Source organism: Leucoraja erinacea, chromosome 2 (assembly GCF_028641065.1).
Source record: "Leucoraja erinacea ecotype New England chromosome 2, Leri_hhj_1, whole genome shotgun sequence".
Classification (NCBI taxonomy): domain Eukaryota; kingdom Metazoa; phylum Chordata; class Chondrichthyes; order Rajiformes; family Rajidae; genus Leucoraja; species Leucoraja erinaceus.
In genome coordinates, this window is record NC_073378.1 from 108,019,415 (window position 1) to 108,087,819 (window position 68,405).

The 68,405-nt window shown below is 42.3% G+C and overlaps 1 protein-coding gene across 3 annotated transcripts; it reads right to left on the reverse strand.

Annotated features, from left to right (window-relative positions):
• Nucleotides 1-752: 752 nt before the first annotated feature.
• On the reverse strand, nucleotides 753-41,080 carry poc1bl (POC1 centriolar protein homolog B (Chlamydomonas), like). 3 transcript variants are annotated; one of them, XM_055662852.1, is made up of 12 exons: nucleotides 40,844-41,080; nucleotides 39,053-39,224; nucleotides 20,230-20,663; nucleotides 18,674-18,843; nucleotides 17,073-17,262; nucleotides 16,672-16,857; nucleotides 14,021-14,138; nucleotides 11,307-11,483; nucleotides 10,734-10,865; nucleotides 7,540-7,650; nucleotides 3,320-3,472; nucleotides 753-1,516 (listed from the first exon to the last, which is right to left on the reverse strand). In XM_055662852.1, the coding sequence occupies exons 3-12, from the start codon at nucleotides 20,604-20,606 to the stop codon at nucleotides 1,388-1,390; spliced, it is 1,743 nt and encodes a 580-aa protein (XP_055518827.1). In that variant the 5' UTR covers nucleotides 20,607-20,663; nucleotides 39,053-39,224; nucleotides 40,844-41,080; the 3' UTR covers nucleotides 753-1,387. The 3 variants fall into 3 exon arrangements, with proteins under 3 accessions (XP_055518827.1, XP_055518834.1, XP_055518817.1); XM_055662859.1 differs by lacking the exon at nucleotides 39,053-39,224; XM_055662842.1 differs by lacking the exon at nucleotides 40,844-41,080 and having other exon boundaries at nucleotides 39,053-39,432.
• Nucleotides 41,081-68,405: the final 27,325 nt, after the last annotated feature.

A 68,405-nucleotide genomic window follows, 5' to 3' on the forward strand; every position in this document is an offset into this window, starting at 1 on the left:
ATATGGGCCCAACGCAAGACATGTTGGTTGGTGTGGGCGAGTTGGGCTAAAGGGCCGGTTTGACTTTAGAACTGTATGACTTTAGAACTCTAATTCAAATTCACAAATTGCGATGTTCCAACCTCAGCTAGTATGTGAAAACTTAAACTTGTGTCTCCTTATCATTAACCCAGGTCTCTGGGCTGCTAATGCAATAAAAGTACTACAAAACTAACATATGCAATGTGTTAGACCATTGGCATGCCTGATTTTGAGACATCCTGGATTCAAACATTCTCCAATCAATGGATGAAAAATAAAAAGCAGGAACATAAACTTTCCTCTTTCTTTTGCATGATCTTAATGGCAGCTGTTGATCTCTAACACCATCTAAAAATGATCAGGTTTCCATTGTGTTAAGGGAGAAGGGGAGATGGATGGGGAAGGGGGAAGCAGGACAGTCCAAGAAGGTGACAAAGTGATGATGTTTGACACAACTGCAAGCATGAATCCTACACACTACTCACCGTATGACAACAATTTAAGTATTATCTATGTCCAACTGACATTAACCAACAGATAAAAATAACAAACATTTGTCTGGATTCATATCCACATCATGAAGGTTAGTGGATCCAAAAAATGGATATCTTGATAATATTTTGAAAATGTACAGTTTTTTGCAAGATCATTTAGTTAAAGTATTTTGGATTTCTTTATTAAAAACATCAGTAGCTCTTTGATTATTTGAACTGATATCAACACAGCAAGGATTATTCTTTTAAAACAATGATAATTTATTCTTAGAATTCCAAATCAGCAGTTCATTTCATGTGTTTTTAGTTTGCATTAGACATTCTTTCCCTTTGCTCCTGCATTGTAAGTGGCTATCAAATCATAACCATTTTTAACCTTATCATAATTTGTATGCTGAACCACATTTTTTAAATTCAGTAGAAATTCAACCTAAAATTTCTCTTCACATTCTGAAACAGTGAATTATTTAATTAGTTCTTGATTGTAGCCTGCAATCTTTTTCCCTTTTCAAAATAAGGCAAATCATGCCAGATTTCACAAATTACATAGCAATATAAACTCATTCAAGTCAACAAAACAGATTAGTGGTGAGAGAAGAGAAAAAAAAAAATCAAAACTCATACATTGAAGCCAAGATTCAGGCACAAAAAACAAATAGCACGCAGAATGACGAGCATTCATAATTAAACCACGTCTTCATCCACCCAAACCTGCCCTACCATCATCTCTTTCACACACATCATAAGGCACAATGGTGATACAATTTGCATTTAACTTGTGCGCGTTAAATATTAACTGTAGCAATAATCTCACTTCGACAGATAAGGCCAAAGTATCTTGAGAGTTTTCTGTGTAAAATTGCGTCTAATTTCTATTCAAAATGCCAGATTTGATTATTGTCTAGTGAATTGCAAAGTCTCATTTCAACATCCATCCGTCCTTCAGCCGTATGGTAAGTACTTATACACTTATTAGACTTGGGGTGGAAGATCGTTCCATCCTGTGAATAAATAAGACAACTTTATTCTCTACACATACAAGCAGTAACAATGCAACCACAGATTCAACACTATCTATCGAATAATGAAGAGGCAGTTCAAATATTTATTTCCCCTCATATTGCAAAACAAAATGCTTTATTACAAAAAGAATTATAAACGTATTAGCCAATTCCTTTTCACGGGATGCTATGTGAAAATGTAAAAGCAGGGAGTGATAAAATGAAACGTTTATGTACAAATAGATTCCTTTGGCACTACAATTTCCAATTCAAATGTTCAAAATTATTCATAACGTTTTCAGAAACTTTTTTTCACTATGGGTCAAAGATCAAACACCATTGTACAGCAAAAGCCTCCAATGTAAAATTTGCCTTTCACAGTGCTTGCATGGTTATATAAACCATTTTTATAAATCACCAGGTAGAATGTTTAGTATTGGTTATATTTGCTGTTATAATAGAGTAGCCATGCATTCTTCTGACTTCCAAATTCCCCAAGTTCAAACATAGCACAAAGTAAAGCTGATTTACTGTGCCTTGATAATGACTGATGGACAGTTTGTAAATGAATAACAGAACCAGTTTGGGGAATCCAAATACAGGCCGTCTCTGGCTTATTAACTTCTGACTTATGCCACTCCTACATAGGCTCTTCCATAATATTTTAAATTTAGAAGTTGGACTTTCATACAAAGGTTCACTTTTAAAATAAGTTTACTCTTTCTCTTCACTCTTAGTAATTATTATTTATCAGTCTTTCTGTGCTTGTGATGCCATTCATTACAATACAATGATTCCCATAGTGAGTGATTGTATATTTTCCAATTTACAGACAAAGTCGACTTACGGACATCTGTCAAAAAGGAACCCATTTATTACTGGAGAGTACCTGTCCCTAGAAGCTTTATATTTTCCACTTTTGCTTTCCAAAACCAGAATCATTATCCCATTTCAGGAACAGCCAAAGCAAAACTGCTTTCCTGCATCACATTCACGTTAGTAATTTTGGACAAAGGCATGATTTCTCCATACACTTAACTTACGTTTCTGATTTCCAAAGCAATATTCCTCCATCCACATTTATTAATAACAATCAATCATATATTTTCTTTATTGATACTTTTAATGTGCATGCAGGTGTATGTAATGATTGAGTGCATATGTCTCACAAAACTAAATTAAAATATTTTCACCAAACCTTGAAGTTCAAAGAATTTTACTTTGCAACACGCTAAAACCTTATCCGTTCACCCTCAACTTTCATGAATCGTCATTTTGTTCCAATAATCCAATACACCAGCAGTTCCCCCACTGTTAGTTTTAATGATAAGAATCTTGAAGTTTAGAAAACTGAATGTAATCAAGATTTCCAGTTTGCTGACTGATGGACCACTCCTTCTCTTCTGACTCACCAAACAGAGTTATTTCACTGTATTTACATTGTACGGCAAAGTCATTAATGTCATGAGTGTGCTCATGCATGAAATTGGCTAAAGCCAAATTACTCGGTCTATAACAACATGCTCGATCCAACTTTATTTTCAAATTCACAAAGGCAATGACAGAACAGATCATAAATAAACATCTGTCTCCCTGTCACATCGACCTGTTTGAGGTAGGAAACGGAAACAGTATTCTGTGCATGTGTGTGCATCACCATTTGACAAATTGGAATATTAAATGCATACAATGAGAGTGTACAGTGACAGTGAAGAGGAAAATAGTCAACTTGATTGCTGGATTCATATTTAAATGTTAATTTACTTTAATCTATTTTCCTTATTGTTAATCATAATTACTTACCGGTTTAAATTCCCATATAATGGAATCTGGAACAGGGGAATCATCTGATGGACAAAACTTCATTCCAATGGTACTTTGTCCTTTGGTTACTTCCGCACATCGTTCAGTCACAGAATTAAATCGAATTTCCTTTTTGGATGTATATTCAAAATACTGATTTTGTTAAAGAAAAATGTATGAAACATAACCTGAAAGTATTAAAATCAACAACTCTTCTATTAAAAGATTTTTATTAATCTATAATTTACATACACAGAATTAAAATAAGCATACTATTATTCTATTACAGCTGCTCAGTTAATGATCATGTTCAATCATAGTTATTATTAACTAACACAATGTAAGACACAATACGCATTCACCATGTGCTGATGATGTCCAAATAAGAAACATTGTCCATTGGGAGGCAACCTATTGGAAGTGAGATCCAAGGATCATCCAATGAGGTGATACCATAATGCCATTTACATCCATGACACGTTATATGTAATATGATTATCTATATTACTAAAACTCTGTTCTTGACCGCTTTTTGCAATCTGTGCTGCGATTTCCGAGAGAACGCCGCCAACTACGGCCGTCATTTTTGGCCACCTCGCTCAGAGCCCCCCTCCGCCGCATGTGTGCCGAGGATTTTTCCAGCCGATGAAAAATGACAGAGATATTAATGATTTTACAAAATTCTCCATTCTCTCTGCTGCCCCTGCTGGCGGCAGGGGGGAGGGACTATAAAACCAGGAAGTGGTGTGCCTCACACACTCTTCAAGATGGAGGAAGGCAGAGGGTCACGTTTCTCTGAGCTGTGAATAACACTGAACACATGGATACTCAAATGTAAGTGTCCTTAGTGGTTCTAAAATGCTTGCAGAATTGTGTCTATTGGTTCTTAAGCTTGAAAAAAAATGTCTCTTGGTTCTAAAGCTTGCAAAAAATGTCTATTAGTTCTAAAGCTTGCAAAAAAAAATGTCTATTGATTCTAAAGCTTGCAAAAAAATGTCTATTGGTTCTAAAGCTTGCAAAAAATGTCTATTGGTTCTAAAGCTTGCAAAAAATGTCTCTATTGGTTCTAAAGCTTGCAAAAAAATGTCTATTGGTTCTAAAGCTTGCAAAAAACGTCTATTGGTTCTAAAGCTTGCAAAAAACTTGTGTCTATTGGTTCTAAAGCTTGCAAAAAACCAAAAATGACTATTGGTTCTAAAGCTTGCAAAAAAATGTCTATTGGTTCTAAAGCTTGCAAAAAATGTCTATTGGTTCTAAAGCTTGCAAAAAAATGTCTATTGGTTATAAAGCCTGCAAAATGTGTGTCTATTGGTTCTAAAGCTTGCAAAATGTATGTCTATTGGTTCTAAAGCTTGCAAAAAAAAGTCTATCGGTTCTAAAGCTTGCAAAAAATGGATGTCTATTGGTTCTAAAGCTTGCAAAAAAAAGTTTATTGGTTCTAAAGCTTGTAAAAAAAAGTCCATTGGTTCTAAAGCTTGCAAAAAATGTCTATTGGTTCTAAAGCTTGCAAAAAAAAAGGCCAATTGGTTCTAAAGCTTGCAAAAAAAAAAACTATTGGTTCTAAAATGGTTCATAATAGTGCTTCCCACCCCCACCACCCAACAACCCCACTCCCCCGCTTGGCTGTCTTGAATTTGAAAGGCACTATTTACTGCAAATGGTGGATTGGTTGCTTTGGCTTGAAGTTGAAAGGCATTACTTACTGTAAATGGTGGCATGAAGTTGAAAGCACTACTTACTGCAAATGGTGGCTTGGGAGCTTTGGTTTGAAGTTGAAAGGCACTACTAATGCAAATGGTGTCTTGGGAGCTTTGACAAAGTTGAAAGGCACTACTTACTGCAAATGGTGGCTTGGGTGATTTCGTTTGAAGTTGGAAGGCACTCTTTACTACAAATGGTGGTTGCACAAAGTTGAAAGGCACTACTTCCTGCAAATTATGGCTTGGGTGTGTCTTGAAGTTGAAAGGCACTACTTACTGCAAATGGTGGCATGAAGTTGAAAGCACTACTTACTGCAAATGATGGCTTGGGTGTGGCTTGAAGTTGAAAGACACCACACTGCAAATGGTGGCATGAAGTTGAAAGGCACTACTTACTGCAAATGGTGGCTTGGGAGCTTTGGCTTGAAGTTGAATGGCACTACTTACTGCACATGGTAGCTTGGGTGTGGCTTGAAGTTGAAAGACACCACTTACTGCAAATGGTGGCATGAATTTAAAGGCACTACTTACTGCAAATGGTGGCTTGTTTGCTTTGGCTTGAAGTTGAAAGGCACTACTTACTGCAAATGGTAGTTTGGGTGTGGCTTGGGTGTTGCTTGAAGTTGAAAGACACCACTTACTGCAAATGGTGGCATGAAGTTGAAAGGCACTACTTACTGCAAATGGTGTCTTGGGTGCAATGGCTTGAAGTTAAAATGCATTACTTACTGCAAATGGTGGCATGAAGTTGAAAGGCACTACTTACTGCAAATGGTGGCTTGGGAGCTTTGGTTTGAAGTTGAAAGGCACCTCTTACTGCTAATGGTGGCTTGGGTGTGGCTTGAAGTTGAAAGCCACTACTTACTGCAAATGGTGGTGTGGGTGCTTTGGCTTGAAGTTAAAAGGCTTCATTGATTGTATATTGATTTCAGATAAAACGCTACCACTTGCCGCTGTGATTTTTGGCCATCTTACTCAGTCCCCCTCTGCTGAGCAGATGCAGAGAATTCTTCCCATCAATGAAAAATAAAAGCGTTGTTGGTTTTTTAAAAAATGTCGAGAATCTCTCTCCTGTCAATCACTCCATGAAAGCCACACCTTTTCCGGTGGGGGAGGGGGGGGAGGGGTTATAAAAATCCTGAAATGTGGGTGTGGCTCAGTCTCTGCAAGATGGGGGAGGGAGTCATCACGACTCGCTGTCTTTAATGGTTTGCACCCTACTTCAAATGGTATGAAACTGCACTTGAATTTGGTGGCCTTGCACCCTGCTAGAAGTGGTAAGAAACTGCACTTGAATTTGGTGGCCTTATACCCTGCTTGAAATAGAATTTCAAGGATTAGCCGTGAGTCAACTACCAGCCCACCAGCCGTGAGTGAGTGAGTTGCCAGCACAACAGGCTTGATTGACTGAGACGCCAGCCCAAGAATCCATTTGGCGCACAATTTGCATACTAGCCCTCTGGAAACCAGTCCCTTCAGCCCACAACACCCATACTAGCGCTCCAGAAAGCCATCACCCCCCGACCCCCCCAACTGGCCACCATTATTAGAATTGGTGGAGAGGTGGAATATTGCGTTGGATGACCAGCCCTCCTGTGTGATGCTGGGACCCAACGGGTCCCACTTAGTCTAGTGTATAATACAATTAATATGGCAGATTCACCACTTGAGGGATGTGAAATTATTATTTTAAAAAATGCATCTCTTTTGTCTCCTTGACAAGGTATAAACGTACAAATGTAAAGAAAGAGTATGTGCCCAGAACCTGGACACAGTTTAAGAATAAGGAATAAGCCATTTAGAACGGAAACACGGAAACACTTTTTCACACAGAGTTGTGAGACTGTGGAATTCTCTGCCTCAGAGGGCGGTGGAGACCGGTTCTCTGGATACTTACAAGAGAGAGCTAGATGGAGCCCTTAAAGGTAGCGGAGTCAGGGGATAAAGGAAGAAGGCGGAAATGGGGTACTGCTGGGGATGATCAGCCATGATCACATTGAATGGCCTGGTGGCTTGAAGGGCCGAATGGCCTACTCCTGCACCTATTGTCTATTGTGCTGTAGTTTTCCAACTAGCTGTACCCATTATGCTCAAAGCCTTATTCAGCAAAAAGAGTAACATTCATAAATGATCCAAAGGAAATGTGTTCATTCATAACTGCAAGGGAAGTCTCAGCACATGTTATCACTATCTATTCATAATACAAAATCACAATCTATGCTATTACTTTTGAGAGGCAAGCAGAATACAGCCAACAGTTCTTCAAAAAGTATTTTCTCACTTCCCTGTACTTTGAAACCGCAAGAGATATATTAAAAGTTTCATAATCTTCTGTAAATAGCAATAAAAGCCATGTTTTCTTGCATTGTGTGTCATGATATTCACACTTTTTACTAATCATTATCTTGAAAATACACAAAAGCTCTATTTACAATAAGCAAAATTTTTTTTTTAAATATTCCTCAATAGGTAATGAGAAATACACTAGGTGCGAATGATTCCAGAAGCCATGGCATCTACCTGATTACCTCCTTGACCATGGCATCCAAACAAGGACAGATGTGCTCCTGTAGGGTTATGATCTGGTGCATTGTAATCCAGGCATTCAGAACGAACCCCTTCCGAGCGAATCTGGAAGCAATGTCCCATTGATTAAAATTACCAGGTAAATACATATTCTGCAATAGATCAAGTCTTCCCGCATTCTAGAAATACAACATTATCATTCCACTTCCACTTAACCTCTGGTTATCAGCTCAAAATCTATTCATTTCGATGAGATCACACCAATGGTTTTTCCCTGAAAATTGAGATTTTGAAAATAGATCCAAGACCTGTTTATTCTTGGAAATCGAGAACCCAGAAGAACATTCATTTTCATATTTTATTATGGGTGGAGCTCAAAAATAAGAATGGTGCAATCACTCAAATGGGATTATATCATAGGCCTCTCAATCACCAGCGGAATATAAACATCTATGTAAACTGATTAAGGAGAGACGCAAAAACAGAGTTGCCACACTGGGTGACTTTAACTTTCCCAATATTGACTGGGATTTCCCCAAATGCAAACAGCTTGGACGGTACAAAATTTGTTGGGTGTATCCAAGAGGGTTTCTTAAACAAGTATGTGGATAATCCAACTCAAGGAGACATCACTCTGGACCTTGTACTGGGAAATGAGCCTGGTCAGGTCACTGGTGTTTAAATGGAAGAGAATTTTGGGAACAGTATCACAACTCTTTAAGTTTTTAGATAGTTGTCAATAAGGATATGTCTGGATCTTGGCAAAATTAATTAAATTGGGGCAAGGAAGACTACAACATTGTTAGGCGGGTGCTAGGGAAACTAAATTGGAAGCCCCTGTTATTGGGCAAGTCACATCAGAGGAAGTTGTTTAAAGATTGATCAGAGTTCATGACCAGCATGTTCCAGTAAGGGATAGCGATGGCAAGGTACAGGCACCTTGAATGACCCGAGGTTGTAAATTTAGTCAAAAATATGTAAGGTTAAAGATGATGAAATCAGACAGGACATTTGAGGAATATAAAGCAATCAGGCAATCAGGCAATCAGAAGGGTAAAAATGGGTCATAAAAAGTAATTGGCGACTTTCATTAAAGAAAATCCCAATACTTTTTTTACGTACATTAAAATGCAAGAGAATAACCAGAGAAAGTAGGACCGTAATAGTATAAAGGAGGGAATTTATGCATGGAGTCAGAGGATATATGCATAGTTCTTAACAAGTACTTTGCATCTGTATTCATCAAGGAGACAAATATGAAGAACAGTAAACTACTAATATGCTGGACAACTGCAAATGCTGGAATCTTGCATGGAACACAAAGTGCTGGAGTTGATTAGTGGGTCTGGCAACATCTGCAGTCTGAAGTAAGGTCCCAATCCAAAAGGTCATCTGTCCATGTCCTCGAAAGTTGCTGCCTGACCCACTGTGTTACTCTAGCACTTTGTGTTCGACCTATATACTGCACCTAATTTCTATGTTTCTATGTTTCTATATCCGAGGGCAGTTTGAATTCAAGAAAATTATGTTGCCGAGTTTCTTGAAAAGCACCAAGGTGGACAATACCCCAGAGCCAGATCTATCCCAGGTTATGGAGAGAGGCACGAGATTGCAGGCATTGACAAAAATCTTTGTATCTTCTCTAGACACAGGTGAGGTTCCAGGTGATTGGAGAATAGCAAATGTTCCTCGGTTTCTAAAGGGAAGTGGAGATAATCCAGGAAATTACAGGCCAGTGAATTTCATTTCAGCAGCTGGGGAGCCATTGGAGAGGATTTGACAAAGTCCCTTATAGTAGGATAAGCCAGAAAATTAAGATGTATTTATTTAATTGTTTCGATTTGAACTGGCTTACCCATAGAAGGCAGAGGCCTGCAGCGGCATAGAGTGGTAGAGCAGAGGTGGAGGCCACCAATAGCATCACCAGGCCAACTCTTGCGACTCTAACTCAGTGCAGCTGCCAAGACAACTCTACATTTTCAACAACCTTGAACCTTGAAGGATATAAGATGACACTGGAAACATGGCAACACGTGCACCGCCTCGGTGTAATCTACAATTCTTACACTCTTGTACTTAAATATGATTGTGCTTATATATGGCAAGACTGTTATTGAACTGTTTGCAAAAAAAAAGGAATTTCACTGTACCTAGTGAATTTCATTACTTATGTGACAAAGTACAATTGAACCATTGTATACAGTCAGTGGCAAGACCCTCAATAGTACTGATGTGCAGAGTGATCTTGGGGTACAAGTCCATGCCTTACTGTAAGTGCAACACAAGTAGATAGAGTGGTAAAGAAGGTGTAAGGTATGTTTGGCAAGAGTTTATGGCAAGAGTCAGGAAGTAATGTTGCAACTTCAGAGGACTTTAGTTTGGCTGTATTTGAAGTAGTATGTAGTTCAGGTTGATCTATTACAGGGAGGACGTGGAGTCTTACAAGAGGTGAAGAGGAGATTTACCAGGATATTGCCTATATTAGAGGGTACCAACTATAACGGAGAGATTGGACAACCCTGGATTGTTTTCCCTGGATCGTCAGAGGTTGCAGGAAGATCTGCAAGAAGTATATAAAATTAAGAGAGGCATAGATAGGGAAGACAGTCAGAACACGTCAGGCTGTCAGTCTCAGAACAATTCCTACAGCAGATGAGCCAAGATATGGAGTGAGATGGACAACATTATGATGAGTATTGTGAGGAGTATTATGCAATGGAGACCATTTGGGTCAGGACTTCAGGCTGGGCTCAAATAGCTAGTTCGTGAGCAGGCTGGTAGAACGTGACAAAATAGAGAGGGGATATTAAAAAGGAGTGTGGGAGTAGCTTGGGAAAGTGAGATTAGACGATGACAATGGAAAGCAGCACTGAATATGTTACAATGTTCCATTTCTACAGCTGCAAATTCCATGATGTTTTGTTACAACAGAAATAAAATAACAAGGCAAAATATTCTCCAAATCCCAATGATTTCAGAAATCTGTACTGCATTCACCTTTTACAGCACAAGGCTTTTCAGCCCATCAGTTCCCTCAGTAAGATATCCATATATTTCTATTTCCTTGCCTTTCCCAATAGCTTTTTAAAAATAAAAATCCCCTAAAAGGCAGGAGGGAGCTAGGCTGCAGACTATCAAACAGTGTTAGAAATGAATTTGGGAGAAATAATAATAATGCTACTGTTTACCGCCCCATGCCAGTTGGGACGATCCTCTGGTACATGCAATTCTGCGTATATGGTCTTCAAATACCAGTGGAAACTGTTACACTGCAAACGATCTCGGAGTAGTTTCCTTTCAGAAATATCGCCATATTTTTCCTGCAATGAAACAAAAATCTTCTGTAACAAACAATTCTCAACCTCACAAATCAATTGCAGTTGTTTCATTCTTTAAAAGCATTCAGTGCCAATGCTGGAGGAATCTGGGACATTGATCAACAGACAAAAAACTAAATAGAATTTAAATAGAATTGAACCTTCATTTTCCATCCAGATTATCTGGGGGTTTTTTAATATATAGAACAGTCTCTTTTGAACAGCACAGTGCCTGTGTTACTTGGTTTCCATTTTCTTGATGAATTAAATTACGGTTTCGTTACAAATATTGCATCGGTCTCTGTTCTCCTGTTGGTTATGCTCGTTACCACCTAGTAGGCTCCATGACACACTCAGGGAAATTATTCCACTGTAGAAGATCATAGAATTCCACTGTAAACTACGTAAGATGTCCCCAAAGACTGGTGTCTTATAATTCATTACCTTTCTAGCAGGCGGATTTCGATAGTAAAAATGTATTTTGTATTCATCCATCCACACCTCAGCTGCTCGCACAGTGTTCTGCAGGAAGTTTGGTCGAGCATATGGAGCTCGCTTTGGAAAAACATGGCCAACATGTGAACATGGATGGATTTCCAAGGAGCCTTTGCATTGCCACACCTTTGAAGCAATTTCAAAACAATTTAACACAAGATTTACCATTTCCAAAGTACTCACAATCATACCATTGAAGGGAATGATAAAACAGTACTATGCAAACAGGGGACAATTCAGCCTATCATGCCCAGTTGCTCTTTAAGTTAGATTTATAGACCTTTAAAAATGGTAATATCATCGTAAGACCATTGTAGGACCTATCACCAAAATATTATTTAAAGAGGGTTAGGGACAAAGGAAAGGAGTTTCCTCAAACTAGGCAGTTCTAGGTACAACCATCAGGTATGTGGATATGTTCAGAAGACCAGAGTTTGAAAAATGAAGTTGAGTTATGTAGTGTTGTCAACTCTGGTGCGACATTAATATTCTGCTTAGGCTCAAGCCCTGGCTAGTTGACTGGCATAAAATCTAAGTAAATGGATGGCATACAGTTTGTTTGTTTCCCTGAACACTGAGATGCGAAAACACAGTTACAAGATCCAATTCTCTCAATGCCTAGAATGTTCTTGTGACTGTCATAGAATCACACATTTAGCACAAAAACAGGCCAACTTTGATTGTTTACTCTGATGTCAGAGGACAAGTATATAAAATTATGAAAGACAAAGTACTTTTCCCTGGATGGAAATGTCTAATACTAAAGTGCATGCATTTATGATGAGAAAGGGGAAAGTTAAGTTTTTTGATTGAGAATGGAATATGCTGCCAGAGATGGTGGTGGAAGCAGATATGATGGCAACATTTAAGCCATTAGAAAGGCACATGAATAGTCGGAAGTCCACATGTTGGAAGTCCACGATGACCAACATGTGCCCTACTCACCAACCCTAAGATGATTTCATTTTATTTTACTTTATAAAAGGAGTTGAAGAATGTTGTGCGTTTTAGAGGTATCTGTGCCACACAAAGGAATCCCATAGCCCTCTAAAACCTTCCCATCCCTATATCATGACATCCTTATGAACGCTGGATGACCAGAACCATCATGATATCACAATTCTGTACTCAATACCCTTCCCAGTGAAGGCAAGCATGCCAAAGACCTTCCACACCAAACTGCCCACTTAACTCACCACTTTTAGGGAACCATAAAACTACACTCTCAGATCTCCATCCTGTAACACACTCCAGGGCTCTACTACTTACTGTGCAAGCCCTGATTTGACACACCAAAGTATTCCACAGTCCTGCAAATTGTTTCCTTTCAAGTGCCTATCAAAGTCCCATTTGAAATTAGTGATTGATCCCATTTCAACTATCGTTACCGGCAATTAATTTCGGATTATGTCAAGATAAAAAGTGTTTATATGAAAGAATAGCAAGGGTGAAGTGCAGGGAATTTAGAAGAGAGCTTAAGGAAGCAGGTGTTTAAGAAAGAACTGCGGATGCTGGAAAAATCGAAGGTAGACAAAAATGCTGGATAAACTCAGCGGGTGCGGCAGCGAAGGAATAGGCGAGGTTTTCCGCTCAGTTCGCAACCTGATCTCCTGGTGGCTCAGCACTTCCCATCCCATTCCGAAACCGACCTTTCTGCCCTGGGCCTCCTCCATGGCCAGAGTGAGTCCCACCGCAAATTGGAGGAGCATCTCGTGTTTCGCTTGGGTAGTTTACACCCCAGCGGTATGAACATTGACCACCAATTTCAGGGAGTCCTTGCTTTCTCCCTCCTTTCCTTCCCCTTTCCAGCTCTCCCGCAGCCTAGTCTCCGCCTCTTCCTTTCTTTTTCCCGCCCTTCCCACATCAGTCTGAAGAAAGGTCTCGCCCCAAAACATCGTCGATTCCTTCGTTCCATAGACGTTTCCTCACCCGCTGAGTTTCTCCAGCATTTTTGTCTACCTTTAAGGAAGCAGGTAATCGCCAAGGACCTGCTCAGAAATATATGGACCATATCCCCTTGTGCCGCTGTAGGGAAAAGGAAGAAATCTAGCAGTGGAACAAAAAGTGCTTACAATGGTAAAAAGTAGCAGCACTGCAACAAGACACTGTCACAGTGAAAATATAGCAGACGATGGAAATCTAAAATAAGTACTAAATATTTTGGAAATATCCAGCAAGTCAGGCTGCATCTCTGGAATGAGAAATACATTTAACATTTCAGTTATTTTACACTGTGTCACATGATGACTTGTATTATGCCAGTAGTGGAAAGTGTATTCAAGGACGAAAGCTTCAATCACAAACAATTCAACAGCAAAACATCCCAGTCCTCATTATTATTCATGCACAATAAAGGTGCAGATCACAAACAAACATATTCTGAAGGGAAATACAAATGTATTGTTTTTCGGTTGATAACAGTCAATGGGGTAGTAGTGGGAGTGAGCAAGACACTGAACGTGAACGAAATGACCTATTTCTGTGCTGTACTATTCTATAATAAGGAAAAGTCAATAAGAACAATGTCAGTTATTTTTCTGCTTATTAGGAACCATTAATATGCCTACAGATACACACTGTAGTGAAGATAAAAGTAGGCATGGAGTGCATGTGTTGGGTCAAAATAGTGCAACTTTAAATAAATTGCATGGCTTAATACTTACCCTAAAAGACAGTTCTAAATTCTCACCTCCCCATACTTCCATCCCTGTATCATAGGTGCCCAGGTATTCAAAGTACTTTTTACTGACTGCAAACAGCCCTCCGGCCATAGTTGGTGACCTGAGAGGAGATTAATTTTTAGGCTGTACATGCTTATTTGTTTCTATAAAATGAAACAATTGAAAAAAGGAAATGAATTGATTATAATTGTTTTGAAGCTATAAGATCCAGGGTCACCCAGACTACACAAGAGATCAAAGAGCCTTGACAGAATTGATTGGCATGCATTGAGTTAGCTGATCTAAACTTGAGCAGCAACCACAGCACCACAATTAGTTTCAACTTCAATGAGCTAGGATGAGAGAAATATATAATTCAGCACCTTATCTGGCGATTTTGATGGTGGTGGAGACAGAACTTGGCTCGGTGCCATTACTTATGGCCATAAACCTTGTCATCAGTCGCCATCCAACTCTCATCCCACTGCAGCAGCAGTCACCAAGACAATTTAATGGAATATGAATAATGACTATGGAACCATACAGTGCCCTCCATAAGGTATGGGAGAAAGATCCATCATTTATTTATTTACCTCTGTACTCCACAATTTGAGATTTGCAATAGAAAATAAAAATGTGATTAAAGTGCACAGTCAGATTTTATTAAAGGGTAGTTTATAAATTTTGGTTTCACCATGTAGAAATTACAGCTGTGTTTATACATAGTCCCCCCATTTCAGGGCACCATAACGTTTGGGACACATGGCTTCACAGGCGTTCGTAATTGCTCAGGTGCATTTAATTGCCTCCTTAATGCAGGTATAAGAGAGCTCTCAGCATCTAGTCTTCCCTCCAGTCTTTCCGTCACCTTTGGAAACTTTTATTGCTGTTTATCAACGTGAGGACCAAAGTTGTGCCAATGAAAGTCAAAGAAACCATTATGAGACTGAGAAACAAGAATAAAACAATTACAGACATCAGCCAAACCTTAGGCTTACCAAAATCAACTGTTTGGAACATCATTAAGAAAAAAGAGAGCACTGGTGTGCTTACTAATCATAAAGGGACTGGCAGTCCAAGGAAGACCTCCACAGCTGATGACAGAAGAATTCTCTCTATAATAAAGAAAAATTCCCAAACAACTGTCCGACAGATCAGAATCACACTTCAGGAGTCAGGTGTGGATTTGTCAATGACCACTGTCCACAGGAGACTTCATGAACAGAAATACAGAAGCTACACTGCAAGATGCAAACCACTGGTTAGCCGCAAAAATAGGATGGCCAGGTTACAGTTTGCCAAGAAGAACTTAAAAGAGCAACCACAGTTCTGGAAAATGGTCTTATGGACAGATGAGACGAAGATTAACATATATCAGAGTGATGGCAAGAGCAAAGTATGGAGGAGAGAAGGAACTGCCCAAGATCCAAAGCATACCACCTCATCTGTGAAACCGGTGGGGGTGTTATGGCCTGGGCATGTATGGCTGCTGAAGGTACTGGCTAACTTATCGTCATTGATGAAACAACTGCTGATGGCAGTAGCATAATGAACTATGAAGTGTATAGACACATCCTATATGCTCAAGTTCAAACAAATGCCTCAAAACTCATTGGCTGGCGGTTCATTCTACAGAAAGACAATGATCACAAACATACTGCTGAAGCAACAAAGGAGCTTTTCAAAGCTAAAAAATTGTCAATTATTGAGTTGCCAAGTCAATCACTCGATCTGAACCCAATTGAGCATGTCTTTTATATGCTGAAGAGAAAACTGAAAGGGACTGGCCCCTTCTGAAGGGAAACAAGCATAAGCTAAAGATGACTGCAATACAGGTCTGGCAGAACATCTCCAGAGAAGACACCCAGCAACTGATGATGTATGAATCGCAGATTTCAAGCAGTCATTGCATGCAAAGGATATGCAACAAAATACTAAACATGACTACTTTCATTTACATGACATTGCTGTGTCCCAAACAATATGGTGCCCTGAATTGGGGGGGGACTATGTATAAACACTGCTGTAATTTTTACATGGTGAAACTAAAATGTACAAAAATGGCCTTTATTAAGATCTGACAATGTGCACTTTAACCGCATGTAATTTTTTTCTATTACAAATCTCAAATTGTGGAGTACAGAGGCGAATACAGTGGTCTTTGTCCCAAACATTGTGGAGGGCACTGTATATCAGTGTGTCAAAGACAACGTGTAACAGGATATGCATTTTTTTTTACAAGGATTTAGGCCATAGATCTTACAACAAAATGATATGATTTTATTTCTTGAAAAAAATGTCTTTCAAATTCCATTTATTTGCTCCCAGTGGCATACTTTGTACCATTGATGGCAGCTTCCAGATGCAGCTGCTGCTGGAGTGGGATGCAATTAGGCTCTTTAATTCCACCACATGTGTAATATCTATTGTTAAAATTATACATTACTAACTAATTCACTTTTTTTTTTAAATGTTGCAGATTTCTTCCAGTTAAAATTGACTTTTGTATTATAAAACTTGAACCTGCAGCTTTCTAAATTCAAACAGTCATTGTATTTCATTTATTGTATATATTTAATTTGCTTCAATCTACCTTTTATTTAAAATCTATTTTAAGAATATGTTCTATTACAGTTTTAACCAACAGTATTTACCTGATTGGGTCAATTCTTGATTTCCTACGATTTCTTTCATGCTCGGGAACACTATGCCACTGGAAAGTCAGGCGCCAGTCAAAGCCACCAATCATCGGTTCTCCGGTCTGCATGTAAAATGCAAAAGTGTTCCAATCGATGGTATCAATAACTGGACATAAAATTGCAGTTTCATTCTCTCTAATCCTAAAAATAAATAAAGAGTTCCAAAAATAAACACAGCCACAGACTTAAATCCAACAACACTGTGTGCATGTGCATGCTAATGGCGTATACACTTGCATGGGCGTGTACGTAAATGGGCTTGTGTGTATTTGCAAAAAAATTAGTTGGCAAGATGGGCCCTGGTCAAAACGGTGATAATTTTAATACAATGTACAACATAAATGCGCAAAACATACCTCTCCAGCAGGGGCTCCAGCCAACCAGGGACACATTCACAGTGACAATCCAGAAATGTGAGCACTTCTCCAGTTGAGAAAGTAGCACCGATCAATCGAGCACGTACCAGTCCCTCCCTTTTATTGGTTCGAATAAGCCGTACTCGCTGAAGGTTACTGATGTATTGCTCCAGTTGGGACTTCAGATAAACTAAAATATTTAACAACAAAATACTTTAACATGCCAGTGCAAGCAATATACACATTTTTCTACATACATAAGCATCAGGGGCTTGATTTAGTGTCTTCCTATGACATTTATACATAATGAGAGCAACTTCAATTCAGTTTGACATTACAATGGGGGAGGGGGAGGGGTCCAGATGACCAACCATCAGGATTTCCAAACAATGAGACAACAGATTACTGGAGTTTTATTGTTGACGGTAGCCACCTAAAATTAATTAAGAATTTAAATGGAACTTGCATATCCAGAGAGCGGCAAAAATGATGAATATGATTAATAGCAGAGAAACATGCAAAATGTGGAAATTATGTTGAAAGATAGTTGATTCGATGTAATTAATATAAATAATGCAAGTGCATTGTTGCAAACTACACTCCCAGAGCCCCATGCACACATGTGTAGACACACTGATACCCAATGCTGGAAATTATTTCAACAACAGTTCAGACCTGAATTAAACTAAACTGTCAGCGCCATTATATTAACATCAGTTCAAACTTGCACATGAACAGACAACCTGAATATATGGAATTTTCTTTGCTTGGCACGAGTTCTTTTTGGAAAAACTCATCAAAACAAAGGGATTATAACTGGAAAATTGAGGGGAATATACAAACAAGTCTTTCCCAATTCTTTCATTATGTTCCCTATCAATTTAGTTAATTTTTATAAATAAGTAAATTATGTTTCTTATATTTATAAATATTTATCTCTGGTCCCATCTTTACACATTCACCAAGTATTGCCATCCCCACCCTGATTTTTCTTTTTATAAAGTGGGTGACCATCACTCAATCTATTAATCGTCTCACCTTGAAGGGCATGACACTGGATGGATTTCTCTAACAACTAACTTTACAAACAAATCTGCAAACATTCACTAAGCTTACCCATCCTGACCAATGTAACCACTTCAAGGCACTGAGTAAAAAAAGTTATATGCATTTTAACAATCATCATTCACAGACCCCAAAATAGTGAACATTGAGCCTTTTGAGATGTCATTTTATCCTCATCAAACCAGATATTTTGTTTTAAATTATGAGTCCATCGAGGCTGACGAATAAACCCGTATTGTATTGCTATCAGACAACATTGAAAACTTGGTCTGTTTTGACCTCATCAAGGCCAGTCTCGGCTATTGCTACTCCAGCTGCAGATGTTCACATCAGCACAGACCTTCCCAACTAAAAATCTTCAATGCTAATGCATTGCGAAGAATCCCATTTATTAAGAAATAAATAGAAATTAGTTCATCAAAATACAGAAGAGCCAATAACTTAGAATTTGAGATTCAATCATTTGTCCTTTCCAATTTTTGGTATGAAAATATTATAAAGCATAAATATAGAAATAAAATGATCATGTTCCTTACTTCGATCACTGTAGTCATCTACTAGTATGAGTTCTTTCAGGAGAACAGCAGGAGAGGTTTCCAGTACACTATGAATTGTGCGGAGAAGTGTGGACCAAGCTTCATTATAAAATGCAATAATTACAGAAGTTGTAGGAAGCTGCCTGTAGTTGTATTTCTTTGTTTTACATCTGAAATGAAGCAAATTAAAAACATGATCAAGGACATTGTGTATTATTAACAACTTAATCTGAGGTTCCTACACAGTTTTAGTTTTAATTTATGGACCATACAACTAAAGAGTGCAGTTTGTGAACTGCATAAAACTGCAAGAACCGTGGACTGCGAGCATGTGTGCTGCTGGAGAGGAGACCAATCTACGCATGCATGTTTTTGAAGATTTTTAAAAGTCAACTATGCCTACTGGACCGATCTGCGCATGCGCGGTTTTCTAAGATTTTCTGCGCATGCGCGGATTTTACGATTCTTTAAAGTCGACTGACTGCCTAGTGCCTACCTTATCTAGGGCTTGCTCCTGTGTCACTGAAAAAGTCTTTCCTGTTGACTCTATTTATACCTCTCGCTGCCTCCACAAGGCCAGCAGCATGATCAACGACGAGTTGCACCCTGGCTACTCCTTCTTCTTTCTTCTCCCATCGGGCAAAAGATATAGAAGTGTGAAAACGCGCAGCAGCAGATTCAGGGTTAGTTTTTTCCCAGCTGTTATCAGGCAACTGAATCATCCTACCACAACCAGAGAGCAGTGCTGAACTACTATCTGCCTCATTGGTGACCCTAGGACGATCCTAGATCGGACATTGCTGGCTTTACCGTGCAATAAATATTATTCCCTTATCCTGTATCTAAACACTGTAAATGGATCGATGGTAATCATGCATTGTCTTTCTGCTGACTGGTTAGCACGCAACAAAAGCTTTTCACTGTACCTCGGTATACATGACAATAAACTAAACTGAACTGTGAAAGGCTATTGTGGAAATGGATTGAAATGTTTTTGTTCACGTGTGAGTCGTGGAATAGAGTACACATCCAAACTTTCAAAGCATTTTACTTTAGCTGCTAGCTGTGCACGTTATGTTTCTATTAGAAATGTCCTGCATTTGCAGTCACAATGTTAAGTTTTAGAGATTTGTCTTTTCATTGGATAAGATGATTTATGAAAGCACTTTCATAAACCTACTTCGGAGATAACTCTTTTCCTGCTAATTCTTACAGCTTGATGTAAATAAACAAATTAGATTGTAGCAACCATGCCGTGAAAAGGCACCAAGTGATTAGGTCCATGATGAAAGAAAATAACTTGTACATAAGATAAACAAAGTCAGGTAAAATCAGAAGCATTGGTTTCTGTATTAGTGAAGAATAGCAGTCAACAACATCAGTGTCTTTTTACTATTAAATCCTTATTTGTAGACACTAATTCCATTCACAGTTGTGGAGGAGAGAAAAACTGAACTTTAACTAGCAATGCTATGTCTAATAAATTTAAACTCTAATTTCAACATTTCCTTTGGCAAATTAATCATGCACCACCAAAAGTTTAAAGACACACTTACTCATACATTCGGTCATCCTTGATATGGCGATGGAGTGATATTTTGTCACTCGTGTAAACATTAATAGCATATCTTTCAATACTATCCTCCTCTTGTTTTTTCTCCTCGGCATTTAATGTCAGATGCACAGCTTTACCCATCTCCCCAGGACTGTACATATTGACAGCAGATTTCTCATAAACTGGACGTGACAGGTCCTCACTTTCCTCATCGTTTGAATAAGCTTTGATCTTCCAGCCCTCACCATTGCTCTGTCCAGCAGAGCTTGGGAGTGTAGACACTGACAGTTCAACAATAACATAAGTAATCCATAGTAAACTGATTAGAATGCAGCTCCTCCCTATCCAAGTCCATTTTTGTTTCATGGAGATCCTCATGATGCTTCAATAAAGTTGTCCTTGTGGACACCTGGGCACAGAATAGAGCTGGAATTTCTGAAAAGGAGACATTCACAGAAATCAGATTAGTTGGCTCCTGAAATGTAATTTTGAAAAACATATTGAAATTTACAATTGAACACAATACTTAGCAATGTTAGAATTTCCAAACACAAAAGATGCCCATTGAGCTCAATTGTTCATCACTATATAATTTCAGCTTTACTACATATCATTTTTACCATTGCACCTCACAAATATATAATCATTTATATTTAATGGTCATTCTTCCAGAACTGAAGCAACCAATTCACCTCAAAACCATTGCCATGCCTATCTTCATCAAGTTATAGAATCATAGTCATAGTGTGGAAACAGGCCCTTCGGCCCAACTTGCCCACACCGACCAACATATCCCATCTACACTAGTCCCACTTGCCTGCATTTGGTCCATATCCCTGTCCTTTCCATTTATCTGTCTAATTGCTTCGTAAATATTGTGATAGTCCCTGCCTCAACTAACTCTTCCGACAGCTTTTTCACCACCCTGTGTGTGAAAAAGCCACCCCTCGGATTCCTGTAAAATGTTTCCCCCATCACCTTAAACCGATGCCGTCAGGTTCTCGGTTCCCCTACTCCGGGCAAGAGACTGTACATCTCGCCAATCTATTGTTTTCATAATTTTATACACCTCTATAAGATCCTGCACTCCAGGGAATAGTCCCAGCCTGCTCAACCTCTCCCTATAACTCAGACCTTTAAGTCCTGGCAACATCTTTGAAAATCTTCTCTGCACCCATTCCAACTTAACAACATGTCTCCTGTCACATAGTGCCCAGAACTGAACACAATACTCTAAATGCAGCCTCATCAATGTCTTATATAACTGCAACATGATCTCCCAACATCTACACTCAATGCTCTGACTGATGAAGGCCAATCCAAATCTAAGTTCCTTTATTCCTGTTTAGGACATAGAACAGTATAGCACAGGAACAGGCCCTGAGGCTTACTGTGTCCATTTCAAATATGTTGTCAGGTTAAACTAATCTCTTCTGCTTACACACGATCCATGTTGTTCCTTTCTCTGCATATCAATTTGCCTATTCAAAAGCGTCTTAAACATCAAGATCATAACTGCATCCACGACCACCCTGTCAGCAGTTTCCAGACACCTGCCTTTTGTAAAAAAAAATTGTCCCTCGTATCTCTTTTAAAATTTGCCTATCTCACCTTAAATCTTTGCCGTCGAATCTTTGATGTCTCCACCCTGGAGAAAAGACCCCAACTTCTCTCATTATTTTATACACTATCAGGTCTCCCCTCAGCCTGTGACCCTCCAGAGAAACCAATCCAAGTTTGTTCAACCTCTCCTTGTAGCTAATACCCTCTAATGCAGAAATCATTCCTGTAAACCTCGTATGCACCCTTTCCAAAGCCTCCACATCCCTCCTGTAGTGGCGTGATCAGAGCTGCATGCAGTATTCCAAATGTAGCCTAACCCAAGACCAATCAAGCTGTAACATGACTTCTTGACACTTACATTCCTTGTCCTGAATGAAGAAAGGAAACATAGAAACATAGAAATTAGGTGCAGGAGTAGGCCATTCGGCCCTTCAAGCCTGCACCACCATTCAATATGATCATGGCTGATCATCCAACTCAGTATCCCGTACCTGCCTTCTCTCCATACCCCCTGATCCCCTTAGCCACAAGGGCCACATCTAACTCCCTCTTAAATATAGCCATGACCTGGCCTCAACTACCCTCTGTGGCAGAGAGTTCCAGAGATTCACCACTCTCTGTGTGAAAAAACTCTTCTCATCTCGGTTTTAAAGGATTTCCCCCTTATCCTTAAGCTGTGACCCCTTGTCCTGGACTTCCCCAACATCGGGAACAATTTCCTGCATCTAGCCTGTCCAACCCCTTAAGAATTTTGTAAGTTTCTATAAGATCCCCTCTCAATCTCCTAAATTCTAGAGAGTATAAACCAAGTCTATCCAGTCTTTCTTCATAAGACAGTCCTGACATCCCAGGAATCAGTCTGGTGAACCTTCTCTGCACTCCCTCTATGGCAATAATGTCCTTCCTCAGATTTGGAGACCAAAACTGTACGCAATACTCCAGGTGTGGTCTCACCAAGACCCTGTACAACTGCAGTAGAACCTCCCTGCTCCTATACTCAAATCCTTATGCAATGAAAGCTAACATACCATTCGCTTTCTTTACTGCCTGCTGCACCTGCATGCCTACCTTCAATGACTGGTGTACCATGACACCCAGGTCTCGCTGCATCTCCCCCTTTCCCAATCTGCCACCATTTAGATAATAGTCTGCTTTCCCGTTTTTGCCACCAAAATGGATAACCACACATTTATCCACATTATACTGCATCTGCCAAACATTTGCCCACTCACCCAGCCTATCCAAGTCACCTTGCAGTCTCCTAGCATCCTCCTCACAGCTAACACTGCCCCCCAGCTTAGTGTTATCCGCAAACTTGGAGATATTGCCTTCAATTCCCTCATCCAGATCATTAATATATATTGTAAATAGCTGGGGTCCCAGTACTGAGCCTTGGGGTGCCCCACTAGTCACTGCCTGCCATTGTGAAAAGGACCCGTTTACTCCTACTCTTTGCTTCCTGTTTGCCAGCCAGTTCTCTATCCACATCAATACTGAACCCCCAATGCCGTGTGCTTTAAGTTTGCATACTAATCTCTTATGTGGGACCTTGTCAAAAGCCTTCTGGAAGTCCAGATACACCACATCCACTGGTTCTCCCCTATCCACGCTACTAGTTACATCCTCGAAAAATTCTATAAGATTCGTCAGACATGATTTACCTTTAGTAAATCCATGCTGACTTTGTCCAATGATTTCACCACTTTCCTAATGTTCTGCTATCCCATCTTTAATAACTGACTCTAGCAGTTTCCCCACTACCGATGTTAGACTAACTGGTCTGTAATTCCCCGTTTTTTCTCTCCCTCCCTTCTTAAAAAGTGGGGTTACATTTGCTACCCGCCAATCCTCAGGAACTACTCCAGAATCTAAAGAGTTTTGAAAGATTATTACTAATGCATCCACTATTTCTGGAGCTACTTCCTTAAGTACTCTGGGATGCAGCCTATCTGGCCCTGGGGATTTATCGGCCTTTAATCCATTCAATTTACCCAACACTACTTCCCAGCTAACCTGGATTTCACTCAATTCCTCCAACTCCTTTGACCCGCGGTCCCCTGCTATTTCCGGCAAATTATTTATGTCTTCCTTAGTGAAGACGGAACCAAAGTAGTTATTCAATTGGACCGCCATATCCTTGTTCCCCATGATCAACTCACCTGTTTCTGACTGCAAGGGACCTACATTTGTTTTCTTTTTTCTTTTCTCTCTTTCTTTTCACATATCTATAAAAACTTTTGCAGTCAGTTTTTATGTTCCCTGCCAGTTTTCTTTCATAATCTATTTTTCCTTTCCTAATTAAGCCCTTCGTCCTCCTCTGCTGGTCTCTGAATTTCTGCCAGTCCTCCGGTATGCTGCTTTTTTCTGGCTGGAAGTATAGCATACGTCTTCTGTGAAATGATTAATGACAATTTTCTTTCGGAAAACACCATAAATGTCATTGCTCTATTTCTTAAGTCACTGTAATTAAAGTGATGCAGTCCAAACTTCAAAGATGCAACCAATTTCTTGAAAGGCATGCAGAATGGGGCTATTATAAACAAAACTAAGCACATTGTTTTCTCCTTGCTCATACCTCAGGTCACTCAGCTCAAAAATAATTGGTGGCAATAGAGTCAAGTTATGTGAACTGGTATTCTCTTCAGTTGAATGGTTCCCCAAGCTGTCTGTCTGTCTGTGCATGTGTATAAATCTGCATAACCATAAACACCATCATTTGCAGTATTGTGCAAGGTAAATTTATATGAAATTATCTTTAACATCATTGTATAACAGGAGGCTTGCAAGTCTCACACTAATGTAAATTAAGGCAGGAACAAAGTGCAGTGCTGTCAATTCAATTGAAGTAGTATGAAATCTGGAAAGGTGCGGTTTATTAATTAAAAAACAAGCGATTTGTTAATCTTGTTTGACAATGATCAAGTACTTTACGAAGTATCAAACAGTAGATGAGTCTAGCCCAGTGGACAGATTTAACTGTTCAGCAAAATTAAAGGCCATGGGTAACAAAGCACAGGGGTGGTGGGAGCAGAAGACAAGAGAGCAACAGCAAATGGCTGTTTGTCAGATTGGAGAGAAATGCTCCCCAAATCTTAGTTTTACGACTACTGCGGGGGTCAAAGCCTGAAAATTAAAAATCTTGGAAATGTTTGTAAGCAATTAAGATGACTATATCAGATTTCAGGAGTCAGTAAAAGCTGCCGCCATTGAAATTCCACTAGACTGGATAGGGAAAGGTGCCTGAAAGACAGACAGCAAGAAAACAATGCACTGCAACTTGACAGGGAGAGCTTGCAGGATCCAAATCACACAAACATGATGAAATATCAACTTCCTGAAGTTCTTCAAAATTTGACCAGGAAAGATGGTCACTTAAAGCCACATCAGAGTAGACAAGGCATAGATTGGGCAGCTCCATTAAATGCAATTGTGAAGAACATATGAAAGGGTGTTTTAATGTGTCAATTCTTTAAATAATTTCACATAATTAACTTTTAATCTTTTTAACTAGCTGTCAGAAAGCATTTTGGGGATAGGTGGATTTGGGATGGGAAAGAAGTGTTTCCCATTGACAGGCAACAAGCCCAATGCAGCACAGGACACAGCTGATCAGGAAGCAACTTCAAAACCAAACCATCAGTGCCGTGTGTGTCAAGAGATGTGGCAAGTGCAGCAACTTGCCACCTCTTCAATTGTTCTGCAGGCTTGGCGATGCGCACCATTGCATCCATTAAGTTAAGCACTGTCTGGTTGCAGAATGGCATAATTCGATTTTGATTTTTGCAATATTTATTTTGGCACTGGCTGTGTATTTTTGTATTGTGCCCAGTGGAATCAGTGAAAGGATATCACAGTGGTAGGAAAAGTAAACTGTGAAGGGGGAAATGGGTGTTGTAGACTTTAGTTGTGCAATCAAACAGAAGGGAATGTTTAAGAGCCTCCTCTCTTCGTACAGCTTCCTGCATCTCCTCTTCCTGCTCGTCTCGCTGCCGTACAGCAAGAGGCGCCCCTCACATGACATGCCCAAGCTGCATGCAGCAGATCACTAAAAATCTCAACACAGATCTGCCAGATACTGCATCACTACTCTACAGCAGTCCATGCAAAATGTGCTTTGTTTTAGCAAATCAAAGACCTGTTCCCTCATATTTCATGTAGAAACATACTATATGTAGGTCAGGTGGCACAGAAAAGTACTTTTCCAAATAGAGCTATTACAAGTAATTTTGCTATCTTAGGCACTGGTCCGCCAAATTCACCGTATTCAGTCACACGCCTGCTAGACACTGGCGGCGTGCCAGGCCACTCGATCCATATAGGTCAGAATTGACATGAGACATGCAAAAATCATTGCATGTGCAGTCAATGACTATCTGCACTGACTATGAGAACCACCCGACAATTCTAGCAAATCTGAAAGCATTCTCCATCAGTTAGTCTTGTAACAAGAAACAACTAAATATGGATTTTACTCATTGAATAGAGTATGTTTGTGATCGCCCTTGTGCAGCCGAGAGGCAATTGTAAGATATTGCAAACATACCCAGCTCGGAAGGATGCACCCATACAAAAGCTAATTGCCATGATTTCCAACACACCAAGTGAAAGCGATCTTGCCCTTGTCTGTTGTTTCAGTTGTGACTGTAGCAGGAGTCAAATTTCAGTAAAGTAACCTTTTCTAAGTGCTGCTATTTAACATTTTCTCTTTACTTAACTTCAGATGTGGACGACAGATGGCACAATGGGCTAAGTGTTTGGCTGGCGACCGGAAGGTAGCCAGTTCGAATCCCGCTTGGAGTGCATACTGTCGTTGTGTCCTTGGGCAAGACACTTCACCCACCTTTGCCTGTGTGTGAATGTGTGTGAGTGATTGGTGGTGGTCGGAGGGGCCGTAGGCGCAGATTAGCAGCCACGCTTCCGTGAGTCTGCCCCAGGGCAGCTGTGGCTACAGAAGTAGCTCACCACCTCCGAGTGAGGAGTGTATGAATAATGCGATGTAAAGCGCCTTGAGTATTCTAGAAAGGCGCTATATAAATCCCATCAATTATTATTATTATTATTAGATGCAAGTACTGCTTGCAGGCCTGACATCGCCTCTTGCTGAAGGCTTTGTTTCTCCTCTCTCTCCCCTCCCTCATGCTCACTGTTCATTCCCAGTCATTGAAAGAGAATGCACATGAATACACCCTTGTCTGGCAGCAAGTGATTTGTGCAGAATCCTGGAAGTCACCAAACACCCCTTCATGACTTGCCAAACTCTTGCAGATTTTAGCCAAATGAAACAATAGGCAAAGATGTAGAGCTGTGGCAAAACCCAATCCCATCTTCTCCTCTTATTGGGCAGCCCCTTGCATTGAGGATAACTCCAGTTCTGTGGGCTCGGGGATGGCTAATAGTATCTGCAGACTCTACCACTGATGGGGCCGAGAGGTCGGTAGTTTGAGTTAGTATGTTCCTTCTGCCAGTAATTCTGGTCTTCTGTGTTCTTCCAGCAAATGGATTTGAGATTCTCAATACCATTAGAAATGTTCCATCTCCCTTCCTGGCTATTGGCCATGAGTCAATGAGGATGTTATATTTCTTCCAAGCGGAACAGAACAACATCCTTGTATCTTTTTCTCACCCCGTCTGGTAATTTCTTCCCGCGACAGTGCTCACCATTGAGTGGGAGTCTGGTGTCAGGCCTGCCCACCCAACAGAGCTAACTGAGTATAATTAGAGCCTGATTGCTAGGGACATTGGCCTGTCAGAGGATGCCGACATTGGTTTATCCAGCTTGTGGATTTGGAACAGAGCATTGGCCACACCTCCTTGGTGCCTTCACTGTAGGCAAGTCCATGTCTCAAAATGACAAGAATCATTGTTTCCTTGCATACCAGTGGTAAACCTTTGTCTTTGTACCAGTTTGGTGGTCATTAACTTGCAACACTTGTTTCTCGGATAGTCAAAGTTCTGCTAGTGCACTGCAGGAACCAGGAAATGTCATGATTGACATCAGCCATCGTTGAAAGTTGACTCCCCAGTGGTCCATCTTTTTCATGGACTTGTATTGTCAGGGTTTGGCAGTGTACAGTAGGCAGTTGGTGTTGGACCTTTGCTTTATAGATATCAAGAGTAATGCAAGAGCTTGGCCTCTGAATAACAGTGTACTGCGCTCCAGTGACTGAAATTGAGGTGACCTTGAGCCAAACATCACGTGTTCAAGGAACTCGGCGAGTCAGGTATATCTGTGGAGGGAGGTTAACAGATGACATTTTAGGTCTGGATCAATCTTCTGGCGGGAATCAAGGTGACATAGGTATAATAGTTTTACATTTGTCCTGTAAATTAGTTCCCACTGTTTAAGGTAGGAATTGAGAAGAGTCAGAGTGATGACCCCAACTTGCTTGGTGCTAGTCTACATTGAATTTTGGCAAAAACCATGGCTTGCAAATCCTCACATGCATTAGATGCACAATAGAGATAGATCTCTGGGTTTGATCCTGAACTCGGATCCTGTCTGTGTGGAGTTTGTACATTCTATCTGCGATCGCTTGGGTTTTCTCCGTATGCTCTGGTTTCCTCCCACATTCCAGAGACGTACAGGGTTGTCGGTTCATTGGCATCTTTTAATCGGCCCCCATGTGTAGGATGCGAAAGTGTATCACTAGTGTGAATGAGTGATCGATGGTCTGCATGGGCTCAGTGGGCTGAAGGGCCTGTTTCCACACTGTACCTCTAAACTAATTTCTCCAGGCACCCATCTTTCAGGCAGATGTTCCAGAGCACTAGGTTCAAGTGAACATTGCAGACCAATTGACATTGTAGCTTCACTTGGTCGATCGACAGTATGGCTCCTTATATAATTAGCAATAAAAATACGCACATGTGGTCCACATGTTTTGGTCTTCTGGTAGAAACAAAGAACTGCAGATGCTGGTTGATACACAAATGGACAAGTGCTGGAGTAATTCAGCAGGTCTCAAAAGGGATCTTGAGATAAAACATCACCTATGTAGGTTCTCCAGAGATGCTGCCTGACCTGCTGAGTTACTCCAGCACTTTGTGTCCTTTGATCCTCTAGTGATAGAGGACAAAGATGCAGGGCAGAATACCACAGGAGATCCTTCTTCCCTGCGGCTATCAAACTTTACGACTTCTTCCGCTTCTGTCGTGGGGTAGACTGAGACTGATCCCCCTCCACCTCCTCAATCTTTGCACATCCCCAAAGTCTTACCACTCGTCACTTTATTTTCATGTTTCATGTATTTTGTGCTTTTTATGACTGTTGGAAAATTAATTTCCCTCCTGGGATAAATAAAGTTCTATTGTATGGTATCGTAGCTAAGCATTAATGACGACAACTCTTTGCAGCTATTTTTGTGTGGACGAAAATTTAAAAACAGCAGATTCAGAAAACCCAAAGTAAAAGCAGAAAATGCTGTAAATACTCAGTAGATCAAGCAGCATCTATGGAAAGAGAAATAGTTAACATTCAGGTTGAAGACTTTTTACCAGAATAGCTGATGGAGTGTCTTCGACTGAGACATCAAGTCTATTTCGCTCTCAACTGATGCTACCTAGTTGCTGGATTTTCCTCTTTTATTTAGCTAGCTCTTAAATTAACATTATCATTTTAACTTGTAAATGACTGCTAAAAACAAGAGATATTACAGTAATGTACACTTCAATGTTTACCTAGTACTTACTATTAAATCATTAGAATTATGCGTTAAATTGGAGAATGTTATATGCAGAATATTAGCTTTGACATATATGATTTATCAATGTCATCCCTCTTAGCCTGAAATGACCTACATCTCTGCCTCTTTCAACGGTAGAACACCTTGTACCAACTTTAATGCAAAACACAGAGATCTAAGGAGTTCAAAATTCTGCATGCAACTTGCAATGGAATCACTTCAAAACAAGTAATGCCATGTCATATTTTCAAATAAAAATCAATGTGCGAGGTCTAGCCAAAATAATTGAAAGATTACAGTTAGCTCAATGAATAAAGATACACAATTTGTGTGTATAAACCCTGCTCGAAGCTATGCCATGGATTTGCATTGACACTGGGGTGATGAAAAAGCAGTTAGTGACCTTTTGAGGAAGAAAGCACCTTCATTAATAAAATGGGTTATGCTCTCAGATATCACAAAGCAATTCTGAAATGGTATCAATCTCGTAATAGATGCACAGACAGTATGTGTAGGAAGGAACTGCAGATGCTGGTTACACCGAGGATAAACACAAAATGCTGGAGTAACTCAGCAGGGCAGGCAGCATCCCTGGAGAGAAGGAATGGGTGATGTTTCGGATCAAGACATTCAGACTGAGAGTCAGGGAAGAGGGAGACTAGAGATATGGAAGGTTAAGGGGTAAAAACGATCAAATCAAATCAGAAAACGACAGACGATCAGTAAAATTAATCAGGAGGACAGTGAAACTAGTCGGAAAACCAGAGTGCAGGCTCGGCGATCGTTTCATTGAACACCACCGCTCGCTCCGCCTAGGCCTACACGATCTCCTGATTGCTAAACACTTTAACTCCCACTCTGACCTTTCTGTCTTGGGTCTCCTCCGATGCCAGAGTGAGGCCCAAAGCAAATTGGAGGAACAGCCACTCATATTTCACTTGGTCAGTTTTAAACCCAGCGGTATGAATACGATTTTTCTAACTTCAAGTAACCCTTGCTTTCCCTCTCTCCCCATCTCTCCCCCACCCTAGTTCTCCGATCAGTTTCACTGTCCTCCTGATTAATTTTACTGATTGTGCCTCGTTTACACCTTCCGCTCAGCTAACAATGAACCGTTCTACATTTCCTTGATTAACGTCTGTCATTTTCACATCTTATCCTTCCATATCTCTTGTCTCCCTCTCCATTAACTGTCTGAAGAAGGGACTCAACCAGAAATGTCACCCATTTTCCACGGAGGTGGAACGTGTTTCTAGCTTCTGGTTCCTGGGAGTCAACATCTCCGATGACCTCTCTTGGACCCACAATACCTCAACTCTGGTCAAGAAGGCTCACCAGCATCTCTTCTTCCTGAGGAGACTGAAGAAGGTCCAACTGTCTCCTCAGATCCTGGTGAACTTCTACCGCTGCACCATCGAGAGCATCCTTACCAACTGCATCACAGTATGGTATGGCAACTGCTCTGTCTCCGACCGGAAGGCATTGCAGAGGGTGGTGAAAATTGCCCAACGCATCACCGGTTCCTCGCTCCCCTCCATTGAGTCTGTCCAAAGCAAGCTTTGTCTGCGGAGGGCGCTCAGCATCGCCGAGGACTGCTCTCACCCCAACCATGGACTGTTTACCCTCCTACCATCCGGGAGGCGCTACAGGTCTCTCCGTTGCTGAACCAGCAGGTCGAGGAACAGCTTCTTCCCGGCGGCTGTCACTCTACTCAACAACGTACCTCGGTGACTGCCAATCACCACCCCCCCCCCCCGGACACTTATTATTATTTATTCAAATCATGTGCTATGTCGCTCTTCCAGGGAGATGCTAAATGCATTTCGTTGTCTCTGTACTGTACACTGACAATGACAATTAAAATTGAATCTGAATCTGAATCATTTCTCTTCAGAGATGCTGCCTGAGTTACTCCAGCATTTTGTGTCCATGCACGACAGTAGGTGCTGTGTGTGTATGCGCAAGATTCATTAACAGCATTAAAATAAAACAATCAGTTAATATATTCATTGGGGACCATTTCTTGGCTAAAAACAGCAAGGGAATTCCCCATCATTCTAGTAGTATGTTTGGATCTCTTACAAGTTCTGAAAGATGCACATACAGCCTCCAGCAGTGATACACCTCCCAGCACTGGCACAAAAGTAATGTGCTCGAGTCCTAGAATGCAACACAAATACACAACTACCAATTTCAGTGGCCTTCAAAACAACAACATAGACGACAACTGAACGTTATTCCAACCTTTACAAAATCATTTAGCCTCAAGGTCCTAATTCAGATATTTATTTCATCTCTTTCCATCTTTCATGTCAACTTGACACTTTTGTGTGTGTCACGATTTTCTGTTTCCTTTGGTAATGAAAACAGATGCAGTTCTTATATCCTCTCTTCACAAACTAACTACCCTGACTGCCTCGGAAATCTTTTCAAACACTACCAAGACATCCAGTTGCTCTGAGATTTTAATTGACCTGCCCTACACTCATTGCTGGAAAGCCTGGATAAGAAAGCCACCTACGTCAGACATCTATTCTGACGTTAAATGGTGTTAAAAGCAGAGCTGTGGTCTATGAATAGATAGATATGCCATTTATTGTCACTGTACATGTATAGTGACAATAAATGGCATATCTATCTATTCATAGACCACAGCTCTGCTTTTAACACCATTATTCCATCCGAGCTCATCGGCAAACTCATGGAACTTGGAGTCAGCACTCATCTCAACCATTGGATCCTCAACTTCCTGACCAACAGATCATGATCAGTGAGGATAGGGGACAAATCATCCTCTATGATAATCCTCAACACTAATGCCACATGGATGCATTCACAGGCCCTTTTTATACTCATTATACACCCACAACTGTGCAACCAAGTAGAAATCCAACTCAATTTACAATTTCGCAGACAACACCACTTTAGTGGGCCAAATATCAAATAATGAGGAGATGGAGTACAGGATGGATATTAAGAACCTTGTAACCTGGTGTCAAGACGATCTTTCTCTCAATATCCACAAGACAAAAGAGATAGTTATCAACTTCCAGAAGCAAAGCGGTACACAAACCCCAGTACACATTGATGGTGCTGAAAGTTTCCAGGAGTAAATATAACCAGCAACCTGTCCTGGACCAGCAATATCGAACCAATAGCCAAGAAAGCACACCAACACTTCTACCACCTTAGAAGGCTCAGGAAGTTCAACATGTCCCCAACAACTCTCACCAACTTCTACAGATGCGCCACAGATGGGATTGGGATGCATCACAGCATGTTTTGGGAGCAGCTCCATCCATGACCGCAAGAAATTGCAGAGAATTGTGGACGCAGCCCAGACCATCACACAAACCAACTTCCTTTCCATTGACTCCATCTGCACTTCACACCTACCTCCAAATTCAGGGGCAGTTTCTTCCGAGCTGTTATCAGGCAACTTAACTATCCTATCATCAACTAGAGAGTGGTTTTGAGCTGCCTCAGTGGAGACCCTTGGACTATCTTTAATCGGATTGGAGAATTGTAATCATGTTTAATCTTTCTGCTGGCACATAACAAAAAGCTTTTCACTGTACTTTGTTTCACGTGACAATAAATAATTAGCCAGCTCTTCTGTAGTGGGGAAACAAATTACAATGAAATATTTGTTTTGCAAGTTATAAACAGTCAGGACAAAACCAAATGCAAAGCAAAACCAAAAGGTGACAACAGCATGGAAATTTACCCCATGTTTCAATATTGCCTTCAATGTCCATGTCCAATGAAGGAAAAAAGTGTTTGAGGATCATGATCTCAAACCTCACCACCATCACTGGCCTGATGCAGAAGGTGGAAGCAACATCCAGCTTATTAGCTACTCTTTTGCCATATCTGTGATTGCAGTTTCCACAATGGCCGTAGAATCTTGACAGTCAGTGCGAGACAAGATCCCTCAAGCTCAAAGGAGTGCCGAAGAGAGAAGATAGGTTTTCTTAGTAGGTGGCCCAGTTGTTCAATGAAAGACCGTATCCTTCCAGTAGTGAACATATTTGAATCATTCCAGCAGTATATGTACTTAGTGCAAAGTTGATATCTATGAATAAATCTGCTTGGCTCAGTGGTTGGACTATTACCCCGGAGTTAGACACGGTTGGCTCAAATTGTATTTCAAATGAACATTAACTATGCGTTACATTGTCAGAGGCATCATCCTTTGGATGAAACATTGTAAGTGGCACCATCAGCTTATCAGAACAGCATGAATAATCTTGCAGCAGTATTTATTCATTCTTCAATTGCCAAAAATAAAAATCATGCATCGCTGAGTACAAAATCCAATGGCACACAAATTGGCTGTTACAATTCCTGATAATACACTAACACTTATTGACTGGTTATAATAAACTCCAAAACATCCCGGGGTGTTATGTAATATGTGCATTGCTGTGTTTTTCATCTAGTGCTAATCAAGACTACTTCATAGACCAGAGCTGCCAAGTTTTGTCAGAGCATTTCAGTATTCTAGTACCTGAAAATCAGTATTTTGCTGAGGAAATCAGTATTTTTACGCGGTGCTATTTTGCTGAACAAGTGTCATTTTTTATGTGCAGTCATACCCATGAAAGAGTACAAGAATGCATAACTTTGCTACCAGTTGACAGGTCTTCTAAGCACCTTACTTGACAGTGCATTCATTGCCATCTCTTTTAATACTGCTGTTTGAACGGCTGCTTCCTGCTTTTAGCAGCAGGTGATGATGAGGAAGCCATTTTGGAAGCCTCCCTCTCTCACTCTCTCCTTCCTCTTTCACTCCCTTCCCCTTCCACCCTCCCTCCCTCTCTCCCTCTCCCCCTCCCCCCTCCCTTCTTCCTCTCCCTCCCTTTTTTTCTCCATCCCTCTCTTATTTCATCCCTCCCAATCCCTCTCCCCTTCTCCCTCTCCTAACAGTCTGTGATCCATAGCGCTGTGGCTGGGAGCGCTATTTTTAGAACCCATAGCGCTGTTCAATTCCCACGCGTTAAACTGACAGCGCTGTTTAAACCTGCAGCGGGACAGGCAGATCAAAGCTTACAAAAATAATCATCCCGATCTTGAAATTTAAAATACTAATAGATTTAATCTCAAGTCAAGTCAAGTCAGTTTATTGTCATGTGTCCCAGATAGGACAATGTAATTCTTGCTTTGCTGCAGCACAACAGGATATTGTAGTCATAAATACAGATCAGACCAGTGTGTATAGAATATATAGAATATATACACACATACACACATCAGTAAACAGATAAAGTGCAATAGCTTGTTATAGTTCATAGTTTGTTTGAAGTTGTGTTTAATAGTCTGATGGCTGTGGGGAAGAAGCTGTTCCTGAATCTGGATGTTGCAGATTTCAGGCTCCTGTACCTTCTACCCGATGGCAGCGGGGAGATGAGTTTGTGACCAGGATGGTGTGGGTCCTTGAAGATGCTGGCAGCCTTTTTGTGACAGTGACTGCAATAGATCCCCTCGATGGTAGGGAGGTCAGAACCGATGATGGACTGGGCAGTGGTTACGACTTTTTGCAGCCTTTTCTGCTCTTGGGCGCTCAGGTTGCCGAACCAAGCCACAATGCAACCGGTCAGTATGCTCTCTACTGTGCACCTGTAGAGGTTCGAGAGAGTCCTCCTTGACATACCGACTCTCCGTAATCTTCTCAGGAAGTAGAGGCGCTGATGTGCTTTCTTTATGATTGCATCAGTGTTCTGGGACCAGGAGAGAAATTCGGAAATATGCATGCCCAGGAATTTGAAGTTCTTGACCCTTTCCACCATCGACCTGTTGATATAAACGGGATTGTGGGTCCCCATCCTACCCCTTCCGAAGTCCACAATCAGTTCCTTGGTTTTGCTGGTGTTGAGAGCCAAGTTATTGTGCTGGCACATTTGGTCAATCGATCGATCTCACTTCTATACTCTGACTCGTCCCCATCAGTGATACATCCCACAACAGTGGTTTTGTCAGCGAACTTGATGATGGAGTTCGCACTATGTCCGGCTACGCAGTCATGAGTATAGAGCGAGTACAGGAGGGGGCTGAGCACACAGCCTTCAGCACGCAGTCTTGCTGCTATCATTTTTTGAGGTACAGTATGACTTTTTATATCCTTGCATTAAGCAGCAAGATGAAACAGGAAGTCAGACTTATTTTTTAAAAATCCGTATTTTACAAAGCAAATCCTTCATCCGTAATCTAATCGCATTACCGTACAAAATACGGAAAATCCATACTTGGCAGCTCTAAAAGATCCAGAACTTTTTTTACAAAATTCAGCAGCATATACAAACTAACCTTTTGCAGGTTTACTAATGTCAACTTCCTGACCAAGGACATCACGATTCTTCTCTGCATATTATAGCACTGGAGGGTTGTCGCCAGAGTACAGCATTGTACTCTGGATCATGCTAAATGGGCAGTACGATTCAAATATATTTAGAAACTTAAGTTTTGAGCGCATATAAGAGGTGTTCAGCAAAATTCATTGGAAAGCACTCAAAATCTATAAAAAATAAAACAATGACGAGTCATGAATATAAAAGATGAAAACACTGGGAAACATTTGATAATATTCAATAAGTGAATTCAATGTTGAACTAAATAACCTAATATTTGCTTGGGTCCCTTACTTGTCATTGAACAAATTATGTATACAAAGGATTGTCACAACTATGCTCTCTGCAAACAGGCTGCAAGAGGAGACCAACATTAGAAAAAAAACTGAAGAAACAAAAACAGAAAATGCAGGAAAGAAAATTGTGCAACTAAAACTAACATCTTTTTTTTTAAAAATCCCAGTATTTTACAAAGAATCAAATCCTGCAACCCGTAACCTAATCGCTCTTTCCGTACCAAAGTTTCCAAAATCCTACTTTTGCTCTAAAAGATCAGAGAACAGTTTTACAAAAAGCAGCACTATATACCTAAAACCTTTTGCAGGTTTACTAATGTCAAGATCAGCGAGACCTGGACATCATGATTCACCTCTCATTGATTAGGCATGCAGGTGCAGCAGGCAGTAAAGTCGCGAAGGTAGTTACATTGCAAAAGGTTTGAGTATGGATCATGAGGTTCTACTGCAGTTGTACGGGTCTTGGTGAGACCACACCTTTAGAATTGCGTACAGTTTTGAGCCAAATCTGAGGAGGACATTATTGCCATAGAGGGAGTGCAGAGACGGTTCACCAGACTGATTCCTGGGATGTCAGGACTGTCTTATGAAGAAAAACTGGATAGGCTTGGTTTATACTCTCTAGAATTTAGGAGATTGAGAGGGGATCTTATAGATACTTACAAAATTCTTACTTGTCATTGAACAGGCTATGTGCAGGAAAGATTGTTCCCGATGTTAGGGAAGCAACCAGGACAAGGGGTCACCAGCTTAAGAAAAAAAAACTGAAATCCTTTAAACCGAAACGAGAAGAAAATTTTTCACACAGAGAGTGGTGAATCTCTGGAACTCTCTGCCACAGAGGGTAGAAGGGCCACTTCATGGGCTAATTTAAGAGGGAGTTAGATTCCCTTGTGGCCTAAGGGGATCAAAGAGAAGGCAGGTACGGGATACTGAGTTGGATGATCAGCATGATCATATTGAATGGCGGTGCAGGCTCGAAGGGCCGAATGGCTTACTCCTGCACCTAATTTCTATGTTTCTATGTTTCTATAGATTTTTAGAAGCAGGAGAATATTAACCATCAAGTCCATGCTTCCATTTTCACATCCATGCATTGATCATATATTGATCCATATATTGATGGAATTGGTGGGATTTTGAATTTGAGGACATTTCATGTGGCACCTGATAATTTGCAATAATCCAGTTGTTTTGTGGCCACTGTTAGTGAGATGAGATTACATAAATATTATTTCCACAGCTGGTATTTGAACCTATGTTTCCAGATCACATATCTGGATGCTAATCCAGTATTTTAACCTTGATGTTGATGTAAATCATTTAATTAGCAGGAATAATATATACAACAGCAAATAAAAAAATCCATGATTTGCTAAATTATAATTTATGGATCTGCAAAATCAAAACTTTAAAAAAAGTTCTAACGAGTTGGAAAAGGAAAGAAATTTGTCATGAACTTATTTAAAACTAACATATTTTCCAGGTTTCTCCTCCCTACTTTAATCAGTACGAGGAGGGACCCGACCCAGAATGTCCCTCCACAGATGCTGCCTGACATTATGAGTTCCTCCAGCACTTTGTTTTGTGCAATGTATATTTTACCTGTGACTACACAACTGTATTCATTTGAATGAACAAAGTACAATTTTCTCATGCCATTGTGTTCCTACCATTATGAATGCTACATTTTGAATTCCCGTTATTACCAGTAAATATTGAGCAAAGTTTACAAATAAAACTCACTTCTACTATGGTGGAAAATACTTTGCATATTACACAAATGTAAATGTTTGCATTAGGCCTTTGAGCCTCAAAAATAAACCTGCGGATCACATGCCATTCTCCTTGCAACTGCTTCCATCAAACAATTTTTAATGTTACATATCCAATCCCAGAAATTTGAATGCACAATAAACTTGTCACAGCTAATTCCAAGCCTTCCGCTCCCAAAGCAGAATTATTGCTCCAGGATGAATTCAACACTTGCTCCAACCTGAATCACTGCAGATGACAGGCAGATCATAAACACTCAAGTCTACACTAGTGATCTTAACAAACTTTTGCTTAGCATTCAAGTTACTTTTGAACTTCCTTGCTAAACTCCAAATTTATTTATCGATTGAAAAATGCACTTGTCAATCCTATACACAAAACAAAAGCTGCACAATGTGAGATTGCAACGTTTCTTAAAGAAGTCAAATTTTAATCCCTCCTTCATGGTTTCAGTCATGTTTTTGCCATCCAAATTAGGAACAACTGGCATAGGAAGGAACTGCAGATGTTAGTTTATACTGATGATTGACACAAAATGCTGGAGTAACTCAGCAAGTCGGGCAGCATCTCTGGAGAAAAGAAATAGGAGTCTGAGAAGTCTACCATTCCTTTTCTCCAGAGATACTGCCTGACCTGCTGAGTTTACTCCAGCATTTTGTATCAATCATCAGTATAAACCAACATCTGCAGTTTCTTCCTACACACCTATGCATACTCTGAATAGATGGTGTTGTTTTCCATTTTTGCAGAGCTTAGAATGATAATAGAGCAAAAAGAAATATGACAAATGAACATGCATTAAGGAAGTTGGGGGACACAGGATAAAGGCTGACTTAAAACTGTTTCAGCAAATAAGAGGAAATGGGTTTAAGGAGAGTTGAATATACAATGGTTGGGTTGGTAGAACAATGATTGAAAAATGCAGAATATGAACAATTTTATACCCCAGAGGTACCGAGTCTGAGAAGAGAATTGTGACAAGGTGGTCACTGAGTTTATAAACTTCCATTAGCTGTTGAGTCTGGAACAAGATGTAAAATTCTCTTCTTTTTTTTAAAAATCAACTCAATTCTTAACCCATCTGCTGTGCATTTCTAGTTTATGACAAACAAGACACGTGCCAATCCCACATCAAAGAACAAAACACAGTTTGGTCTTACTTCAACAACATGCAGAAGAAACTTTCCAACGAGTTGGTGGATCAGTATATCCGTGTGGGTACGGGCCCCGCACTTCATTCTGACCAGCAGGAAATAAAGCAAACTTTGGTGACAAATCCTCAGTTGTGAATCCAAATCCTCAGTCCCTCTAGGATACTTGTTGCAACAGACCCTGCAGACGGTGAAGAAAGATAGACGGCTGCCCCTCAGTACAGCAACATCAAGAACGACATCGAATTGCTGGCAGCTGATTTACATTCTCTGGCTGGCTCCAGTGTCACCCTTTGCTGATGGCGACATTGGAAGGGAGCAGCTTTCTGCCGGGGCAGCAGAGGCAGGGACAGTGGCCGCCCGCTGGAGTAGAGTTGTCCGAGCAATGCCACTCTCCTGGCGACTGGCGACTGCTCCGCGGAAGCTGCCACGCCTTCCACCCTGGAACTGTGTGAAGTGGGAAGTGGCTGTAAAAGGACAGTGCCGGTGGGGGTGGGGGAGCAGAGAGAGTTCCTGTCCACAGCGTGTGGGGAGTGTGGTCCGAGTCAGCACCAACACCAAAGATCATAGATCATATGATCTTTGGTCAGCACGGCCTGGGCTGCACAAAGTCACAAACTTGGCTGGGCCGCTAGGGGTAAAGTTGCGGGGAGGGCAGGAGAGGGTCGGGGATCAGTCCAGCGACTCACTCACTCACTCAGCGCTGCCGCGGAGCTCGGAGCCACCACCACATTGTGGCCGGGGAGGGAGGGAGGGAGGGAAGGAGCTCGGGTGGCTGCGGCTGCGGCTGCGAGCGGCCGCCGGGACCGCTCAGGGGAACCGGCCGCCACCTAAGCGCCTTCTGCCGGCCGGCCCCGGCCCGCCAGCCGGTCACTGTGTGTGTCCTTCGGCACAGGCGCAACCGGTGGGGGTGGGGGTTGGCGGGCAGCTACTGAGCGGGAGGTTGGCTGCTCCTTCCCGGGCTCTCACTCTCACTCACTCTCCCCCCGTTCTGTGGTTTCCCTGGGCCAGGAAGTCCCTGTCCCTCACACATGAACCGCACAGCGCATTGTGGGACAGGCGAAGATGGAGGCTCCCCCCCGGACCTGCTAAGTTTTGTTTAACAGACAGAGAGAGAGATGGTGCTGACTAGTGAAGGGTAAAGCCGACGTTTGTTGGCCATTTGACTATGTCCTCGGAAGATGCTGGGAGTAGGTTTCTTAAACTGCTTCAGTCCAAGCAAAGCTTGTGTTAAATGGACAATTCTGATCACTGTTGCGGGGATGGGGTTATATTAGGTTACACAGAAAAGCTGGAGAAACTCAGCGGGTGCAGCAGCATCTATGGAGCGAAGGAAATAGGCAACGTTTCGGGCCGAAACCCTTCTTCAGACTGCCCCCATGGGATTATATTATGTGCCCGGGTGAGGACGGTGTGTGACTGTTCTCACAGCATTGCAGATGGAAGTGATACACACCAGGCCAGGTAAGCAGCCTGGGTCCTGGCTTCAAAGAAGCCGATGTTAAAATGTTAAAACGATCGGAGGGTCGGGGAGGTGTTCCACAGCAGCACCTGGGGCAATAGTCAGCGGGTTCCCGCATTGGTGATCACTTTCCTTTGCGCCCATCGAATGCAGACTTGGAAATCTCACAACGCAGACCTCGTCACCCTCCCCCCTCATGTACCTCAGTATTCCTTAATATTAGACTAAATCGCAACGCACCTAAATTACTTTTAAGTTTGTTTTATAGTGTTAATAAACGTCGTTTACTTTAAGGTTATAATCTTCTTTATTTCCACAGTACTATTCCCCTAGCTCACCTGATCACGGCATGATTATGAAGCAGTTGAGACAAATTGCTGCGATCCTACTCTGTATCATGGTATTTGAAAGTGCATCAACCACCAGCGCTTCAACTCGTTGTGTTCAAGAAGGAACTGCAGATGCTGGAAGATCGAAGGTACACAAAATTGCTGGAGAAACTCAGCGGGTGCAGCAGTATCTATGGAGCGAAGGAAATAGGCAACGTTTCGGGCTGAAGCCCTTCTACAGACTGACGGGGGGTGGGGGGGGAGAAGGAAGGAAAAGGGGAGGAGGAGGAGGAGCCCGAGGGTGGGAGGAGACAGCTAGAGGGTTAAGGAATGGGAGGAGACAGCAAGGGCTAGCAAAATTGGGAGAATTCAATGTTAATGCCATCCGGACGCGAGGTCCCCAGGCGGAATATGAGGTGCTGTTCCTCCAATTTCCGCTGTTGCTCACTCTGGCAATGGAGGAGACCCAGGACAGAGAGGTCGGAATGGGAGGGGGAGTTGAAGTGCTGAGCCACCAGGAGGTCAGATTGGTTATTGCGGACTGAGTGGAGGTGTTTGGCGAAACGATCGCCCAACCTCCATTTAGTCTCCCCGATGTAAATCAGCTGACATCTAGAGCAGGGGATGCAGTAGATGAGGTTGGAGGAGATCCAGGTGAACCTTTGTCGCACCTGGAATGACTGCTTGGGTCCTTGAATGGAGTCGAGGGGGGAGGTGAAGGGACAGGTGTTGTATTTCTTGCGGTTGCAATGGAAAGTGCCCGGGGAGGGGGGTGGTACGGGAGGGAAGGGAAGAATTGACGAGGGAGTTGCGGAGGGAGCGGTCTTTGCGGAAGGCAGACATGGGGGGAGATGGGAAGATGTGGCGAGTGGTGGGGTCACGTTGGAGGTGGCAGAAATGGCGGAGGATTATGTGTTGTATTTGCCGGCTGGTGGGGTGAAAGGTGAGGACCAGGGGGACTCTGCCCTTGTTGCGAGTGCGGGGATGGGGAGAGAGGGCAGTGTTGCGGGGTATGGATGAGACCCTGGTGTGAGCTTCATCTATGGTGGTGGAGGGGAATCCCCGTTCCCTGAAGAACGAGGACATTTCCGATGCCCTGGTATGGAATGTCTCATCCTGGGAACAGATGCGGCGTAGGCGGAGGAATTGGGAGTAGGGGATGGAGTCTTTACGGGGGCAGGGTGGGAAGATGTGTAGTCCAGATAGCCATGTGAGTCAGTGGGTTTGTAATGTATGTCAGTCAGGAGTCTGTCCCTTGCGATGGAGATGGTGAGGTCAAGGAATGGTAGGGAAGTGTCAGAAATGGTCCAGGTGTATTGGAGTGCCGGATGGAAGTTGGTGGTGAAGTGGATGAAGTCAGTGAGTTGTGTGTAGGTGCAGGAGGTGGCCCCAAAGCAGTCGTCAATGTAACGGAGGTAGAGGTCGGGGATGGGGCCCTGGTACGTATTGAACAAGGATTGTTCAACGTACCCGACAAAGAGGCAGGCGTAGCTGGGGCCCATGCGTGTGCCCATAGCTACGCCTTGTGTTTGGAGGAAATGGGAGGAGTCAAACGTAAAGTTGTTGAGGGTGAGGACCAACTCCGCTAGGCGGAGGAGAGTGTCAGTGGCTGGGTATAGGTTGCTCCTCTGGTCGAGGAAGAACCGGAGGGCTTTGAGGCCATCCTGGTGGGGGATGGAGGTGTAGAGTGACTGGACATCCATGGTGAAGATGAGGGGGTGAGGGCCTAGAGAGTGGAATGCGTGGAGGCAGCGGAGAGTGTCTGAGGTGTCTAGAACATAGGTAGGAAGGGATTTGACCAAGGGGGATAGTATGGAGTCAAGGTATGTGGAGATGAGTTTGGTGGAGCACGAACAGGCAGAGACAATGGGTCTGCTGGGAGAGCCGGGTTTGTGGATTTTGGGGAGAAGGTAAAAACGGGCCGTGCGGGGCTAGGGAACGATGAGGTTGGAGGCTTGGTCGGACAGGGCGTGGGAATTGATGAAGTCGGTGATGGTGCTAGATATGGTTGCCTGGCACTCATCAATGGGGTCATGGTCCAAGGGTAAGTAGGAGGAGGTGTCCGAGAGTTGGCGCGTGGCCTCATCTTTGTAGAGATCAACGCGTCAGACTACCACGGCACCTCCCTTGTCGGCTGGTTTGATGACCCAATCTGGGTTTTTGCAGAGTGATTCAATGGCAGTGCGTTCAGAGGGGGAAAGATTAGAGTGAGACAGGGGAGTGGAGAAGTTGAGGCGGTTGACATCGCGGCGGCAGTTCTGGATAAAGAGTTCCAGAGCCGGGACTTTACGAGGGGGGTTCCACGAGGAGGGGGTGCGTTGGAGACGGGAAAGAGGGTCATCATTGGGGGGCGAGGACTCCTTCCCATGGAAGTGCGCTGTGAGGCGGAGACGATGGTAGAAGCGCTCCAAGTCGTGGTGTGCGCGGAACTCATTGAGATGGGGACGGAGGGGGACAAAGGTGAGACCTCTGCTGAGGACAGACCATTCGGTGTGGGAGAAGGGGAGGTCGGGGGGGATGGTGAACACCCGGCAGGGGGGGGGGGGGGGGGGAGGCAGGTGGGGGACTGGGGAGGGCAAATGGTGGGTGTTGGGGGAGTGGTGGGTGGTCAGGGGGTGGGGGGGGGAGAGAGGGCTGTAATGTGGGTGGGGAAGAGCGGGGGGTGACATGGTTGGGGGGGATGGGGGAGGGTCAGTGGAGCAGCCACTGAGGTTGGCAAGGCTGGGCAGACGGGCAGTGGAGAGAGGCCAGAATCGGGGTGATGTGGTCCCTTTTTCGGGTGCCCGTCAGGAGTCTCGCTGCGGCATTTTGGACCAATTGCAGGCAGGACAGGGATGATTGGCTGATGCCAGTGTAAAGGGAGTTGCAGTAATCAAGGCGGGAGGAGATAAATGAGTGGATGATCTTTTCGAGGTCATCAAATTGGAGGAAATTTAGCTATCGTCCGAAGCTGGAAGAAGCTAGCTTTTACCATGGCAATGACTTGTTTGTCAAATTTTAACATGGAGTTAAATATCACGCCAAGGTTTTTGACGTGAGGTTTGAGTAATGGGTAAGGCTTCCAAGGCTGCCTGCTATTGGTTTGATGGAGTCCAAGGGGCCAAGTAGGATGACTTACTGCCTTACCTACTCAGACTTACTCTCGTTTAGTTGGAAGAAGTTCTGGGCCATCCAACACTTTATATCCTCGAGGCAGTGGATAAGGCTGAGTAGATTTGATCGGTTGTTGGGTTTCAGGGGGAGATAGAGTTGTGTATTGTCTGCATAGCAGTGCCTTTGAATGACTTGGCCTAAGGGGAGCATATAAAGGGAGAAGAGAATGGGGCCTAGGATGGAACCTTGTGGAACCCCGCAGCAGAGGCTAGCTGGGGAGGAGAAAGAGTTGTCTATGTTTGTAGAGAAACTCCTACCTTTGAGGTAGGAGATGAACCAGCTCAGAGCAGTGCCATCAATACCATCCCCGTACCGGAGATGGTCAAATAGGATGGTGTGGTCGACTGTATCAAATGCTGCGCTGAGGTCGAGGAGCAGGATTGCACAGTCTCCGGAATCAATGGTGAGAAGCAGGTCATTATGTACCTTCAACAAAGCACACTCTGTGCTGTAGTGGGCCCTGAAACCTGATTGGAAAATTTCCAGGATGGTATTTTGGTGTAGGTAAGGCATAAATCGATTTAAAATTACCTTTTCAAGGGCTTTTGAAAGGAAAGGCAATTTGGAAATAGGTCTGTAGTTGCTAGGCAAGGTGGGGTCTAGATTAGGTTATTTCAGGAGGGACTGGACAACTACGTGCTTGAAGCAGGTAGGAACAGTGCCAGTGGCTAGAGAACTGTTGATGTGCATTCTACAGAACACAATTTTAAACCCTTAATTATATTACTCATGGAATTGGACTTTGTCTCGTTTCTGAGGAGTGTTGTAAAACCCGATTGCATGGAAAGAAAATGCAAACACCATGATTCCAACACAATACTCTGAACTGGGATGAGAACAGCAGCTCGCCTTTAACATGAGTACAGATAAAATTTGCACATTCAATATTTGCATCTCTCAGCCCTCCAACATTTGAGGCAGAGCTGGTTTCATATATATAAATACACACATGCTTGTCACTATATCTTTGTTGGTGTGTTTAAAGGGCGTTAAGCACGAATCTCAGTCGAGTTGGCTTTTAAACTACCTTGCCGATTATAATGGTAATCCTTTAGGATTTCAAAGATATCCATACCACACGTTTATTTTCAATAATGATTTAGATCATCTAAAAACTGCTTTCGGCATATTTAATGCATTGTCAAACAAGGAAGGGGAAACTGGGTTTAAAATCTATTGAGAGTGTTTCTATCTGGCCATAAGGACACAAATAAAAGCTACAGCAGGCCATTCAAACCCTTGCACATTCTACAAGTTATTAATATCATAGATGATGTTTTACATCGTCATCAACTTCTTGGAATAATAATACATTGCATGATTCATTTAATTTAAAAAAAATGTATTAAGCTAAGTTGTGAATATATTAATTGGCAGTCTCCATGGCCTCTTAGGTGATGAAGTTCAATGGTTTACTACTCTCATGGCAAACAGATCCCTTCTCATATCTGGCCTGAATAGACAAACACATCTCGTAACCATTACCTCTGGTTCGAGACACCGCAGGCACGGGAAATATTATCTGTTTGCCTACTCTGTCAACCTTGCAATGTTTCAAAGAGCTCACCTTTCACCCTTCTAAACACTAAAGACTGTGTACTGTCAATGCACAGCTTCTTTGAAAGGTGTAATACCACTTTCATTATATATCCACACTTTGCATTTCGTCAAATGGAAAGGAGAATTGGGTATCCAAAAATGGATGAGGTAAAAAGGTGCACGTGGACTAATGCCAAAGTCATTCCATGTCACAAGGATTTCTATTTCATTCATAAAAAAAAGGTCTCTCTTTAGGGTATTTCGCATTGTGTTTGTTTCACTTGCAACAATGTGATCCATTTTGGACGTTTTTACAATGTTACTATTTTGTGTGAATATGGCTTTGATCACAAAGCACTGCAGTACTTTGTTGATACCTTAAAATAAATATTGTTACATAGAAATACATAGTACACATTGCTTTCTTTTCATTCAATCTGCCACTGTGTTAAATGCGACTAAAATAGTTCAAAGCTGATGACGAGAACGTGCGGCACAGCAGCCTGGCGCTGGAGCTACTGTACAGCGCCAGCGACCCAGGTTCCATCTAGATCTTAGATTTCCTCCCACACATTGCAATTTTCATTGTGGGGGGTGGGATAGGAGGGAGGTGAGCAGGGGGGGAGAGGGAGGGAGGGGAGTTGGGGAGGGGAGAAGGGAGAAGGGGAGAGTGGGGGGGAACAGGGGGAACAGGGAGAGGAGGGGTGAATGGGGGATAGAGGGGAAAGCAGGGCAGGGGGGAGGAGGAGGGAGAATGGGGGAGTGGGATTGGGGGGAGGTGAGGAGTTGGGGAGCAAGGTGATAGAGGGGGAGGAGGGGATAAGGAGGGGAGGGGGTTATGGTAGGGAGGGAGGAGGGAGTGACTGCGGGTAGGGGAAAGAAGAGGGAGTTGGGGAGGGGAGGAGGAGAGGGGAAAGAAGAGGGAGGGTGAAGAGGTGGGGGAGGGAGTGCTGGGGGATGAGGGGGAATGGAGAAGGATAGGAGTAGGAAGAGGGACGGTGAGGCGTAGTTGGGGGAGGGTTTGCCATGACTCGCGTCATAATGGGGATCTCTGGCGTCACAACGGGAACCCCTCAGCCGCACCTGTGCAGTTGGGGGCTATGGGTCAGTGGTGGAATATTTTGTTGAGGGACGGGGCCCAATGGGTCCGGACTTGGTCTAGTGACAAATAAAAGCAGAAAATTCTGAGATAAGGTAGCACCTTTTGAGAGACAATCAGAATTACCAATTAAGGTGGATTACAGCACAGGGACAGTCCCTCCACCTCACAATGTTTGTGCCAAATATGCTAACGTTAAATTGATCCATCCACCTATCATGATCCATATTTCTCTAGTCCCTGCATTTCTATGTGCCTATCTAAAAGCCTCTTAAATGCCAATATCATATCTGCCCCACCACCAAGCCTGCAAATGCATTCCAAGCCCCCACTGCTCTCAGTGTAAAAAACTTGCTCTGCACATCTCCATTAAAAATTCCCACTCTCACCATATAGTTATGCCTTTAGTATTAGACATTTCAACACTGCGAAAAGATTTTTGACCCGATCTATTGCCTCTCATAGTTTTATATACTACCACCAGTTCTCCCTTCAAACTCCGACATTGCAGATCCAATCCAAGTATATCCTGTGCCTGAAACATTAATCCAGGCAGCATTCTGGTAAACCTCCTTTGCACCCTCTCCAAAGACTCCACACCTTTCCTGGAATGGTGGACCAGAAATGCATGCAATATTCCAAATGATGTCTAATGAAAGTCCTATAGAGCTGCATCATGACCTGGCTCTTGTATTCAATGCCCCGGCAATGACCAAGCATACTATATACCTTCTTTATCATCTTATCTACAATGTTGCCATCTTTAGTGAGCAAAGAAGTTGGACTCCAAGATCCCTCAGCACATCAATGCTGTTAAGTGTCTTGCCATAAACTGTATACTTTCTCCTTACATTCAACCTCACAAAGTGCAACACCTCACACTTGCTCAGGTTAAATTCCATCTGCCATTTATCCAGCCATTTCTGCAGCTGATCTACAGTATATCCTGCTGTATCCTCTGTCAGCATTCCTCCCTGTCTGCAACTCCACCAATTTTGGTTTTGTCAGTAAAATTACTCACCAGCCCGTCGAGGTTACATATCTGGTTAAATGTAAGGTTGAATGTAAGGGGAAAGTACTAGAATGTAAAGGAAAAGGGCCCTGTAGCTACCTTGACTACACTTCTTCTCACCCTGCCTCCTGCCCCCACCGCATCTGCTCCCAAGATGGTGTTCCATATCAGTACATCCAGGATGTCCTTATTCTTTAGGGAACGGGGATTCCCCTCTTCTATCACAGATGAGGCCCCCACACGTGCGTCTCCTCTCTATCCTGTAGTTCTGCTTTTGCTCGCCTTCCCCCTAGTTGCAACCGAGACAGTCATCCTAGTCCTCACATTTCATCCCATCCACATCTTCCTCCGACATTTTTGCCATCTCCTACAGGATCCCACCACTAGTCACATCCTCCCATCTCCACTCCTTTCCTCTTTCTGCAGAGACCGTTCCCTTCGCAACTCCCAGATTCACTCATCCCTTCCCACCCAAACCACCCCTTCCCCAGGAACCTTCGCCTGCAACCGGAGGAGATGCAACACCTGTCCCTACACCTCCTCCCTCGACATCATCCAGGGACCCCAACAGACCTTTCAGGTGAGGCAGAGGTTCACCTGCACCTCCTCCAACTTCATCTACTGTATCCATTTTAATTGGTGTGGTCTCCTATTTATCAGCGAGACCATGTGCAGACTGGGCGATCATTTCACTGACTACTTACGCTCATTCCGCCTTGGCCTACGTGATGTTGGCTAGTTGACAAACATTTTAACTCCCCTTCCCATTCTGACCTTTCTGTTGCTTGCCTCCTCCCCCATCTGAGTGTGGTTACACGTTTGGAACAGCACCTTGTATTTCGCTTGGGCAGCTTATAACCCAGTATATAAACGTTGATTTCTCTAATTTCAAGTAACCCCTGCATTCCCAATAACCCCCCCCCCCCCCCCCCCCCCCCCCCCACCCCACACTTACCCCATCTTATTCGTGCTACAAGATCCACTGCTGTATCCCTGTATCTTTTTGTTATCATCTCTTTTGAAAAAAATAATGGGCCATTACGAGCTCCACCCTTCAGCAATGATGTTAATAACTTGTAGTGTAAATATGTAAATATTGATGTAAATATATATAAATATGTAAATAAATATAAATAAATATATATATATATATATAATATATATATGTGTGTGTGTGTGAATACATATATATATATATATATATATATATATATTTATATATATGCAATATATATATATATATATATACATAATTATATATTGATAAGGTTACCCACCCAGCTTATGCTGTGAATATTGGAGAAATGCAAATATTGAATAAGTAAATTTTATATTTACTCATGTGAAAGACGAGCTGCTGTACTCAGCCCAGTTCAAAGTATTGTGTTGGCAGTCATGGTTTGCATTTGATTCCATGCAATCGGGTTTTACAACGTTCCTTATAAATGAAAAAAAGTCTTAACTTAAATGAACAATAATTACACGAATGACATAATTAAAGGTTTAAAATCATACAATTGAACTAAGGTTACCCACAAAAATATACACACTGAAAAGCATTATGCAAAAATTGCATGTACAATAACTCTTTTGCAGTGTGTAAATGTATTTGATTTCATAAATTATATAAAATAAATATACATAAAATAATATAAATATATATTACATGTATCATAATTGACAGTAGTCCCAGCAAAGACCCCACTGGTCAAGAGTAAAGAGTGTTGTATTGTCATATGTCCCAGATAGAACAATTCAATTCATACTTGCTGCAGCACAACAGAATATCTAAACATAGCATGATATGATAAACGAGGGAGAGAAAAGAAAAGTTCAGTGTGTTTATATACACATACTCACAAATATCTATATAACTAAAAGTCTCATCTTGACCACTTCCTGTCTGCGCTGTATATTGATTTTTTTCAAACGCTACCATATATCGCTATGACTTTTGGCCATCTTACAGTCCTCCTCCACTGAGGAAGCCCCGAGGATTTTTCCGATCTATGAAAAATAAAAAAGTTTATATGTTTATAGAATCTTGAGATCAGCTGATTGGTCCTCTCGCCTGTCAATCACCACGATGGGGCAGGATTATGAAACCCCGGATGCCTGGAAAGAAAGTCAGTCACTGTGGAAGAGTCTCTTGCCCAGAGTAGGGGATTTGAGAACTAGAGGATAACCTTTTCACACAAAGGGTGGTGGGTGCATGGAACAAGCAGCCAGAAGAGGTAGTTGAGGCAGGCACAGTCGCCACATTTAAGAAACATTTAGACAGGTACATGGATAGGACAGATTTAGAGTGATATGGGCCAAATGCAAGTAGGTGGGACTAATGTAGATGAGACATGTTGGCCGGTGTGGGAATATTGGGCTGAAGGGCCAGTTTCCACACAGTAAGACTCTATGACTATACATGATTATAATCAAGCCGTCCACAATGTACAGGATAGAGGGTATATTATTTAGTGCAAGATCAAGTCTAATTAAAGATAGTTCAAAGGTCTCCAATTAGGCAAATAAAGACTAAAACTGAGGGAAGCCTACACTCCTCTCAGTCCAATGCCTTCACCGCTTGGTACGCAGACGGCCCACTCACAACGCGCCCACGATTCAAACCGTCAGCTGGTGTGGAGCCGCAGCGAGGGGCGCTGTCGATGGCGGTCATGTGATCTGGCTATAATTGGCAGTTACCTTCTAATTAAAAAATAAGCAAAGTGCTGGGTCAAAAGCAGTCCAGACAGCATCTCTAGACAACGTGAATAGCGATGGAAACAAGGGGGGAATGGAGAGGCTTTCACATCACCCCAAGGGGCTGTAAGAGTGGCAAGGGTGCTTAGTTTAAGGATAGTTGTGAACACATCTGAATAGTTTATTTTAGTTTAGGTTAGGTTAGTTTATATTGTCATATGTACTGAGGTACAGTGAAAGGGTTTTTTGTTCAAACTCCAGACGGGTCACATGCTGCTGCCATACCCCAGCAGCAGGCCTGGCTCACCCACCGTGGAATCGGGAACGTGCCTGGGGAGGGAAGCCGCAGGTGCCCAGTTGCTGCTTGTCCCTGAGGACCAGAGGACTGGAGAGGAAGGTGAAGGGAGTCGGCAACAATGGTGAACACTAGAACAAAGGGCCAGTTAGAAGAATCAGGGCTGTTACCGTCCCCGCCCTCAAGACCGGCTGCAGGAGGTGCCCGAGGGGTTTAAAGGCTGAATGTGGCCGGGCGAGGAGAGGAACGACAGCACACTGGACCATCCCGATTGACGGATGCAACGGGCTTTTATGACCAACTGCAGCTGGAACTTTGAAAATGATGGCAAAACCTGGTGGACTCTTGTATATGGACTCAGTGGGCTGTTTCTATACATTCTGTACTTAATTCAGATTGTACTTATGTCTGGCAATATTTAGCTGGACTGTATGCAAAAAAAGAATTTCACTGTACCTTGGTACATTTAATAATGAAGAACCATTGAACCATTGAACCAAGAACCATTGCTTTCCAGTCAACTAAAGTTTATATATGATTATTACAATCAAGCTGTCCACAGTGTACAGATGCAGGATAAAGGGTACAACATTTAGCAGGGCAAGATAAAGCCCGATTAAAAATAGTTCAAATTTCCCCAATGAGGAAGATGGGAGGTCACGATCACACTCCAGCTAGTGAGAGGACAGTTCAGTTGCCTGATAGCTGGAAAGAAACAGTCCCTGAATTTGGACACATGCATTTTTAAACTTCTGCACCACTTGCCAGATGAGAGGGGAGAGAAGAAGGAGCGACTGGTGTGAGATTGGACCTTGATTATTCTGGCAGCCTTGCCAAGGCAGTGTGAAGTGTAGAATGGAGTTAATGGAAGGGAGTTGGTTTGCATGATGGTCTGGGCTATGTTCACAGCTCTGCAATATCTTGTGCTCTTGAATGGAGCTCTGCCCAAGCCGTGCTGTGACGCATCCCAATAAAATGCTCTCTACGGTGCTCTGTAAAGTTGTTGAGGGTTGATGGGCACATTCCAAACTTTTTCTGGCAAAGTAGAAGCGCTGGTTCTTTAGCCATTGTTTCAATGTTGCTATTCCAGGACTCATTGCTGGTGATATTCACTCCCAATAATGTGAAGCTTTCGACCATCTCTACTTTGACGCTACCAATGTATGTGTGTGTGTGTGTGTCTGCTTTGCTTCCTGAAGTTAACCACAATTGTCATTTTCGCAACAGGTTACGAGGTTCTCATTCTCCTTCGTGTATTCCGTTTCGTCATTATTTGATTTCTGGTCCACGATGGAGGCGGCGTCAGCAAACTTCTACATTGAGTTGGATTGGAATTTGGCTGCACACTCATGAGTGTATCAGGAGTATAGAAGGGGGATGAGAACACATCTTTGTGACGCACCAGTATTGAGGTTTAGCAAAGAGGATAATTTGTCACATATTCTCACTGAGTGTGGCCTGTTGGTCAGGCCATAGAAGATTTAATTGCAGAGGGGAATGCTGATTCTAAGTTCCATGAATTTGGAGGTGTGCTTGGTTGGGATAATGGTATTGAAAGCAGATCTGTAGTCTATGAATAGGTGTCTGATGTAGGTATCGTTCATATCCTGGTGTTCCAGGGATGAGTGTAGAGTCAGGGAGATGCCATCAGCTGTAGGCCTGTTGTGGCGGAAGGCGAACTGCAGTGGAGCCAAGTTGCTTGGTAGACTGGATTCAATGTATGCCATAACCCAGTCTCTCAAAACACTTCAGGATGGTGGATGTTAAGGCCACTGGGTGTAGTCATTAAGGCATGAGATCTTGCTTTTCTTTGGCACCGGGATAATAGTGGCCTTCTTGAAGCAGGTGGAGTAAGGAATGATTAAAGATATCCATGAACACTCCCGCTAGTTGGTTCCTACAGTTCCTAAGGATGTGGCCAGGGACTCCATCTGGGCTAGTTGCTTTCTGTGGGTTCACCTTCAGGAAGCCTTATCTAACTTCAGCAACAGTGACCCTGGGAAAAGGTATACTGTAGTCTGAAGGGACAGATTTCATCACCCTATTGGCCTTCTGATCAAAGCGAGCATAGAATGCATTAAGTTTATCAGGGAGGACCACATTATCACCAGCGATGCTGCCTGACTTCACTTTACAGCCAGTTATAGTATTCAGGCCTTGCCACTCTTGGCCAGTGTCCAAACAATTGTACTTGGATGCAAGTTTGTCCCGGTATTTTCTCTTGGTATTCCTGATGGCTTTGCGAAGATCATAGTGAGCTTTCTTGTCCCACTTGGGACCATTTGACTTGTACGGAGTGGTCTTGGCCTTTAGCTGGGAATGGACCTCATGGTTCATCCATGGTTTCCCGTTTGAGAACACACGGATTGTTTTCTTTGGCCAGCATTCCACAGTGCACTTGCTGACAAAGTCAATCATGGCCCAGTTCCTTGGACTCTCTCTACTTCCCTTCTTAAACAAAGGAACAACATTAGCCACTCTGCCACCATCTGGGACCTCCCCATAGCCAGAGAAGAAGCAAAGAACCTCGTCATTTTGATCAGCTGGGATTTAAACCACACTCACATGTCATCTGTGGATTTTCCCAATAACAACTGACCCAATCTACCTTCCTTAGCTCCTGCCTAATGACATTGCAATTTGCCTTACCCAAATTAAGTACCTTCACCCAACATCCAGACCTGTCCCTTTTCAAAACAATCTTAAACTTATGGAGTTATGATCACTATGTTCAAAATACTCTTCCACCATAACACCGAACACCTGGCCAAGCTGGTTTCCCAATACAAGGTTCAGTATCGCCCCTCCTCGAGTTGGACTATCTAAATGCTGTTTAAGGAAACCTTGGATACAAATTCTGACCTGTCTAATCCTTTCTCCCTGATTAGGTTGCAATCAATATTGGGTAAGTTAAAGTCACCCTCTACAATAACCCAGTGGTTCTAACACCCTTCCATAATCTGTCTACATATCTGATCTTTTATGTCCTGCTGGCTATCGGGTGGCCTTTAATATAATAATATAACTTTAAAGTTGATACACACTTTACAGGAACTGGGGGTCAACTCATCTCTATGTAAATGGATCTATAGCTTTCTATGTGACAGAAAACAGGTGGTAAAAGTTGGTAACCATGTCTCACTGGCTAGGTTCCTGAACATCGGCGCCCCCCAGGGTTGCGTTTTATCACCTCTTCTGTACTCTGTATACACACATTTTTGCTGTTCACACTCTGACTCTGTCTTGCTATTTAAGTTTGCAGATGACACATCTGTGGCAGGTCTTATTACCAATAACATCAAAACCGTTTACCGTAGTGAAGTAGAGGAGCTAGTAAGGTGGTGTGAGAACAACAACCTCATACTTAACATCTCAAAAACTAAGGAGCTGGTTGTTGATTTCAGAAAGAGGGCCACCCCCCTCCTCCCTCTCTTCATCAATGGAGAGGTGGTTGAGAGGGTCACCTCCTTTAAGTTCCTCGGGACCACCATACATCAATCCCTATCATGGGAGCTCAACACCAGTCTCATAATCAGTAAATGCCACCAGCGACTCTACTTCCTGCAGCAGCTCAATAAATTCAGGGTCAGTCGACCAGCCACGACCCACTTCTATAGGTCTACCATAGAAAGCATACTCACATTCTCCATGCGTGTCTGGTATGGCCACACAACCTCGCAGGATAAGACTCGGCTGGAGAGAATAGTGCGCCGAGCTTCTACGATCATCGGTTGCAGCAGACTTCCCTCAGTGACATCACTTTACTCAACAAGACTCACCAGAAAGGCCAAGAAAATCATAGCAGACCACTTTCACCCGGCACATTACCTCTTTAATCTCCTCCCATCAGGAAGGAGATATAGAAGCATTAAAAGTAAAACATCTCGCTTCAGAGACAGCACCTACCTCCAAGCCATCAGATATTTGAATTTGCACTAATCACTTTGCACTTTCTTTTGCACTTGCACTTAACTTAACGCTGCTGGGTACTGTCCTTCCTGTATATATTGTCCTTCGTATGGTATTGTCTGTATTATTTATTGTGGTGTATGTGGTGGTTGTATTGTACTGTATTGTATCTGTCTGAGAGCGAACCAAGACACATTCCTATCAACTTGTTGACATGGCAATAAACTTTTTTTGAATCTTGAATCCCATTTGAGTAAATGCTCCTTTCTTATTTTTGGGCTCAATCCATAATGCCTCCGTAGACACACCCTCCAGTATGTTTTCTCTGAGTACTCCCATGACATTACCGCTGATTAGTAAGGTGAACAAGGAGGTGTTGCTACCTCCTCCTTGTTTACCCACCTCTCTATCTCATATGAAATATCAAAACCCAGGCACGTTAAGCTGCCAGTCGTGTCCCTCTCACAACTAAGTTTCCATAATGGCCACAACATCATAATTCCAAGCTCTGATCCAGGCTCTAAGTTCATCAGCTTTACCCACAATACTCCCTGCATTGAAGTAAACCAACTTCTGCCCTTCAATTATCCCCATATTCATGAGCCATTCCCTGCCTGTCCTTCTTTCGAGACTTTCTCATTCTAACCACCTTCTCATCAACCCTCCCTCCCATTTGCTGACCTGCTGCACTGGTTTCCAACCGATAGCCATTTTAGTTTAAATCTTCCAGAGTAGCATCAGCAAACCTCCCTGCAATGATGTTGATGCCAAACCAATTTGGGTGCAATCCTTCCCTCTTGTATCTGCCCCTGAAGAGATCCCAATGGTCCAAATATCTGAATCCCTGTCCCTTACACCAACTCTTGAACCACCCATTCATCTATCCTAATCCCCCTATTGCTACCCTGACTAGCATGTGGCATCTCATCTACTCCTAATACAGCTAAAGTAACACAAAGTATTAAACATATAACTTTAAACTGAAAACAGCAGGACTAAATGAAAATTGCTTCCAACTTTGATTTGTTTACCATATGACCTAACTGACTCCAAGCCAAACAAGGAACTCTTGGCATGTAAGAAAGAACTGCAAATGCTGGATAAAATCGAAGGAAGACTCAAAATGCTGGAGTAACTCAGCGGGTCAGGCCGCATCTATGGAGAGAAGGAATGGGTGACCCTTCTTCAGACTGATGTCGGGGGAGGGGAGGGACAAAGATAGAAAGTAGGTGGAGACAGTAGGATTAGTAGGAGAACTGGAAAGGAGGAGGAGAAGAATTGAGAACGCAAGGGCTATTTGGTAAAACTAATGAATTTCTTTTTTAAAACCTTGCAGGAAATGTTGGAAAAACTCAGTAGGTATGATAGCATCTGTGGCAGTAGAAACAGCGAAAGTTTAGGAAGTATGACCTTATATCAGAACAAATGAGCTGTTTCGGTAGGGAGCTATTATACACACACACACACACACACACACACATACACAATGGGCCAAATTACCTCTTTCCGTGGTGTGACCATTCTAGTGCTGATCCGTTAGCTCCGCACATCATGACTGTGCCTTCACCTTGGTTTCTTGCTCAATAAACCCACATCATTGTTAATCTCCTAACCCTCTGCCAGCATCACCGTTGGTGAAAAATTACTGCAATTAAATTGCAATCTCACTCCTTCAAGGAGTTTCCCCACATACAGGATAAGTGTGACATAGAATTTAATTTGTTGGTGCAGTCATATCTCCCAATACAACTCTCACCCTGCACAGGGGCTGAAAGTTATCCACCCTTTAATTTCAAGCTTTGATGATCTCCATTTTCTTCATATCACCTAAAGGGTTTCATTGTCTTCAAGACTCTCCTCAATCCATTCTACCTAAGCAGCCCCACCAACATGAAACACACCTTCTTAACTCATTCATTCTTGGAATGTGGCTATTGTTGTCTCAACTGGCATTGTTTCCAACTCACAATGAAAGTGCTGCTGAAAATTTCTTCCAGTGATTTGATAAATCAGTGGTATCCTGGCTACTTCAGAGAGATGTGAAGCATGAACCATTTAGTATGGGATGGAGCGCATGGGCTAGATCAGTTAAGGATGTTAGATTTGTCTCCCTAATGGATATTAGTGAAACAGTTGGGGTTTTATGACAACCAACATTTTGACCAACATGAGCTTTTTGTATTCACACAAATCAGGATATGATGGAATATTCTCCACTTGCCTGCATGTGTGCAGTTGCAACAACTCAACATCATCCAGATCTAAGAAATCGACTTGATTGGAATCTGACTACACATTATATGCATTCATTTCCTGCACCATTCTACAGTTCCTTGATCATCGTCTGCTTGATCTGTTGTTTTGGCACTTTTGGCTAAAATGTGTTTCATCTATAAAATGCATTTTCTTCCAATGCTCCTCCAAAACCCATGGCTTCTTACACCAAGAAAGACACGAGCAACAGGAACATGGTAACATCACCCCAAGTCTCACACCATCCTGACTTGGAAATAAATGGACACTCCTTTGAGTGTTGGTCTGTATCCTGGAACTCCCTATCCAGCAGCACTCTGGGAGATAGAAACAAAGTGCTGGAGTAACTCAGCAGGACAGGCAGCATCTCTGGAGAGAAGAAATGGGGGACATTTTAGTCCGAGACCCTTCTTCAGACTGAGAGTCAAGGGAGAGGGAGACAAGAGATATGGAAGGGTAAGGTGTCAAAACGACAGATCAAGCTGATGATAATCAAGGAAATGTAGAATGGTACATTGTTAGTTGAGGGGAAGGTGACATTGAAGCATACAAACAGTAAAATTAATCAAGAGGACAGTGAAACTGTTGGTGAACTAAGGTGGGGGAGGGACTGAGAGAGAGGGAAAGCAAGAGTTACTTGAAGTTAGAGAAATCAAAATTCATACCGCTGGGTTGTAAGCTGCCCAAGCAAAATATGAGGTGGTGTTCCTCTACTCTGGAAGTACCTTCAGTGGAAGACCTGCAGCAGTTCTCAAAGGAACTCACCACCACTCCCACAAGAGTAATTGGAGATGGGGAAAAATAAACGCTGACCATGAAGGCTGAATTTAAAAAAAAATGGAATTCAAATTCTTAGTCTGTCATAGAGCAGTTGAACTGCATGGGACTATTTATTGCCTGTGGTGTGCAAATGCTGTTTTCATCCTGTAGGGAGAATAGGTTTGTCTTTTCATTGTCACCCTTATCCTTGCGGTGAAACAGGAATTCCTTTCTCTCAAAAAACACTCCAGCTTTACAGACAGAGTCACTTAAACTGCTTGCTGGCATAGCTATAAAAACAAGCACCATGACTCTGCACCCCACTTCCATGCAATCTGTGTGAATCGGAGTGAACCGGAATCTTTTACAGAGATAGCAACAACTGTGGGAAGCTGAAGAAACAAGAAACTGCAGATCTGGAGCGCAGAAGGTTAAGGGGGGACCTGATAGAGGTCTTTAAAATGATGAGAGGGATAGACAGAGTTGATGTGGACAAGCTTTTCCCTTTGAGAATAGGGAAGATTCAAACAAGAGGACATGACTTCAGAATTAAGGGACAGAAGTTTAGGGGTAATATGAGGGGGAACTTCTTTACGCAGAGAGTGGTGGCGGTGTGGAATGAGCTCCCAGTGGAAGTGGTGGAGGCAGGTTCATTGGTATCATTTAAAAATAAATTGGATAGGCATATGGATGAGAAGGGAATGGAGGGTTATGGTACGAGTGCAGGCAGGTGGGACTAAGGGGAAAAAAATTTGTTCGGCATGGACTTGTAGGGCCGAGATGGCCTGTTTCCGTGCTGTAATTGTTATATGGTTATATGGAATCGGAACATCATTGTGATTGCAACAACTGTGGGAAGCTGAAGAAACAAGAAACTGCAGATGCTGGTTTACAAAAAAAGACACAAAGTGCTGGAGTAACTCAGCGGGTCAGACCGCATCTCTGGAGAACATGGATAGGTGCCATTTCGGGTTGGGCCCTTTTTCAGACTGATTGTAGGGAGGGAGGGGGTCAGATAGTTGCAAGAGAGGTGGGGTAAAGCAAAGCCTGCCAGATAATAGGCTGATACAGGTGAGAGGAGGTTTAGATGGTTGTACAAAGGCCAGAGATAAAAAGACAGAAGGTGTGAGACAAAAGGATTGAACGGTTGCAAATTGTGAAGCGAGAGGAAGGAATGTAGGTGGAAGGGGAGGGAGCACAGTCCAGGTGGAGCACAGTGGGAGGGGGAGGAGAAGCGTGGGGTGTGGGGGAAGAAGGGTGGTTGATACCTAAATTCTGAGAATTCAATGTTCAGACCATTGGGTTATAAGCTACCCAAGCAGAATGAGCTGCTGTTCTTCTGGTTTGTGTGTGGCCACACTCTGCCAATGACGGATGTCCAGGACAGAAAGAACAGAGTGGGAATTTGAAAAAGAGTTAAAATAGTTAGCAATTGAGCGATCCAGAAGATCTCAGCAAACTGAGCGCAAGTGACGGCAAAACGGTTGCCGACTCTACTCTTGGTTTTGTCAACGTACAGGGGATCACATCAGGAACAGCGAATGTATTCGATGAGGTTAGAGGAAGTGCAAGTGAATCTCCCTCTCACCTGGAAGGACTACTGGGGTCTCTGCATGGAGGTGAGTGTGGAGGTTTAGGGACAGGTGTTGCATCTCCTGCGATTGTATGGGAAAGTACCTGGGGAAGGGGTGGTTTGGGCGGGAAGGGATAAGTGATCCAAAGAGTCGTGGAGGGAGCAGTCTCTGGGAAGACGTGACTGATGGTGGGATCAAGTTGGTGGTGATGGAAGTATCAGAGGATGATGTATTGGATGCGGAGGCAGTTAGGGTGAAAGGAGAGGACCAGGGGAACCCTATCCTTGTTCATTCTGGGGCGAGGGAGAACAAGAGCCCAACTAAGAGCAGTCAGGGGTGTGAGATCTATCTAAGATAGCAGGGAAGAAGATTCCTGCACATTAACACTATCCTACACACTCTAGGAACAATATAGAATTTAACCAAGCCAATTAACCTACAAACCTGTACAACTTTGGAGTGTGGGAGGAAACCAGAGCACCCGGAGAAAACCCACGCATGTCACGGGGAGACCGTACAAACTCCGTACAGACAGCATCCATAGTCAGAATTGAACCCGGATCTCTGCCGCTGTAATGCAGCAACTCTACTGCTGCGCCACCATGCCGCCCCATTACATGATTCTGGCCATCACATGATCGTTTGCCCTCAGCCTGCTCTCCATAAAGTAACATGCTATTGGGTCATCAACAATCTACAGACGTGACCTGCCCACATAATCTCCAGTTCCTTCAACAATGTGTAAATGCTGGAGAGGTATGGCTGGGACAGAATCGGTGTGTCTGGAATCCTGGTTGCCACCTGATGTGAAGTATCATGTGAGACAGATCACGTGTAAGCGATTAAGCTGTCTGACATGTCTGCTGGTCTCGCAAGCATAGAATAAGGTGGGTTTGATAAAACACAATTCCTTTTCAGTTTGGTCTTTAGGCCGATTCCACTTCACACCCAAACTTTACTTCTCAATATTCCTCAAGCAGAGCTTGAATGCAAAATCAGAAAATTGCCAAATGCTGGAAAGGCCTGGATAGAATGAATGTGGAGAGGATGTTTCTACTAGTGGAGAGTGTAGGACCTGTGGGCACAGCCTCAGAATAAAAGAACGTACCTTTAGAAAGAAGACGAGGAGGAATTTATTCAGCCAGAGTGTGGTGAATCTGTGAAATTCATGGCCGCCGATGTGTTTGGGTATTTTTAAAGCGGAGATTGACAAGTTCTGATTTGTACAGGTGTCAGGGGTTATGGGGAGAAGGCAGGAGAATGGGATTGAGAGGAACAGATAGATCAGCCATAATTGAATGGCGGAGTAGACTTGATGGGCCGAATTGCCTAATTTCACTCCAATAACATGAACTTATGAACATGTGAAACTCGCCAACAAACAGACTCTGAACTGTAACAGCCTATTGCACTTTATCTGCTTGTTTATGTGTATATTGAACTGAACTGTTCTGTATTTTTGCTTACATTATTCTGTTGTGCTGCAGCAAGCAAGAATTTCATTGTCCTATCTGGGACACATGACAATAAACTCTCTTGACTTGACTTGACTTGAAATCTGAAACAAAATATTGGAAACACTCAGCATATAAGGTAAAACCCTTGGAGAGTTAACATTTCAGAACAGGACAAGGAAGGAAACACGTTAGTTTGGAAAGGAAAGGATGGGACAAAAAGGATATCTCTGATCAAATTAGGTCAGGATTGCTGAGGGACATTGCGGAGATCATTTGGTTGTTAATGAGAGAGTAAAAAACTGGAACAAAAGTCACGAAGCAGTTAGAAATTGAGTATACAGTCAAATAAATGTCAAAATGTAGGGCATGGCAAGCAGGTCAGGCTGTGATAATATTTAGAAAGAAATGGAATCAATCTCACAAATGGATGACTTGCAACAGAATGTTAACTGTACTGATGCAGCATACCTGAAGTTGTGGAATTCAATAATAAGTAAGTAAGTAAGTTTATTGGCCAAGTATTCACATACAAGGAATTTGCCTTGGTGTTCTGCCCACAAGTAACAACATGACATACAGTGACAGTTACAAATGACTCAGAAAACACTAAACATTAATAATAATAAAACATTAATGATAAAACACCATTGATGAAGCATGTGAACCAACAAAATACCAGATCAAAGGGAGGCTACAAATTTTTGGCTGTTGAGTAGAGCAACTATTCGTGAATAACTCCAGAAGGTTTCAACATGCCCAAACAAAAGATGAGGTGTTGTTCGTCAAGGTTGCACTGGGCATTGCTGTAACAGTACAGGAGGCTAAAAAGTCAATTCAGAGTAGTAGTGGAATAGCGAATTAAAGTGGCAGGCAATGGGAACTCTGAGCTGCCCTGCAGACTCAACGTAGGCGCTCTAAAACTTGCATCTGCTCTATAAAGCAGCTATCAAACTTGTGTTTGTTTTCTGCAGTATAGAGGAGGCCACATTGTGAACAACATCATGAACAATGAATGCAGTGCACGAGATTGGAAGAAGTGCGAGTGAATCTCGACCACTTGGTAAAATTGTTTGATTCCTTGGATGATAGGAAAGAAAGGTGTGAAGAACTGGTGTTCATTGTCTGTGGTTGCATGGAATGGGTGTGGTTGGCGTTGATGGAAGAACGACCCAAGGAGTTGTAAAGGAAACATTCAAATGCTGAAATGGGACCAGAGGAAATTGACTGGTGAAAATATTGGTGATGGGATCTTTCTGAAGCTGGCAGAAATCAGAGAGGAAGATTGGTGGGGTGGAGACTGGTGGTTGGAAAATGAGGACAAGTGGAACTCCATTCCTGCTCGGTCAAGGAGAGTGGGTGGGAGCAGAGATGCAGGAAATAGATGAGGTGTGGTAAAGGTAGCTGACAACTCTGGTGGAGTACAGCCATAGTTCAGAGAGAAGGAAGACATTTCTTCAAGCAGCCTGAAAGACAACGGAGGTGGAGGAACTGGGAACTTTATAATGAAAGAGTAAAACAGATATTTTTCAATTAAAATTTACAGTATTGGATTCTACCTTTAACATGGAAGACACCAAAGTAATGTCAGGATATGTCATACACCCACATGCACATCAGATCAGGGGGAAAAAGCATTGTCATTTCAAAATCTAACCAGAAAGCTCATAAAATGGATGGTTCAGGTTTCTCTTACATTGTAGTTGGATTGTTGTGGAATGAATTGAAAAATGACCAAATCACTTTGTCTCTCATCATAACCTCTGCAGGAACTCTTAAGAATTGGTAGAAACATATAAATTCAGCTTCAATAGGACAATAGGCATCGTAGGTTATAAGGTCAATTCAAAACATTAGTGTTGAACTGCTTTAGGCAATTCAGCTGGAAAATGAAAGCAGTCATTTTAATGCAATGAGAAATATAACCTTAAAATAATGGGATCTGTACATAAAATATTTCTTACTTGTATTCTGGATATCCATAACAATGAATTTAAATGTATTGATTTTATTTTGTACTGTAGCAGGTTGTTCTGAATGTCTGAAAAACAGTGCAAATTATAACTGATCTGCCTTTTCACCAAATTCACTCTGCTTTTTTTCTACTTATAGCATTTGTTTTAAATCAATCTTCAAATTTGTGGCAACAATTTTTAGTAACGATTCTTCATGGTCTGTCAAATTATTTCACACCATTAAAGGAAGGGAGATGTGGACTGTATCTTAAAATGTGCTCAACATGAGTCAGCCAGTCTTTTGCCAAGCAGCAAATTGCCAGCTTGATAAGATATCAGTTGTAGTTTCAGACTCAATCACCATCTAAGCTGTTGAGAGCAATGGCAGCTTTTCATTGTTCTGAAGAGCGTAGCATGTAACTTGTTTTCCAATTGTACTTCTTTCCTCTGGGATCTTTGGAACAGCAGTCAATTACCTTCATCAGGGCACAGTATTTTAAATCAGGGTTTGACCTTGTGAAATGGTAGCTGGTGCTGATGGTGTCAGCATAAGAAAGATTGGTCCAAGATTCAGCCACAAACCCTATTGATATTCACCTGGAAATCTGGTAAAACTGTCACAGATAATAGAGCTAAGGATTTAGTAATGTCAGCATCATGTTGAAATTAGAACCTGCTGGCTGATGTCCTCAGGCCCTCTTGATCATTTCACTGAAACCCCAATGCAAGCATCTCCCTAGTCCCAATCCAAATCCTTAATCCTCAAGGGATTGCTTCGCAATGCTCCTACTGTACATCATTCCCCTGAATCTCCTAACTTGTTTTATAGATTGTCTCCCCATGCTTTCCCCAACTTCCTCTTTACATACTCCTCCTCCATCAGATCACTTACCTAGCTCCCTATTCTACAGACATTTCTCTTACTCGAGTGATTCTGTTTCATTGCTACCCCCACAGGGAAACCCCCACCCCCAACAGTGATCATCTCTGCCAGCCCACCTACCTATAACCTGATCTCCGACAAACCACTTCCACAATTCCCACTTTCTACAAGTCAGGAGTATTTCATTCTCATATGTACCAATAACAATGAAACAATGAACAATGAAATTCTTACTTGCAGCAGTTTAACAGGCCCACCAACACAATACACAGAGAATACATACTAATAAAACAAAATCAATAAATTAATAACTTTACTACCAATGTAAAAATTACTTCATGCAACCAAAGAAAGTCCATAGAAGATCATAGTTGCTGGGGATAATGTTGTTCAAGAGCATGATGGCTGTGGGAAGAACCTATTCTTGAAGCTGATGATCCTCTGCAATCCATTCACACGCACACCTCCACTTCCCCTTGAGGTGCAGCTATAGTGTATGCTTTTGCGCGCATTTTATTATTGAGTCAGATGCTTCCGCAGTAAAGAGCAGCTGTGGATGGCGAGGTCTGAAGAATACCAGGAAAGCAAGGCAGATCTTAGTGACCTGGGTTCAACTTCAATGAAAAAAGTTGTAATTATTTTTTTCTTTCTGGCTAAAACCTGACATTTGTGATTGAATTGATTTCTCTCGGCTAGTCTAGTTTCTTTCCTCTGGGGCATCTTCTTAAGGGGCATCCTCCCGACAATATTTTTACTCATGGACATTTGTTATCAGGCTGGAAAAAACATCCCGACTTACCTGATGCCCCAAGTACCTACGGCTGGCATAACGAGCCGCTATTATATATCTACAGACTCCTACGGACCCGTTACGAACATTCTGCGAGTTTGAATCAAGGGGTAAACTTGGGAGAATTCGTGAATAACTCGGAAAAGTGGGACAGGCCCTTAACTCAGTGGGTCAGGCAGCATCTCTGGAGAGAAGGAATGGGTGATGTTTCAGGTCGGGACCTTCAGAATTCTTAAGAATGAGAATAACTTGCTTCCACTCCAGTTCTGCAAATTCTGAGGTGTTGATCAATGTCAGTTTGTCAAAATCCACCACAAGTGGAGCAGGGAGTGCATAAAAGGGTTGGAGAGTAATTTGAGAAGTGATACACCACTTCCACAATTGACGTTGACATCCTGTGCGCTCCTGACGAATGGTCTCAAGGTTTGCAATGCACCTTCTCCATTTTGAGTCGTTCCCACAAGTGGAGAGGTTACACTTTCTGAATCTTTACCTCCGTCCACTTGGTAATCATTTGCAGTGTCAGAGCTTATGGGCGGCACAGCAGTGCAGCAGTAGAGTTGCTGCCTTACATCTCCAGAGTCCTGGGTTCTATCCTGACTACTGGTCCTGTCTGGATGGATGTTGTACCTTGTCCCATGGGTTTTCTCCGGGTGCTCCAGTTTCATCCCACACTCCAAAGACGTACAGGTTTGTAGGTTAATTGGCTTCAATAAGTTGTAAAATTGTCCCTATTTTGTAGGACAGTTTCAGTGTATGGGCTGTTTGTTGGTCGGCCAGACTCAGTGTGTCAAACGGCCTCGTTCTGCGCTATATAAGTTTAAAGTCTAAAGATAAGAGTAGGGTGCCTGTTTCGAGAGTCTGGTATCAGACACGCAAATATTGTAGCCTGCCCCTAAGAGCTAACTGAGTGTGATTATGGCCTATATACTGGGAATATTGACCTGGAGAAGAACATTGGTTCACTTATCTTCTGGAGGAATTGGAGGATTTTATAGATTGGTATTGGTTTATTGTCATGTATACCGAGATACAGTTTTCTATTGCACTATTCCCAAAGCAGTGTTGCTGGTATCTTTACAACATTTTGAAATGCCTACACAGTCCATGTCCCAGAAATGTGCACGAGGCCAAGATTTATCGGCATTCAGTTGACATAGCAACATAAAAGAAGGTGTTTTAAAAGATTAGGGGATACTTTGTGAGTTACAAGGTTTCAAGGTCTGTTTATTGTACCAATTAAGGTACAGTGAAACTCGATTACCATACAGCCATACTAAAAAAAGCAATGACACACAACTACATAAAAGTTAATATAAACATCCACCACAGCGAACTCCCCACATTCCTCACTGTGATGGAAAGCAATAAAGTCTAATCTTCTTCCTTCTTTATTTGAACCATACGCAGTCGGGGCAATCGAAGCTCCCGCGATCGGAGTGGTCGAAGCTCCTGCGGCTTGGAGCTCCCGATGTTGGTCCCTAATCAGGGACCGCGAGCTCAGCGATGTTAAGTCCGCAGGCTCCCGCAGTTGGAATTTCCTTGGTTGATCCCTAGCAAAGGGACCGTCAGCTCCGCGATGTTAAGTCTATAGGCTCCCACGGTTGGAGCTCCCCGAAGTCGGTCCCCAGCTCCACGATGTTAGGCCACAGTGCGGACGATAAGAGCTCCAGTGAGCTACTTCTCCTTCAAACACATCCTGCCATTTAATACAATTATGCATGTTCTGGTATCTCAATTCCACAGTCCCACTCTCTCCCTATACCCCTAGCTGCCATCTGTGTACAAAAAATTATCTTGTTCTTAAATTCAGCAACATGGCCTATATTGTCTTTTGCCATCGAAAATTCCAAAGGTACACAGTAGCCTGGGTGAAGAAATGTCTTCTCATCTTATCTTGACATTGGGAATCCTGGTTCTTTTGCTATTCTACCCATTCTCCTAAACTCTAGTGAATATGAGCTTATTTTACCCAATCTCTCCTGCCTTCCTAGTAATCTGTCTGTTGAACCTACATTACATTCCCTCTATGGTAAATATATCATTTCTTAGCCAAGGATTGTACACCATCTCACCAAGTTACACTATAATTATAATGAACATAGTCAACCCCTTTTGCATCTAAGGCAAATATACTATTTGCTTTAACTGCTTGTAGCACTATATGTTTCCTTTCAATGAGAGGTGCACACGAACAACCAATTCCATCATACATTAACATTTCACAATTTATTACCGTTAAGTAACAGTTTATCTTTTCGCTTTTCCTTCAACTGCTCCACTTTGCACTTATCAGAACTAAATTCCAACTGCCATTGTTCTGCCCATCTTACCAAACTCATCAAAATGTGGAAACTATAGGCCAGTTAGCCTGACTTCATCGGTTGGTAAGATGTTAGAGTCCATTATAAAGGTTGAGGTTTCTGAGTACTTGGAAGCACATGATAAAATAGGCCAAAGTCAGCATGGATTTGTGAAAGGGAGATCTTGCCTGACAAACCTGTTGAAATTCTTTGAGAAGGTAAATAGCAGGATAGACAAAGGAGAGTCAGTGCATGTGGTTTTGTTAATGCAGATAACAAACAGTAAAATACCTCCTGCACTGATCCCTGTGCAATGCCACTAGACACAGATTTCCAACTCAAAAACAACTCTCCCCATTGCATCCTATTGCAATATTATTATAGAACCATTGAAATGCTGCAGCAGAAATCACAGAGCTTCGTTAGCCCAAAGAGTTACATCTAACTCTCTCTTGAACACATCAATTGGTAGGTGTTGGTAGTACTGTGAACATAAAGTGGCGTTTTATCCCCTTAACAGGTTTGGGGAGGTGTGATGGGCATAATGGCTCACATGTAGTCTGGTGGCCCAGTAAAATGTATGTTAATAACAACAGAATGAGAAAGCCTGCTCTCAGTTTCCATTCCATCGGGATTTGCTCTTGATGTTGATCTGATGCCCAGTAAAACCAAGCTGTATAAACTTTTGCTTCCCATCCTTCTAGGTCAGCACTCTTGATATGCTGATTCGGGTTTCATTTAAAATGTGTTACTTGTGGTTCAATTTTTGGTTGCAACCTGTTTAGTTTTGCCTCCGGGTATCAATGTACTGAACAGACTGACAAGTTGGATTTGCAGATTGAAAAACTCCTTGCAGAACCTGTTGGATGAATTCATGGAGGAGTTGCTTTAATTCTGTTTTGACAAGTTTGTGTTGTAAATTTATGAGCAAAGTATAATATCGTCACAAGACAGAAGGAGGTCATTCAGCCGGCTCCCTCTAGAGCAATTTAGTTAGCTTAATTTGAATGTTCTATCCCTGTAGCCCGACACATTTATTCTCTTCAAGTGCCTATTCAGGTGATGGTTTGAAAGCATTCACCAGCTGACCTGGTTCTTATATTGAATAACATTTCCTTTAAACCCATTAACCTTCTCCAAATCTGAGGTGAATCTATGGGATCTATGGCTGTGTCTGAAGGATATGTAGAAGTATCCTTGTTTCAGTTCTACTCACTCTGTTTTTTTCTGAGATATTGCATACTGCCTGCAGCTGCCCCCTGTTCTTTTTCCATAATTTGTCATTATTTACAATATCACAATTATTTTTGCTTTTTTCCATCCAGCTTCCATTTTCACATTGCCAGTCTCTGACTTTGTTTTTTTTCAACTTTTCTATCTTCATCTAGATTAGCAATCAATATCCATAACAAACTCACTGACTCCCACAGCTATTTCAACTGCACCTCCTCCCACTCTGCTCCCATTCCCTATTCCACACTCCCAGTTTCTCTGGATGTATCACCTCCAGAATTTGCACGTGCTTTTGTGACGTCTTACTTCTTCTTGAGCAATGGTCACCTCCACCATTGTTTAACACCACTGTCAATTGGAAATGCTCCTCTTCTGCACTTCTATCCTCATTTCCTCCCCTTCCCTCCCAGAATTTGGATATGAGTTTTCCTCTATCCTCCCGTTCTTCTCCACCACCACTTAACATTTTGTGATTCAAAAGTTCCACCACCTTCAACCACGTTCCATCGCATCTTTCCCTCCCCTCCCTCCTTATTTTTACTTCACTTTTCCATCACGACTGACCAGTCTCCTTCTCTCAGCACTCTCCTGCACGACCACAGGAGGTGCAACATCAACTCTTTTACGTTGTTGCATACCACCCACACACACACACCAGCTAAACCA

Excerpts from the sequence above, each read along its gene's own strand:
- poc1bl (XM_055662859.1), bottom strand. The coding sequence starts at position 20,606 with ATGAGGATCTCCATGAAACAAAAATGGACTTGGATAGGGAGGAGCTGC. Across the intron at positions 14,139-16,671 it reads TCAAGAATTGACCCAATCAG|GTCACCAACTATGGCCGGAG; the intron begins GTAAATACTGTT and ends ATCTCCTCTCAG. Across the intron at positions 1,517-3,319 it reads TTATATGGGAATTTAAACCG|GATGGAACGATCTTCCACCC; the intron begins GTAAGTAATTAT and ends ATTTATTCACAG.